At 41.4% G+C, this 72,089-nt stretch overlaps 1 long non-coding RNA gene across 1 annotated transcript; it reads left to right on the top strand.

The window, feature by feature from the left end:
- Window positions 1-26,641: 26,641 nt before the first annotated feature.
- Window positions 26,642-65,957, top strand: LOC112660835 (uncharacterized). The gene is made up of 3 exons (XR_003137238.3): window positions 26,642-26,736; window positions 61,973-62,222; window positions 65,168-65,957. It is a non-coding gene; the product is annotated as an uncharacterized LOC112660835 (long non-coding RNA).
- Window positions 65,958-72,089: the final 6,132 nt, after the last annotated feature.

Below are 72,089 nucleotides of genomic sequence, written 5' to 3'. Positions count from 1 at the left end.
CCAAAGGACAATGACCTGAGATGAAAACCTCTGAATTTCTCAGTCCCCAGGGCTGGCTTGAGAAATGTACTTATCCGCCCTTTGAATTTTCTTCTTCTTCTCCTTCTTCTTTTTTTTTTTTTTTTTTTTAACATTTCATTTATTTATTTATGAGAGACACACAGAGAAGGCAGAAACATAGGCAGAGGGAGAAGCAGGATCCCTGAAGGGAGCCCAATGTGGGACTTGATCGCAAAACTCTGGGATCACGCGCTGAACCGAAGGCAGATGCTCAACCACTGAGCCACCCAGCTGTCCCTGAATTTTCTTCTTATAGACATATAATAAACATGAAAGAGAAATATAGCAGCATTATTCGCGATGACAGATTTCTACCAAGGTTAAAGTTTTTCCAAAGCTGTTCCAATAACCAAAGATTACTTCTAAAAAGGGTGTTTTCACTCACAGGAAACAAAACAAACTTAGTATTTGTGAGGCTCAACAAAGAGAAATCAGAGCCAATACTATCCTGACACATAATAAGGGCTAAATAAAGGTTGGCTATTATCATTCATTCATTCAACACATATTGAATGCCTATCATATATAAGGCTCAGTTGCCGAGGAATTAGGGATACAAAGCATAAAATTAGTTCTAGTAAGAAAAGGGAAAGAGGTAAGTAAACAAATGAATGCAGTTGAATGTGATCGGTGCTACGATAGAAGAAACTTCTGGAATGAGGAGGAGATCTCCGGAGGGACCAGATGTTTCCTGGAAGGATGAATCCTGAGCTGGATCATAAAGATGGAGGCATGAGGTCAGGTAGTGGGAGCATCTTGCTTACATAAAGGAACTGTGAGCAGAGAAAGCCTGGCTTGTCTGGAAACACCAGAGAGTTCAGCATGGTAGAGATGAAGAAGGTTGGGTGAGCAGGGTCAAGAGATGGGGTCAGAGAGGTAAGGGAGCTGGCTGTGTGTGCCCTCCCCCAAGGAAATTGAGGGTCACTGAAATATTGTAACCACAGCAATTAGATGATCAGATATCTGAGTATTATATTTCAGGAACTGTATGTACTGACTATATATGTTATCTTATTTAAGCTACTTAATAATACCCAAAAGTTAGACATTTTCCCTTTTACAGATGAGAAAACCAAGACTTATAGAGATTGAGCACCTTGCCCAAAGGCACACAGTTATTAAGTGGCAAGAACTGGAATTTGAATCCAGACCTTCCAGGTCCCAAATCATGATATTGTTTCTCTTTCATCCATGATATTCACTATGATATTGCCCTGTACCCATTAGTTTTTCAGGACTCCATAGGGGAACACTTTAGGGCAGAGTCCCGGACAGTAGGAATGAGGAAGGAGAGACTGGGGTATATTCAAGAGGGCCTAAGGAAGTAGAATTTGCAGGAATTGGTAAATTGAATGGGAGGGCAGCTGGATTGATGATGGTGCCATTTGACCAAAGGGACTAGAGAGGAGGAGGAGCAGGATTTAGAGCAAGGTAATGGTTTCTATTTGGGTCAAGTGGAGTCCAAGTAATGTGTGGGGAAATTATGTGGAAAGTGTAGTACTCCGAAGTCTTCGGGGTCTAAGCTCAGAAGAGAGACACCAGCTGGAGAAGTAGAGGAGGGAAATGTAAGCTTGGGTGTGGGAGGTGAAGCCAGGTGAAGGGTGTACCGTGAGAAGAGAAAGCTGGTGACAAATATGGGCCCTGGCATTGAGGTGAAAGTATTTAGGGTTGTTGATTTCCTAGACAATTGTCTAAGGAATTAGTATTTTCTAGTAGTATCTGCAGAGGTGAGGCATCTGTGTTTTCTTGAATGAGATTACAAATTTATTCCTTCATAGAGTAGATCACACAAGAAATTCTTATGTCATAGTGAAAAATCATACCTTATATGATCCTAATGTAAAGGCTTGTTTGTAAGCTCTCACAATAAGTAAAAGGGCTTCGCCAAGAAAGAAACAAAATTAGCAGCCCCTGACATGGGAGAATGTGTCACTCAAAGACAGACATTCTATTCAGACCCATAAATGTCAACCTCTGACCCAGAAGCCCATACATGGGCTTCTTCATGCATTTCTGTTGACAGAAGTTTCAAGTGCTTAAGGGATCTATTTATCCTTTATTCATCACTTCTGTGCATTAATTTATGAAGTTCTATGAGGTCATTGAGTAGGCATCAGAAGAGAAAATGCATTTCATGGTTTACCACAGACAGAGTTCCCATAACACATTATGTAAGATAACAAGGTCTGTTGAACAGGCCAGAGTCTCCAAGTGGCATAGGCAGAGGTGGTCATTTTTTTTTTTTTTCCCCTGGACCCAGAGATTCCCACTCTGGAATGTTTTTTTTTACATCAGAAAGGGTGAAAGTCCAAAGACCAGTACAATTTTTACCAAATACTGTGGGCTGAACTGTATCCCTCCAAAATTCATATGTTGAAGTCCTAAACTTTAGTGCCTAAGAATGTGACAGTATTTGGAGAAAGTTCTTTAAAGTAATTGAGTTTAAATGAGGTCATTGGGATGGGCCCTAATCCAGTATGACCAGTGTCCTTATAAGAAGAGGAGATCTGGGCCCAGACACACAGACCTCGTGAAGGCTCAGGAAGAAGACGGCCATCTACCAGTGAGCAGAGAGGCCCCAGGAGAAACCAACCCTGCCAGCCCCGTGACCCAGGACTTCTAGTCTCCAGACCTGTCAGGAAATAAACTCCTGTTGCGTCTGTGGCACTTGGGTACAGCAGCCCCAGGAGACAAATACCTCAAAAGGGGAGGGAGGGCATCTTCTCTCTACAGGACTACAAACCAACACGTGGGCCGATCTAGGTGGAGAATTCTGGCCTGTACAGTGGGATGCCGCCTTAGACTCGCAGCTCTCCACGCTTGCCTGATTGTTACAAACGCAATGCTTCAGTCCGGGAAAGAGACAAAGCTGCTTTCAAAGGACGGCAGGAAACGGTAACCTGAAACTCCATCTCTGCAAAGGCCGCAAATAAAAGCAGATGTGTGTGCAATACGTTTTGCCTTCTGCCTGAATTTTCTTTGGTCAAAGCTTGGTAACTTGGACTCGGCCGTGTGCGGTTTACCAGCAATCGCTGGCAACCGGGTGGGGGAGGGCAGGCATCCAAGAGAGGTGAGGGGAGTCGGGGGCAGGATGGTAGGTAAGGAAGGGCCCAAGATGCTCCCTGCTGGGCCTGTTCATAGGTCTTTGTTTGAAAAAGATGCAATTTCTCCAATCAGACTTTGCTGAAAGAGAGCTCTGTTTAGCGTCAGCCCTGGTAAGATTAAAGCCCTTTCAGAAGGAAGCAGGAAGGAATTTTAATCTGCTAGCTCTTCTCTCTTTGAATTTGTTTCCTACAAGAAAATCTAGCCAGCTGATTTTGAAAAAGATGCATGCAGGTTCGGTTCTCTGGGTTGTAATATATTTTCTCCTTTATATGGGTTATAATTTTGGACTGTTTCCCTTTTTCTTCTTTTTCTCCTTTTCTCCCGCCCCCTTTAAACAGGGAGCACCTGGGTGGTTCAGATGGTTAAGCTTCCGACTTTTGGTTTGGGCTCAGCTCATGATCTCAAGGTTGTATTATTGAGTGCTGCATTGGGTTCTGCTCTCAGCGGGGGCATCTGCTTGAGATTCTCTCTCCATCTGCTTCTCCCACTCCTGCTCTCCTTTTAAAATAAATAAATAAATATAAAAAAATAAAAAATAAACAGAGACTCTTTTTAATATGCCTATCAAAAAACACAAAAGACACTTCCCAGCTCAGCATCTTGCTGCGTTATCTGTTAAACCCCAATCCTGCTTGTAAACTATCAGAGGTAAGGGTCTCCCAGAGCAGGGTGGAATGTGATGTGGCCTCGGCACATCTAAAGTCACAGACATCATTCACCTATGGGTCAGTAAGGAGCATGGGAGATGGAGGGGGTGGATGCTAAGGCATATTTATCTAGTGGCCTCTTCCTTGGCTCTGACTACCCTCTACATTCTGTATGAGCTACTGTCCTGGGTGGTGTTCTGGTCTAATCTGAGCTAATGCCTTTCATTGATGTCTCACGCCAAATGATTTCTTCTTTTTGGGCCCAGGTCTATCTACCTTTCCCTGAACCACCCTGACGGATTATCGGAGAGTCTCTGTTCCTCTGACCATCAGTTCTTTAACAAGGCAAAGGACCAGCAGGAGGAGAAAAACCCCTAGGGGCTGCCCCACCCAAGCTCCCTGAAGACCTGCCAATGTGGACCCTGCTCCTGGAGGAAATCCCACAAGAAATGGGGAGAGGAACCTAGAGGAAAGGCTGCTGGTCAACTATTGTGCCTAAGAACAAAGAAAACAGCTCCAGACGGTGGGAAAACACTCCCAAGCTTTCCTGATGCAGGACAGGAAAGGAAAGGGGGTTGAGGGCGCAGAGAAGACGTGAGGGGGCAAGAAGCAGATGGTGGAGAAAGCAAACACAAAGTCACCACCAGCTGCAGAAAATGCTCTGAGAAAATAGGGACTGGGGGTGGTTTTCCTGGAGCAGCTGGGCTTGAAAAGCTGCTGCCTAAAACTCAGGGTCATGGATCTGAGTCCTCATGGCCACTTGCTGCCAGCCGGACCGTGGAAACCTCAGATGATGGTGGAAGCCGCGGTACTCAGAGCTAAGTCTAGCTTTCACATGATGTGAAAGCCTTTGCATTGTCATCACACACCTGAACCCAAGGGTGCTGTGAAGGCCTAACCGAGGAGCAGGGTCAAAGTGCACAAACACCAGGAGACCCCTTCCTGCCCGTCCACCCCCACGCCCAGCCATCCCAGGGAAGCTGGCACAGCAGCATGTACAGCTGTGTGTATAGCCAGTGTGTTTTTTAAGATTTTATTTAGTTATTCATGAGAGACACACAGAGGCAGAGCCATAGGCAGAGGGAGAAGCAGGCTCCCTGTGGGGACCTGATGTGGGACTCAATCCCAGGACCTTAGGATCATGACCTGAGCCAAAGGCAGACGCTCAACCGCTGAGCCACCCAGGTGTTCCTGCCTCTGGGTGTCTTACAGCTGATTCACTGTCGAACCAAACCAGAGGGCGATCCCAACCTGCGGGTTCACGCTAGTGGGATGTGCTGGTAGGGCCAGGGCGAATGGGATTGGAAGGCCCCAGAAAGGCCTTCTTTTTGCTGCCCCTCAGTTGTCATCCTCATGTCTGCGTCTTATGGCTTAGAGGCCAGAAGGAGCCCAGTGATCACCTGGGACCCCAAGTCCCCTTGAGGGCAGAGTCACTGTCTACTGATGTGGTTTTTAAACTGCTTGTGAGGGAACCCCTCAAAGACACACAAGCAGAGGAAGCAGGAAACTGACCCTCCCTTGCTTCCACAGAGCAGCCCCAGTGTCATCTCTTTTTTGTATATGTTGGGCTCTGGATAAGACTTTATTTCAATAAAGGCTTTAGTTGAGGTTCTTTGGTTGAAAGCTGCAGAAACCCACTCAGGCCGCTAAGCCAAGCCAGGATTTACTGGGAGCCCAGCAGGAGGGCCCTTTAGTGTCTGCTGCTGGACCCAAAGCACTCAGACCCTAGCTGAGCCATCCCCTTGCCTGGCAAGTGTGTAAGGTCTTGGGGGAGGCCCTGGGGCCACAGCAAACACCCCCAACACGTGAGGCTCGGGGAGAAGCTGGATAATAACAAAATAACAAGCACCGGGCCAAACATTTTGGTAATCAATGTGATTAGAAGAGAATGGTCATAAAATCGCCACCTGTTCACTCCTCTGACCTCCCCGACCCCTTGAGATGTGGTGAGACAGCTGGCCCCGAGTGGTGTGTCAAACCTGCGCTTCCCTGATGCGTGCAGGAGCAAGCGCCACAGCAGACGGGTAACGGTTCTCTCCAGGCCTTGCCTCGGGGACACCTGATTACCTCTGCCGTGCCTGCTCTGCCTCCGTGGACTCCACCCTCGCCCCACCAGTCCCGGCCCTTAGCACTTGGAAGCCTTCCTGGTGCAGCGCGGGGAGGGGGAGGCGCTGGGGGCACAGAGGCAAGGGGGCAAGAAACAGAGGGCGGAGGAAGCCAACACGGTGTGGCCACCAGCTGCAGAAAGTGTCATTGCAAAAGGCCAAAGTGTGACTCTGGCTTCCCTGAAAGGGTATCAACACCCCACAGAGGGCAGGATCACGGTCAAGACGGCCAGCTCTGGCACACCACTGGCGTGTGTTTAAAGAACATGCAATCAGGTAGACTGCTCTCGGGCCCAATTCTGGAAGGCTCTACACAGAATTTGCCTCATTTTAATGAAATAATAACAAAAACTCAGCATTACCAGTAGCCCCTTTGTTGTGACTATAACCTCCTTGCTCTTCTTGACTCCTGACTCCCAGATCAAACTTTACCAAGAGCAATTGAACCTCTCTACAGGTGTTCTATCCCCTATAGGGTAGGAAATAGGAGGATGGTGTTTCTGGATCTCTCTGGAACAGTGAGGAATTGCTGAAGTTCTAGTTCAGGTCATCCTGATTGCTAGACTCATCTAGAACCTCTTGCGGGCCTGTTCATGTTTGTTTACAAGCCTCGGTGGTGATTATTAAGTGGTTTTTCCCCTTATTTGAGCACATGTTGAGAAGCCTTGCCATATTGCAAGTTGCCATATGGCACATAGATAACTCATCCCCAACCGTGGGCCGGAGACACCACAGTCTCAGCCTTAACTGACTGTCCAAGGTAAGATCTAGAACTCTGACACGGAGTACAATTCAGACAGGGGAAGAACATCTCTCCCAAGCCAAAGCTTTGGCTCCAGGTTTTTTGATCACCTGTGCCTAGCCCCTCCGGGCCCCACCTGGGGCCGTGTTAGCACCTGACGGATGCATTGAGTGTCTGATGAATGGATAATAGAATCACAACGTTGCATATTCCACACATGATTATTTAATACAGGTTTTGTTTCAACCCTCCCGCAGGCCTGAGACATCAGAAACAATGCTCCTCAGGGTCATTCTTCTTCACTTGTCCCCTGAACCCAAGCGAGAGGAAGCCACACTAACACTATCTTTCCCTGTGAGACAGATAAGGTCTTCTTTAAAGCTTCTTTTTGAATTTGGAAAAGGGACAAATATTTAGGTGTACCTTATATCCCCCAGAGTGGTGTTCAACTGTAGCTGCTAAAAAAATAATAAAATAAAATAAAATAAAATAAAATAAAATAAAATAAAATAAAATAAAATAAAATAAAATAAATAAAATAAAATAAAATAAAATAAAAAATAAAAATAACTGTAGCCGCTAGAAAAAGATGCCAAGACAAAGGTGTCATCAGATGGAGGCAAGACTGCAGTACTTGTTGCTTTTGCATTAAGTATACTCCCTGTCATCCAGCAAGCCCCCGGTGTCCACATGAGCCTTCTTTCACTTACAGAACTCAACACTGGTCTGCCCAGAGGCCTGATCCTCAAAAGACTGGGATACTTACCTGTGTATCTATCAATTAGATATTTGAACTTGTACTTACTTAAACTCCACTCTGTGCCAGAAAGGACTTAAAGCAATGACCAGGATTGGGGTTGCGGGGAAGTTGAGAATGGTGGAAATAATCCCAGACTGAGATTTCGAATCTCCGAGAACAGTCCAGCCACTTACCACTATGCGACCATCTGCTTCCTCGGCTAGAAAGTGAGGAATCTGAATTTCCAGCCCTGATGGTCAATGATCTGAGATATGAAGTGACAAGGGTAAAAAATGGAATATAATCTGAGAAATCTGGACCCTGTTATAGGGCCTCTTGGCATCCTGGAACCTTAGCATGGTTTCCAATTTTCCAAGGGACAGAAGTGCAGCTTCAATAGAAATCTATGACTTGGGACTTTATCCCAGACTTCAATCAACAAAGCAAAACAAACACAAAAAACTTCTTATTCTCACCAGATGTATATACATCACCCTTTGGGGATGATGCAACCAGAGAGCATTTCTGTGATTCATTATGTCCCAATAAACATGTTGGAAAAGAGAAAAGAAAAAAACCCAGCTGCTCCTTTTAAAAGATTATTTTATGTCACTGCTAATGAATAAACTTTTAAAAACCTGGAAGCCCTCTGAGTAGTTGCTTTTCTAATGCCTGTCTCTGAAGCTGCCGTCAAAATCCAGAAGAAAGCAGTCCAACACAAGCTACTCCATCTAGAGGCAGAGCGGCCAAACTGCCCCCTCACCACACTCCCCTGCTCTGACTGCTCTTCTGAAGTCTCCGGAGCCTAATGGCTTGGCCACAGGAACCTGGCCTCCTTCCTGAGCAGCCACACATTTCCATGGTGCTTCTAACACATCGGCTCAGGTAAGGCTTTGCTCCTTTACTGGGTAATGGAGACTCAAAGAACTAGAGTTTCTGCCCTTCAAGACTTCACAATCAAGCCTAGTGAGGGAGCCAGGATGACAACATGACACGGTATAGCATAGTTATGGGATGAATTTTGTGTCCCTCTCAAATTCATAAACTGAACTCCTAACCCCTAGTCACTCAGAATGTGACCGTACGAGAAAGTGCTTTCAAAGAAGCAATCAAGTTAAAATAAGATGTCCTTCCAAGCACAGATTAGGATTAGACCCACAGAGGGAAGAGCATGTAAGGACACAGAGAAACAGTCCTCTGCCAAACCAAGGAGAGAGGCCTCAGGAAAAGACAACCCTGCCAACACCTTAATCTAGGATTTTCAGCCTCCAGAACTCCAAGAAACTAGATTTCTGTAGTTTAAGTAGCCTGGTCTGCGGTACTTTGTTATAGCAGCCCATGCAAGCTAAGACACATGGGTCCTCATCCATTCATTCACTCATTCATTCATTCATTCATTCATTCAAAGAAAAGATGTAGAGCACCTATTGTGTAACTCTGTGCAAGATCTGAACCTACAGAGCAAAAGATAGTATCATCATGGTCGTCAGAAATGGTCAATGGTGGGGGCACCTGGGTGGCTCAGCAGGTTGAGCATCCGACTCTTGGTTTCAGCTCAGGTCATGATCTCAGGGTCATGGGATTGAGTCCCACACAGAGCTCCATGCTCAGTGAGAGTCTGCTTGAGATTCTCTCTCTCCCTCTGTCCTCTTTTGCACATGCACACTTTCTCTCCAATAAATAAATAAATCTTTAAAAAAAAGAAAGAAAGAAATGGCCATGGGTTAGTGAAGAAGACAGATACTATATGCATTTAAGTATTCTTTTTTTTAATTAAAAGATTTTATTTATTCATTCATGAGAGACACAGAGAGAGAGAGAGAGAGAGGCCGAGACATAGGCAGAGAGAGAAGCAGGCCCCCCATGTGGAACCTGATGCAGGACTCAATCCCAGGACCCCAGGATCATGACCTGAGCCAAAGGCAGATGCTTAACCACTGAGCCACCCAGACGTCCCCACATTTAAGTATTTTTATGATGTGTTATTGTGGAGGGATTTTATTTATTCACATCCCACATTGTTCTGAAAATGATTTATTTTTTTTAAGATTTTATTTATTTGAGAAGAGAGAGCATATACAAGAGAGGGCATGAGCAGCAGAGAGGGGCAGAAGAGAGGAGAACAGACTCCTCACTGAGTGGGGAGCCCAATGTGGGGTTCGATCCCAGGACCTCAGGATCATGACCTGAGCTGAAGGCAGATCCCTAACCGACCGAGCCACCCACAAGCTCTGAAAATGATTTCAAAGTATTAACAGACTTTGTAAAGGCTAGGATGATTAACCCAGAGGAGGAGTTTAGAAAAATTTCAGAGATGAATTTCATAGGTAGATGAGCTAGGGCCACACTATAACTTTCTTTTTTTTATTATTTTAAAAGACTTTATTTGTTTATTCATGACAGAGAGAGAGACAGAGACAGAGAGAGAGAGAGAGGCAGAGACTCAGGCAGAAGGAGAAGCAGGCTCCATGCAGGGAGCCTGAGGTGGGACTCGATCCCAGATCTCCAGGGTCACACCCCAGGCTGAAGGTGGCGCTAAACCGCTGGGCCACCGGGGCTGCCCCACACTATAACTTTGACAGGCTCTAGGCACTTTTCCCTTTGTGGGTAAAAAATTTTTTTAGTTATGTTTTACTAATGGAACTGGTAAAGACATATACATTAAAACATTTTCTTTGATCTAAACTTTCATTTTTCTTTCTTGATTTTAAAAGAAATTACATTTTCTTGGGTCCCTAAAAACACTCTAGATTCTAGGCACTGTGACTCCAGTCTGATGTGGAAGTCAACCATGGAGATGAGGAAAAGGCATCCTACATAAGGAATTAAGGCCAGGAGACAGTACAGCACATTTGTAAAATTGCAATTTCATGGGGTGCCTAAGTGGCTCAGTGGGTTAAAACATCTGATTTTGGCTCAGGTCATGATCTCAGGGCCCTGGGATGCAGCCCCATGTGGGGCTCCCTGCTCAGCGGAGAGTCTGCTCATCCCTCTCCCTCTGCTTTCTGCTGCTCCCCACCCCCCACACTCATGCTTTCTCTCTCAAATAAATAAGATCTTTTTTTAAAAAAAATTGCAATTTCACTGTGACTAGAGCCCCAGGGGAGCTAAGGGAAGGAGAAGCTGAAGAGGCAGACCTGGGTCAGCTGAGAAAGCTCTGGAGTGCTACACAAAGGCAATGGTATGCTGGTAAATGCTTCAACAACGAGCTCTCTGGAGGAAAAAAAAGCTCTGATTGTAGTGTCTGCTGATTTCTGGCTGTAAATGCTCCCACATGGCCGATTCAAGCTGCTGCCATGATGTCACTGAACAGTGCTGGGAAGGGGTGGGTGCTGTGAGTTCTTGCAAGCCATGCAGCCAGGCTGCAGCGCGCTCTGCATAGGCAGTGAGGAGTGCCCTCATTGGGCAGAATCAGTCACACGCCCATTCCTAACCTAAATCTCTAACAGTGAGGATGGGACTTCTCTTGTATGGCATCAATTCCTGGAACCAGGGTTCGGATCAGCTTCCCCTGAAGCAGAGGGGCTATCTGAGAAGGGGAGGATACCAGAACAAAATTGAGATTCTGTGAGGAAAGACGTGGGCAATGTCATTGGGAAGAAAGAAGCGAATGGATCCTGGGTTCCCACTCTGGTAAGACAGGGAAGATGGATTAGGCCAGGGAAAGAGGGGAGACCAATGGGGACTCTTTTGTAATTGACAGGGTAAGAGATCATCAACAGCTGACTGGAAATGGTGATCACAAAAAGGGGGAGAGAAAGAGATGGATTCAGGGAATGTGTTGGAGAGACTTAATAGCCACACTAGAGAAGAATTAGAAGGAGTTCTTAGCTGTTGGTGGAGACACCAACCAATACAGGGGGCATAGACACACACAACCAACGATGAAGATAATGCATCCGGTTTTGTATATTTTGGCTATATGTTGGACATTCATGAAGATGATGTAGGTTTGGAGTGGCCTTGTTGTGGACTGGAGCCAATGGCCAAGAAAGAATTCTTGAGACTTTTGGTGCAAAAAGGTGACTTTACTAAAGCACAGGGACAGGACCCGTGGGCAGAAAGAGCTGCGGCCCCAGAGTTGTGAGGTGTGACTGATTACATACTTGGGAGCTGGGGGAGCTAAGGACCAAAGGAGGTTTCCCAAAAGACTTTCATATGCTGAAGAAGACTCACAGGACCCTGGAGGCCTGGCTATTGTCAAGCTAAAGTTGTTTTTCCCTCTAGTAAGGCATTAACAGTAAGGCAGTTGGGAGTTCCCTAGAGGAATGCTGTACTCTGCCTGCCTCAAGAATTTGTCAATGGGCTGCAGGTTATAAAGAAATTTAATTTCATTTGGATTCCCTTCTGCCTTTGTTTCCCAACATCACTGTGGAGCAAAGGGTGATGTTAGGGCTCCAGGAAATTGAGTCTATGGGTCTCTGGGAGTTTGGCGATTGATAAGAATGTTTTTTCCTTGTAAATCACTAAGACATTTGTAAACTGATGGACACTCAGGTCCTGCAGGACTGTGATCTCAACCAGTTAACCATTTGTTTATTCCCTTAGTTTTAGGGCAGCCTGGAGTGCCTGAAGAAAGTCAAACAGATCCCACCCAGGAGTTGGGAATGGTGGGTGGAGAGTTTCGGGGTGTCACCTTGTGCTTTGCCTTCTGCTCCCTCAACAAAGAGATGTCCTGTACGGAATTGAAAAACGGGACTGAACTCAGAAGGGAGGCAGGAACCAGAGAAATTGATGAGCTGTCATTAGAGAGGTGGTTGCTATAGGCCTGCATGACATTGCCTTGGGGAAACATGTAGACTGAGAAAAGAGGGGAGAGGAGAGAAGTTTGTTAAATACAATATTGAGGGATGTGGTGGGAAAAGATGATGCAATGGAGAATAACCTGCATTTGAGGGCCTCCCTGGCCTTATAGACCTAGACAGGACTGCTTGCAACCCCACCGCCCAGATTCTGCAAGCTTCCAGGAACTGCCTCTGTCCCAGGCCTGGCCCTCAGTACCTGAATCCTGGAGGTGGCCTCGGGGACCCCAGAGTCACTGGCCTGGGAAGCTCAGCACTTCCATTTCCTAGCCCTAGATCAAGAGCAGTAACAAGAATATAGATCTTACAGAAGATTTAGAAGGAGAGATGATGGACATGGTGGGCAGGGCGGCGGGGACGACGACAACTTAGAATCTATATGGTAGTAGATACTTATGTTTTCCTAAAGTCCTATTGGGATTCACCACCTTTTGTAAAAGAACAAAAACACAACTGAGTAAATGTGAAGATCTAGTTGGTTTTATGAAGTGACCCATAAATGGAGCAGCATCGCACCCAGTAAGTAGAGTGGTGCTCCAAGGAGTTTCTCAAAATGGAAGGTTTTTATAGGAAGGAGGGTGGGGTGAGAAAGTTATTAGCAAATGAAAAACAAAGGGTTGTTCCAGGCAAAGTCATCTGCCTTTGGGGGTAAAGGCAGGGGGTCTTATTAAATGGATGACTTCATCTTGCTTTGGAGGAATGAAGAGGGCCCAGGCCATAGATTACCTCCTTGTTGATCAGGAAATTCCTGAGTGACTAGTCAAGACTTCCATTCTAGGCGGAGGTTGAAACTGCAATTAGGTTAGGGGTTTAAGGCCCTGTTTGGTGAGTTGGCTTAAGTGACGCCATCTTGGGACCCTGGTGTTCTTTTTAACAAATGCTGCCATAACCCTGTATAACTTCCTGGGTATGATAAGAGCTCAATATATATTTTCTGAATAAGTTAATTAATAAAGATTATTTTTTGTGATCCTCCCCCAAAACCAGGCACCAGATTTCTCTTTCTCCTACCCAGAGTCCACCTTGGCCCAACAACCTTCAGACTTCTTGCTAGAGCACACAGCTCACTTCTCTGCCTCAAATTGGCAATCACGAAGCCAGCAAGCTGCTTTAGCATAACTAAGGATTTGTTTTTATCATATCATGATCCCTCCTTAGACATCCTGTTAGGGTTAGAAAAAAACAAAGCATAGTGTGCCTTTGGCTTGGGTCCTGATCCCAGGGGCCTGGGATTGAGTCCTGTATCGGGCTCCCCTCAGCAAGCCTGCCTCTCCCTCTGCTGTCTCTGCCTCTCTCTGTCTCTCATGAAAAAATAAAGAAAATCCTTTTAAAAACACACATTTTTTTTTATTACAAAAGAAAAACAGAATAATGTAACGCAATGTGGGCCACTCTTACCTAGTGAACACGGTTTTAAAGTATGAAATAATCAATCTTATGTTTTGTTAGAATCAAGAGAGCTGCGTGTGGGTGACTGATTTACTAGAAAGACAAAAGCAGTGGTTCTCAAACCTGGCTACACACTAGACCTTCCTGGGAGGCTCTAAACCCCTGATGCCCAGACTTACCCCAGGCCTCTCCTGTCAGAACCTCTGTGGTCAGGACCCAGACACTCAGAGCTGACCCCTGTGAGCATAGCGGTGAGCTGGCAGGAGTTGGGGCAGTCCTCTGCTGGTAAGATGCCACGTCAAAAATGAGGCTGTGGAACTCTGGGTCTTCCCTCCAGGATTCAATCTGGGATTTGGCCACATACAAATGTAGAAAATAAGCAGTGCAGAACTCTGAGGATTTTGGGAATAAATAACATGTTACTACCATCTGCATTAACTCTCCCCTCAAGAACGTGGGCTAATTCCTTTGCGTATGTCACAGTGAGGCAGGAGGGTGGTAAGGACAGAGGAGCATTAACTGCAATGGCAGAGGCCTGGATTAGGAGACTGTAGGAACATAATGTTCTCACTGATGTCTAGGAAGCTTATTTTCCCAAATTTCACAGCTCAGGACAATGCCCTCAGAATTTACAGCCCATGCATGTCTCTTTGGTTCAGATCCAATGATTTTTCTCACCGAAATTCAATGGATCAATTTTCTAAAAGGAAGATGGCAACAGAAAAAAACAAAAACAAAAACAAAAACAAAAACCCTCTTCTTTTGGTTGTCAAGCTCTTCAGAGTCTTTTCTTCATGGTTGACACAAATCCCTAACCCTTCATTCTCTTTAATTACCTCATTCCATAGATCCCTCTCAGACACAGGCAGAGCTGATTCCACTTTCAAAGTGGACAATCTTTCTCCATCCAAGTCCCAGTGGAATGTGAGCTCCATTTGGACAAAGTCTTGTCTCTTGAGTCCTTAGCACCAGGCTTTCAAGACCTTTTCGTTGAATGAATAATTCAGACTCGCTGGCTTGTTGGAGAGTTTCTTAAAACCTGACGCCCACTTTCCCCTAAATGTGCTAAGAACACAGTGGACAGATGTGTCTTCCTGTTGTTACTGAACCCAAGGGCTTCACCACTGGGGGCGCAGCAAATTGAACACAACCGAGGAAATGCTGGAAGCAAAGACTTTTTTTATTACTTGTTACAAGTAAGGAGACAAGGAGGTGGTTCTCAAAGAACCGTCTCCCGGAGGGGTTAGTACAGTTGACTTTTATTCAGTGTATCAGGGCCCAAGGACAGAAGCTTGCATAGGAACTTTCAGTTCATTCAGTTGCACATTCCTAGAGCTTCTGCGGGCTAGTGTTTACATTGCATGTTCACAAATTGATGGAGAACTACCCCCGCCCCAGGAGGAGATCTTAGTATTATAATGAGCTAAAGGTAATTTTAGGACAGCTCAGGGTGGCTGTTCCAATCTGGCTCAAACTGGCTCAGGTAAGGGGCTGCAGGTGGGTCACATCTAACAAGGGGCTCTGGGGGGTGGGGTGGGGGAGGGAGAGGGACACCTAGTGAGCTTCTCCTGGGCTGGGACTATTGGTTCAGCAAAACAAAACAGTCCTTCCCTGCTTTTGTCCCTCTCCTCCCTTCTGCCCATAGATTTCAGCCCTCTAATTTGAGTAACTCCCCATTGCATCCTAACAAGCAGTGTCTCTACTTTTAATTCTTCTGTAGACTTCTCAGCAGTGGAATTGCTGGATCACGTGGTAATGCTGTGTTTAATCTTTCTAGAACCTGCCATACTGTTTTCCACAGGGGAGCACCATGTATTGTTTTTTTATAACCAAAAACTCGTTAATTTTTTTAAAAGCAGGTGAAAACTGCAAACAACATTATCCTTAGTAGGTCTCATCATCCAGTGGTAAAGCCCAAGTAAGTTGTTTTCTAAGAAGGAAGGAAATTATGACCTATGGTACAGCATGGATGAACCTGGAGGACGTCATGCTGAGTGAAGTAAGCCAGTCACAGGACAGGTAATACCTATATTCCACTAATAGGAGGAACCCAGAATAGTCAAATTCATGGAGACGGGAGGTAAAGGGTCTGCCAAGGGTAGGGGGGGATGAGGTTTAGTGTGCTATTGTTCAGTGGGGATAGAGTTTCAGTTTGTGACAACAGCTATGTGAATATACTCAATGCTCCTGAACTGTACATTTAAAAATAGCCAAGATGGTAAATGTTACGCTCTATGTATTTTATACCATATAAATAAGCAAAAATAAAAACATATTGGTTGCAGAAAAGTATAAAGAAAGGGCATAAAACCAATCACGAGGGACCCCTGGGTGGCTCAGTGGTTGAGCATCTGCCTTCAGCTTAGGGCATGATCTGGATGCAGGGATCAAGTCCCACATTGGGCTCCTTGTGAGAAGCCTGCTTCTCCCTCTGCCTGTGTCTCTGCCTCTCCTGCCTCTCTCTCTGTGTCTCTCATGAATAAATAAATAAAATCTTAAAAGAAAAAAAAGCAATCATGATCTCACTATTCAGAAATAACTATAAACAGTTTGGTGTATTTCCTTCCAGTCTTTTTTCAAAAGTCATGTTAGTGTGGTGAGTTTGTGACCATGCATGGACACATGCACACCCATATGCACACACTGTATACATATATGCAGCACTATATAATCTCATATATATATATATATTTTAAACCTATTTTACCTCTAAAAAAATTTTTAGGGGCACGTGGGTGGCTCAGTTGGTTAAGCATCTGCCTTCAGCTCAGGTTATGGTCCCAGGGTCCTAGGACTGAGCCCCACATTGGGCTCCCTGCCCAACAGGGAGTCTGCTTCTCCCTCCTCCTCTCCGTGATCTCTCTCACTGTCACTCTTGCAGAGAAATAAATAAAATCTTTGAAAAAAAACCTTTAAAATTTTTTTTAAAAATTAAAAAAAAAATAATTCCAGTTAATTAACATACAGTGTTATATTAGTTTCAGGTGTACAATATAGTGATTCAGCAATTCCATACATTACTCATGCTCATCTTCATAAGTGTACTCTTAATCTCCTTCAACTGTTTCACCCCAACCCCCACCTACCTCCCTCCTGATGACCATCAGTTTGTTCTCTATAGTTCAGAGTCTTTTGTTTGTCTCATTTTTTTATCTTTGTTTGTTTTGTTTCTTAAATTCCACCTAGGAGTGAAATCATATGGTATTTCTCTTTCTCTGACTGACTTATTTCACTTAACATAAGTGAAATATTTCTCTGACTGACTTATTTCACTTAACATAATACACTCTAGTTCCATCCATGTCATTGCAAATGGTAAGATTTCATTCTTTTTATGGCTAATATTCCATTGCACATTGTATACACACAATGGAATATTACTCAGGTATAAAAAAGAACAAAATGGAATATATATATATATATATATATATATATATATATATACACACACACACACACACATACCACTTCTAATTTACCCATTTATCTGTTAATGGACATTTGGACTACTTCCATAATTTGGCTATTGTAAACAATGCTGCAATAAACATAGGGATGCATATATCTTTTCAAATTAGTGCTTTTGTATTCTTTGGGTAAATACCCAGTAGTGGAATTACTGGATCATATGGTAATTCTATTTTTGACTTTTTGAGGAAACACCATACTGTTTTCCACAGTGGCTATACCAATTTGTATTCCTATCAATAGTGTAGGAATACAAATGTGCAGTGTTTTCTGCACATTCTCTTGTTGTTTCTTGTCATTTTGATTTTAGCCATTCTGATGGCTGTGAGGTGATATTTCATTATAGTTTTGATTTGCATTTCCCTGATGATCAGTGATGTTGAGCATCTTTTCATGTATCTGTTGGCCATCTGGCTGTATTCTTTGAAGAAATGTCTGTTCATGTCTTCTGCCCATTTTTTAATTGGACTATTTGTTTTTCAAATATTCTTTTTTTTTAAGATTTTATTTATTTATTAGAAAGAGAGAGAGAGGCAGAGACACAGGCAGAGGGAAAAGCAGACTCCATTCGGGGAAGCAGGCTCTATTCAGGGAGCCTGACATGGGACTTGATCCTGGACCTCCAGGATCACACCCTGGGCTGAAGGTGGCACTATACTGCTAAGCCATCAGGCCGTCCCTCAAATATTATATTCTTAAAAACATCTTTTTTAATGGTATATTCTGAGCCAGTACTACAGTCTTAATTATTATAGCTTAGAAAATTATAGCCTAATTATTATATTTGGTAGGTAGGTCCCCCTAACTTGTTCTTTTTAAGAAGAATTATAGCTATTCCTGACCCTTTGTTCATCCTTAGAGATTTTAGAAAAGATTGTCGGGTTTTATTAAATTAGATGGAAAAGACGAAGGAGGAGGAAGAAGGAGCAGAAGCTCAACTAATTTCAAAAGACTAGACTGATACAGATCATGTGTACCACCAATGCGGTTAAATCCATAACAAAATATCCCAAGAAAAAGCTCCAGGGTATAAAGAATAGCAAATAACATACTTCTATAGAGCTCAAGTGTCAAAAAGGCAATCATAATTGAAATTTTAAAAATTAGAACTGAATAATACATGTAAAAACTATGGAGTGGCAGGGTGCCTGGGTGGCTCGGTTAAGTATCTGACTTTTGATTTTGGCTCAGATCATGATCTCAGGGTCATGAGATGAAGCCCTGCATCAGGCTCAGCCTCAGTGTAGTTTACTTGAGATTCTCTCTCTCTCCCTCTCTCTCTGCCCCTCCTCCCATTCCCATTCTCTCTCTCAAAAACAAAACAAACTTGTGGAGTGGCAAAAACTATACTTTGAAGGAAATATACAGTCTTAAATGTTTCCAGAAGAAAAGACCAAATTGAATGAACCAAACATCCAAATTAAGAACTTTAAAAAAGACTAGTAGAATGAAATCCAAGACAAAGAATGAAAGTAATAAAGTTGGCAGAGATTTACATAATATATAACAATTACACAGGAAGAGAAAGGATTAATAAGGCTAAGAATTTGTTCTTTAAAACACTAGTGAAATAGATTGAATTTGCAATATTAATTTAAGAGATAAGGAAGAAGGTACAAATAAATTATATTAGTGATAAAGAGGTAAGGTTATGACAGTAAATGCAGCATAGATTTAAAATATAAGTAGTTTCATGCTAATGCCAAGAAAAATGCAAATTTTCAAACACACCCAAAAAGGAACAGAAAATCTTGATCATTTCACAAGCAGAAAAGGAATAAAATTATAGTTTAAAAAATTAGGCAAATTTTATCACTTAAGGACAGACAGTGCATCCCAATCTTACATAGAAAAGGAGAGAACATTTCTCAAATCATATTATGAGGCTAGTAAAACCTTGATACTGAAATTAGACAAAGAGAGTACTACAGATGGTTCTCATTCATGAAATTAAAGTTGCAAAATTAAATATTAGCAAATGAAATCCAGCAATGAGTTCAAATACATATATGTATTTTTTTTTTCCGGGAATGCAAGATTGTTTGAAATGAGAAATTTGATTAATGTGATTTTCCACATGGATAAGCCAATTCATTACTTCTATAACAAGCATCTGACAGTGCTTTCAGATAAATTGGAAACATGCCTCCACCCCCACTTGCTACACTACACCAACTGAGAAGTGTTCCTTGGAATTGGTGCAGAGGGAAAAGCCAGGGTCATAGATTAGTGAGAACAGTTTTGACGGCCCACGGGGAGGCAGCACAAAAGTGAGACCACAGTGGACAGAACACAAAGGACAGTGCGTGTTTGTCCACCGTGAGGCTGTCTACGGGTGGAGATAGAGGAGTCAAGGGACAGATACTGTCCCCCAGCTTCCGAGGCCCCAGTGCAACCCCCAGGTTTGCCGGCACTTCTTGCGTGCTTCCCGTTTCAGTGTGCAGTTTTATCTGAGTCTATTCAAATCCATTTCCACCCCAATGATAGTTGCCTAAGATAACCACCTTCTCTGCCTAGGAATTCCTACATGTCTTCAAGACAAAGCTTAAATTTCAACTTCTGTGGCACATTCCTCCACCTCCCCAGACAGATTTACTTGCCTCCTTCTATGTGATCCTGCAGCACTTTCTATATAATCCACCTTACTTGCCTAATTCCAATACCGTATGAGAAGCAGATACAGATCTCTTCCAGTGCCTGCCATATATTATTAGTAGATCCTCAACAACTGTTTGTTGAATAAATAGTAACAGACATGGACCAGGCATTGTGTTTGGTTTGTTGCACATCATCTCATCTAACTTTCAGAATTATGAGATAGATATGTTTTATTGTCCATTTAATAAACTACAAATAGAGGAAGAGAGACGTAAAGGAACATCCCTAAGTTTGCACAGGTAGGCACATGGGTAGCAAGAGAAGGTGCAGATCCAGGCAGGCAGTTTCCAGAACTCTAGGTCTTAAGATGAACCTACTGTGGTTTGGAGACCAGTCCTAGGAACCCAAATTATCTTGGTTTGAAACATTTCTCACATTAGGGAAGATTTTCTTTTCTTTTTTTAAAGATTTTATTTATTTATTTATTTGAGAGTGAGAGCAAAAGAGAGAGAGAGACCAAGGAAGGGGGAGACGGGGGAGAGGGAGAGCCAGGACCTAGGTATGGAACTCGATCCCAGGATCCTGAGATCTTGACCTAAGCCAAAGGCAGAGACTTAACTGACTGGGCCACCCAGGTGCCCCTAGGGGAAGATTTTTCAAATGGAGCTGGTGAGAGAGAGGGAATCCACGATTTACCTATATATTATTTACATCTTCCTTATGAGTGACTTCCATGGAAGGCTAGCACGGCCCCTTCTCCAGTGAGCAGAGCTACCCTGAGATGGGCTGTTGGCAGCTGTGATGTGACATAAAAGCTTAGGAAGTGGGGTGGGCAAGAAGCACTGTTTTCTTTTTCTTTTCTTTAAGATGTATTTATTTATTTGAGAGAGAGAGAGCATGTGTGCTGAGCAGGAGCAGGCCAGAGGGAGAGGGAGTCTCTCAGGTAGACTCCCCAATGAGCAAGCAGCCTGAAGGGGGCTAGATGTCACCATCCTGAGATCAGGACCTAAGCAGAAATCAAGAGTCAGCCTCTCAACCGTCCAAGCCACCCAGGTGCCCAGAAGAAGCACTGTTTTCTATAACACATTTTGCTCAGCATTGCTTGCTCATACAGTGGGACTGTGGTTATCTGTTTCTCTCTCCTCCTAGGATTTTTTTCTTTTTTCCTAAGATTTTTTTTTTTCTGTCTGTTTTGAAAATAACATTCTCCAGGGACACCTGGGTGGCTCAGTGATTGAGCATCTGCCTTTGGCTCAGGTCATGATCCCAGAGTCTCAGGATCGAGTCCCGCATCGGGCTCCCCGCAGGGAGCCTGCTTCTCCCTCTGCCTGTGTCTCTGCCTCTCTCTCTTTGTCTCTCATGAATGAATAAATAAAATCTTGAAAAAAATATTCTCCAGTTATGTAGTACTCACTGATTTCCAGGCACCCTCCTGGACACTTCATTATTTCACGCTGGCCTCTGATCAACGTTGTGAGGGAGGTGCTGCCAGGGAGGAAAGTGCCTGAGATACAGAACCACTGGTGAGAACTGCACACTGCTGGGGCGACACGGAGCCAGGATCCACTCGGCAGTGCTCACCCTGAGCTCTGGCCCTTCTTAATCTCAGGTGGCCTGCTCTTGGTCCCAGCACCTGCAGCCCCCTGCTCCCCACAGAGCCCCGCCTGGGTCCTGCTGGGCATCAGGTTGTCATTAACCTGAATGGAAGAACATTGCCTGTCCTTCTGCAGTGGTGATGTCTTTGTGTTCAGTGCCCATGCAATCGACGCTCTTGGAAGCACAGGGAGAAGGTGCTGGTCAGTTGCCTCTGCTTGGGGTTTGGGGAGCATGGGGAGGTGAGTGTGTCATAGCCCCACGGCAGGCCCTGGGGTCACCGTGAAGTTACAAGCAGATCTCTCTCCACCAAAAACAAAGACTGCTTTGATTTGAGATTGCTGGACAAGAGGCCTGATTTACACATTTTCCCCCTCCTTACTTGGGGTCATGAAGGGATCTTATTTACTATAGAATAGGGGCGCCTGGGAGGCTCAGCTGGTTAAACTTCTGCCTCGGGCTCAGGTCATGATCCCAGGATCCTGGGATGGAGCCATGTGCCTGGCTCCTTGCTCAGTGGAGAGCCTGCTTCTCCCTAGTCCTCTGTCCTTCTCCCCGCTCATTCTCTCTCTCTCTCTCTTGCAAATAAATAAATAAAATCTTTTTAAAAATTAAAAAACAAAATGGAATGGAGTGTACGTATGAGTGCAGCCGGTTATATGGAAAAGAGACCTTGCAGATTTTGTGGAGGTGACAGGGATGGGATGGAGGAGAACACACCAGGGTCAAATCCTGGCTTCCTCAGTTGCTGGTTCTATAAAATAGAGTAAAAGTTATTTAATTGCTCCTTGTTTTTTCCCATTCATTACTTGCCTTGCTTTTCCTATCTATAAAATCAGGCTAGGAATGCTTAATTGGCAGTCCTAGAAACTCCAAGAGAAGACACAGCCAAAATTGTTCAGCTGTTTGATTACTGATGATTATCACCATTGTAGTGTTTGTAAGATCAAAGGATGATTTAGAAACAGTAACACAGGTATATATCGTTTGGCAATTCCAAGTGTAGCTGCCAAAACGAAGGCAAATAAACATCCTAGGGAAATCATTTTATCTCGAGTATTTTTCTTGAGGAAAAGAAAAAGCCTAATTTAGGTCACAGTGTGTGAATTAATAGCTGAGGGTTACTAAAGGGTGGGAAGAACCCAGTTATCCAGTCACCTTCAAAATAAACGCAGTTAAATCCTCCCTCATAGAATTTCTGGACACTGGCTAATTACTGACGGGGCTCTGCTCCAGAGAACCGGGCATCTGTGGCTCTCACTCGTCCCCTCCCTGGTCCTGGAAGGGAAGTGCTGCATTAATAAAATCACTACAAGGATGATTTCTTTTGCCTCTCCCCTTAAAATGGCCAGATTTGGTGGTCTGACCCACGGATCCAGGAAAAAAGGCATCCAGGGGAGCAATCTTGGTGGGCAATTTACCCCGGAGCAGCAGGCATCACCCTCAGCCTTGCAAGGGCATCGCAAGGGCGGACAGAAGGAATGCATTCATTCTTGAAAAAAAAACATCCAAGCCAGCACCGGGGCTCTGGCTCGTGCACATCTCCACTCCTCTCCTTCCTTCCCTATTTTGCCAGGCTCTGCAGGCTTCCTGCAGATGGAGCCTGCTCCGCGTGTTCCATAGCGCGTGGGGCTGGCGACCTCGCGCTGCCCTCTGTCCCGGGCTCCCATTCAGGCAGAAATTCCCATTAGACTCCCGCTCAGAAGATAGGACCTCGCTGGCAGGTATTGTGCCCGCTGAATTGGCCCAGCTGCTCTGTGGCATTTTGATTGATGGGAGTCCGGATGAGACCTTTTAAAACCCAATTTCCTTTGGAAAGGGAGCTTGGAAAATCATTCCGGCTCTGTGTGTGTGTGTGTGTGTGTGTGTGTGTGTAGGTGTGTGTGTTTTCATGGGTGTGTACCCCGCACAATCCAAATGCCTCTCAAATACAATATAGAATTTAATTAAATTCAATTAATTTGAATTTAATTTGGGGATCTCCGATGGTAAGGAACAAAGCAAATTCCACATCCCTGAACTTTAAATGAGTGATCCAGGTCTTTCCATGTCAAAAGCACACTCAAGATACTCATAATTTTACCTTGGATCAAAAGCTTCTTCAAAATAAGCAGGTTTCGCGAATTTCCATGAGAGTTTCCAACCCCAGAGGCTCACTGCTGTGCCCACTCTTCCAAGAAATACAAAAAGTGCAACTTCACTCTACAGGATATCAGACAGAAAGTCCAACCCCTCATTTGTCCTGGCTATGCCAGAAAATAAAGCCTAGGAAATTTGCATCTGTATAATCCAGTTAATAATCCACTGTCAGACTCAACAGCCACTGGTAATCAGGTCAATTCATCTGGATGTTTGCCTCGAGAAACTGTCTACTGTATTGAAAGCAAATGGTTCTGAGTGCTCTCATCATTTCCTTTCACATGAGCCTTTGGCATTTCTTTTCAAATAAGGAAGACCAGAGGACACAAAGCAAGCTCCTCCCAGTTCATGAAAACCATCTTGTTATTTTGTATTTTGTACACAGTATCATCTTTCCCATTACATTTGTTCCCAACCGAGGATATTACTCTCTCTTACTCTCTCCTTCTTGGAAAAGACATTTCAAAAGACATCTGTGGTGACCTCACAAGGAGAAACTCTTGAGATTTGGAGGAAAGGCCATCTTTTGAAGAGAAACAGGTGAAAAAGTAATACACCCATGACGTCTGAGCCACCTGTGTCCCGGGAGAAGTTTCTATGTTACTGAAGAGACAAGAATGCCTAGCCCCATAGGATGAGCAGCTCATATCCTTAGAGCTGGAATGAAACTTCAAATATGTGTCTTAATTGATTTTGATAACTCCGTGTCTGAATATAAGACATGGGGGTGGTGTGCTGTATATGGAGCATGAAAAAAATGGGGAGGCAGATTTTCAGAATGTGGGTTCTCCTATGTCATGCAAGGGGAGGGTGTTCTAATTCTAGAAAATTCTAGTTTTAGCCAGATATGCCTCCAGGAGAGAAGGGCAGTTCTTCGTCTACTTTGAATGGATAGAAATATCCCTTGATAACTGTCTGTTCCTTCTACTTTAATTTTGTGTTCAAAGCACAACTTCTGAGCTGGAAGCTGGTGTCTTGAGTCATTCACCTCCTGGAGTGTCTTGGGGAAATGGTTGCCTACATTCTCCATCTGTGAGCACTCCTCATTCTGAAGACAGCAGTGGCCTGTCAGTCTGTGCAAGTGAATTTGGCTAGTGAGTGTCTCTCAGGGGTTCACCAACTCAAAGTAAAATGACATTTCTGGACCTTTAAACCAAGACACCAGACTCCTAACCTTGGAGACTGTACTCAAAACATCACCTGGCTGAGGACATGGCCCAAAGCACTGAGTAGGCCCCCCTACATCAAGAGTGCATTCTCCGTTGTAACAGGTGTGTCCTCTCTGCTTATTAGCATTCAGTGTTCCTGAAGGTGCAAGTCTTGAGTTCAATCCCTAAAGGTTTTCACATGGAAATTCTGATGGATTCAGATGGTACTGGTTTTCTTGTTTGCTTTTTTTATCTTATTTTTTATTTTTATTATCTTTTTAAAGATTTTATTTATTTGACAAAGAGACAGAGAGAGAGGAGCAGCAGGCAGAGGGAGAAGCAGGCTCCTGGCTGAGCAGGGAGTCCAATGTGGGGCTCGATCCCAGGACCCTGGGATCATGACCTGAGTGGAAGCCAGGCACTCAACTGACTGAGACACCCAGGCACCCCATATCTTATTGTTTTGTTTATTTGTTTATTTTTTATTTTTTTAAAAAAGATTTTATTTATTCATGACAGACACACAGAGAGAGGCAGAGACATAGGCAGAGGAAGAAGCAGGCTCCATGTGGGGAGCCTGATGTGGGACTTAATCCTGGGTCTCCAGGATCACACCCTGGGCTGAAGGCAGGCACTAAACTGCTGAGCAACCCAGGGATCCCTTATTGTTTTTTTTTTTTTAAAGTAAGCTCTCTGCCCACCATGGGGCTTGAACTCATGACCCCCAGATCAAGAGTTGCCTGGTCTATGGATCGAGTCACTAGGTGGCCCTGGTTTTCTTGTTTTGTTGGTTTCTTGATTTGTTGGTTGCAGAGATAGATTATGAGCAGCTCATTGCAAACACATGTTTGCTGTGATAATTGCAACTGAAAGTGGGGTCCCCGGGGCCTGGATTCTAGTACCAGCTCCATCCCTAGCCGGTGTTGCTTCCTCCTGCAAGCTTCCATGGCACGGGAGAGAAGTAGAGAATGATGCTGGCAGTGGAAGCCATCAGCCTCCAGGAACCATCCACCGGAGCCACAGACTAACTCAGAGGCAGCCAAGCGGCTCAGCAGCGTCTGTGACAGAGGTCAAGGGTCTTTGTCAATAAAATGAGGAAGTTGAACTAGAGCACATCTCTGACTCCTTCCGTCATCAATAACCTCTGCCTTTCTGGTCCTTTCTGACACAAATGAGGCAAGAAAGGCATTGCTGTTGCCTGGGCAATGACTTGTTCTTCCATGGGCCACTAGGCCACAGGAGCAGAATCAGCATGTGCAATGGTCTCCCGTTCTGGCCTCAGACAGCTGCACGTGGTGGACATTCATGCAGCATCCATCCAAGAGAGCAGCAAAAGAGCCCAAAGACTGGAAGAGTTTTGGGTTGCCTTGTTCCTACAAAGCCAGGAGGAAAATTAAAGTAGTCTAGCTATTGAAAGGTCCAGGAAACAGCCACTGAATGAATAGGTTGTCATTTCAATCTAGAATCGTGGGTTCTCATGACCTTTTCTTTTCACTTAGTTTCTGTCCATAAAGTGAAGAAATACACTGCCTAACCAGTAATAAATGCCCCATATTGCATATATTATATAATCACAAAGTGCTTTCACCTCCATTATCTCATTGAAACTCCCCAATAACCTTGTAAGATAGAGAGGAATTATGTTTTCCCATGTTCCTTTTTAATTTTTTTTTCAGCATCTCATGAAATGGTTCATGAAATTGGGGAAGGAGCACAAACAGGAGGGAGAGGCAATGGTGACAGGCTTGAGGGCAAGGGGCACAGGGATGGGCCGGGCAGGATGCTCTCCTCTTCCCTGCAGCAACCCTCCCCCAATCATCCCACTGATGGGAGGGGATAGGTTTTCCCATTTTAAAGGTGAGGAAACTGAGTATCAAATAAACTAAAAATGATTATTAATAGTAAGTCACATTTGTATAGTGTATTATATTTCCCTGAAGACACAGTGCTATCTTGTCTTTGCTGCATTCCTGCATGTGTTCTGTCAACAGATCCAGTCATTGGCCACAGGGGTGGACATGTGGCCGGTCACCATGCACAGTGATTGGTCCAGGACCAAGCCAGTTAGGGGATGGGTTTTTTGTTGTGCTTTTGGTCTGTTTTCTGCTGGAGCAGATGGGGTGAGTCTCTTTGCTGTCAGATCTTGGATTATTCTGGATTCTGTCATGGAGAATGAAAAAGGAAAAGGAAGCCAAGTGGAGGTAAGCAGAGCAGAAAGACCAAGAGATCCTCAGTGATGAGGAGGCCCCACTTTTAGTCCCTGAGACCCTGGAGTGGTTTTTGTCTCTGTCCCTTTTGATGATCTGTTGTAATTCATCCTTCACCCATCTGAAGAGTGGGGGGTGGGAGAGTGGGGGCGAGGAGGGACAGACAGACAGAGAGAAGCAAACATGCAGGAGCCTGCATGCTCCTGATGAGTCTCCTGTGAGTTGAGCTAAGATTAGTCAGACCCCTGGGAAAGCTGCACTCAGCAGGCAGCGAGGGCACCAACCCTTCATTCTGCAACCATCCAATTCACCAGAAGGTGTCAGTGAGAAATTCCCTACCGTCACTCAATGCATTTAGATGATTGACTTTCAAAGATAAAAATTGCAGAATGATTTTTTTTACCTTAATTTGAGCTGCTTCTAAATTTAAATTTGATTTCGAGAATTTATTCTCAGCACAAAACAAACCCATGCTGTACATCCATTTTCATAGCAGCATTATTCAAAAAAGCCAAGAAACAGAAACAGCCTGTTATGGATTAAATGTATATGTCCTCCCAAAATTCATATGTTGAAGCCCTAACCCCAGAGTGGCTAAATTTGGAGTAATTAAGGTTAAATTAAGTCATAAGAGTGGGGCCCTAATTGAATAGGATTCATGTCCTTATAAGAAGAGCTAGCAGAGGGGGGCGCCTGGCAGGCTCGGTCTTTGGCATCTGACTCATGATTTCGGCTCAGGTCATGATCTCAGAGTCCTGAGATTGAGCCCTGAGTCAGGCTCTGCTCTGGACGTGGAGTTTTCTCGAGATTCTCTCCTTCTCCTTCTGCCCCTCCCTCTCCATGAGTACACATGCACACTCTCTCTGTAAAAAAAGACATCAAAAAGAAGAGTTATTTACGCATAAGGAAATAGGATATTTTAAATATATGGTGCTTTCATTTCAGTGATAATTTTTTCAAAAAGTATAATTCTAGAATATATGGTGGACCAGCTTATAAATGAGTACTGGCAAGAATTTTTAGTGGCTGCATTTGCATTTGTGAAGTTTGTGAGCTATAGTCCAAATGTTATCATGGCACACTGTATGAATGATTTGCAACAGCTTGAATAAAGTGGTAGAAGAATCTAATTAGCTATAGCATATGAGAATATAAGCATGCTGCTTACAAAGATTCTGCTTTCTGGCAATCGATACCATGGTCATGTTTAAGAGTTGTTATACTGGGGCGCCTGGGTGGCTCGGTGGGTTAAGTGTCTACCTTGGGCTCAGGTCATGATCCTGGGGTCCTGGGATGGAGCGAGTTTGCTTCTCTCTCTCTGTCCCCCCCACCCCACTCTCCCACCCCCCACTCATACTCTTTCTCTCTCTCTCAAATAAATGAATAAAAGTCCTTAAAAAAAAGAGTGGGTTCTTAAATGTCTTGTATTTGTATATGCCTACTAAAGCAGTTTATTTATGTGAAGAATATTTTTCTTCCAAGTTTCAGCAATAATTGTGTGAGATAATATTTCATGTAGGTTTAAGTAATGCAACATTGTTAATTTTATCCTCCAATGAATAAAACAGCTTTACAAAATTATTATTTGAAGATTGCTTATTGGCAAAATTTTAATTAAGTATAAATTCTATTTTTCTAAGACTTGCAAAAACCTTCATTATTTATATAGTTTTGTACAGTACATTCATAGAAACAACTTTGATTAGCTTTGGTGTTTTTACTTTTTAAAAATATTTTATTTATTTATTTGACACAAAAAGAGAGCACAAGCAGGGAGCAGCAGGCACAGGGAGAGGGAGAAGCAGACTCCCTGCTGAGCAGGGATCCCAATGCCAGCCTGGATCCCAAGACCCCGAGATCATGACCCGAGCTGGAGGCACTCAACCAACTGAGCCACGGAGGCGCCCTGGCTTTGGTGTTTTTAAAGTCAAATATAAGGGAGGCCTGGGTGGCTCAGTGGTTAAGCGTCTGCCTTCTGGCTCAGGGCATGATGCTGGAGACCTGGGGATCGAGTCCCACATCCAGCTTCCCGCGTGGAGCCTGCTTCTCCCTCCGCCTATGTCTCTGTTTTTTTCTCTCTCTCTCTGTGTCTCTCATGAATAAATAAATAAAATCTTAAAAAAAATAAAGTCAAATATAAGAACAGATGAAATATTGAAATAGTCCAGAAAAGCCATTTCTCCACCATGAAACCCAACATCAGAGACCACCGACCTAATATCTGTCATATTATGTCAGAGTTGTTCCTTTGATTTTATTGGTTTTATAGCTTGAAGTATTTAACTTGTAGCCGTGTGTGTTTCTTCAGAGAAACAGAACCAATAGGATATATTTGTGTGTGTGTAACATGTGTGTTCCCACATGCGCGCGCACGAGGTGGGAGGAACCGAGAGAGACGTTGACAAGTCTGAGATCTGCAGGCTGGAGACCCAGGGAAGAGTTGATGGTTCACCTCCGGTCCAAAAGCCATCTGGAGGCAGGATTTCCTCTTCCTTGGGGGACTCAGTCTTTTTTCTCTTAAGACTTTCAATTGATTGGATAAAGCCCCCTCTCCCCATTATGGAGGGTCACCTGCTGTACTCAGTCTAGTGATCTAAGAAATAATCTTATCTAAAAATACTTCCACAGTGACATTTAGACTTCAAATCTTGTCTTAAACACATCTTTTAGATGCATTATAATAAAGTTTTCTTTTTTTTAAATTTATTTATGATAGTCCCATCACAGAAAGAAAGAAGCAGAGACACAGGCAGAGGGAGAAGCGGGCTCCATGCACCGGGAGCCCGACATGGGATTCGATCCCGGGTCTCCAGGATCGCGCCCTGGGCTAAAGGCAGGCGCCAAACCGCTGCGCCACCCAGGGATCCCTAGATGCATCATAATAAAAACACTTTAACAAAGCACTGAGAGGGTCTGTTAAATATTTTTTCCAAAAAAAAAAAACCATGAAGCAATCTTCCCTGAAAGATTCATTCTGTCCCAGCTCATAGAACAACGAGGGACTCGCTGGCATCCTCACCCAGGTCTCCAGTACCGGGGTCTCAGAAATGTAGGTCTGCTTACTCACAAGTTATCTATTCTGCTTTTTTTCTCTTAACATTTAAGATAAGGCTTTCAAGGTTTTGTTTTTCTTACTGGTTGGTTTTTGTGATGTTTTCAGTAAAACGTAATTATTTATAATGATATCTGAAAATAGCAGCTATAAAATAACCTGAAAAACCAACCTCGTGAATGAGCATTGAGGTATATTTTGAGGACAATGGGGGATGCATAAAGTTTGTGTGTATTTAGCTAAAGGTTTCATACAAGAGGACTCTTTCCTCCTTTCCACTCAATCCCTGAATAATACATCCGATGAATGTCACCTCATGCAGAAAGGAGATCTGAACTAACAGTTTCATTAACATGGAAAAATCATATGAATAAAAATATCCCACTTCATGAGCACAGAGATGATTTATTAAGCAAACCTGAACCTGCCGCCTTAAAGTCTTAGGTTTGCTATAATTTATATTTCCTGTCAGGAATGCTCATATTTCAGCTATAAATAGAACATGGCAGCAGAGAGAGTGGTGTTTTAATTAGGTCATTCCTCAGTCTGCGTGACTTATTTTCTTTGAGCCTTTGCCATTTTTTACTTCAGATTTAATCTCTTTGTGATGATGATGCAACATGACAGAATGATACCAGACTTCCAGAGAGTTCCCCTCCCTGCTCTCTCCTCTCTCTAATTCTCTCTCTGTCTCTCTTTCTCTGACTCTTTGTCTCTCTCTCTGTCTCCATCTCTCTCAGTGTCTCTGTCTCTGTCTCTCTCTCATCAAGGTGCACTTGCTGTCTCAAAACCTCCAGCAAAGAGGAGGCCAGGAGGGCTTTTGTCATATGTTTACACCACAGATTGAGTCTCACCTCTGGTCACTCTCCCATCTGGGACTAAATGTCCCAACTGGCGCTTGGCTTATGTCTGGCTCTCCTATGGCTATGTATCTGCCCTTCTGAACTTTGTGATTGACACTAGTGGAGTGCAGGGGGAGACTAAAGAAAGGAGATAGATAATAAGACTCCTATGTTGGGGACGCCTGGGTGGCTCAGTGATTGAGCATCTGCCTTTGGCTCAGGTCATGATCCCGGGGTCCTGGGATCAAGTCCTGCATCAGGCTCCCCATGGAAAGCCTGCTTCTCCCTCTGCCTAATGTCTCTGCCTCTCTCTCCATGTCTCTCATGAATAAATAAATAAAATCTTTTAAAAAAAGACTTATACATTAAAAGATTGAGTGGACTGATAACCTTCCCATCTTCCTTATTAAACCTAAATCTATAACAGTTCCTAGTAGCTTCTGAAGGAACAATGCAAATGGAAAAAGACCCTTTCTAATCAATATCCTTTTACCTCATATGATTTTTGAGATGCTGGAAAGGGTCCTATATCCTTGTCACAGACCGTGGTAATATTTTAGGAGACAAAGCCTTCCTTTCCATTGGTGACATTGTTAGTGGCTCTGCAGGCTTTGGTATCCCCATAATTCAATCAACACTCCTCTGAAAGACAAACCCAGAGTCCCTCCTAATACCCACACATCTCAGCTAGAGCTTTGAGGGAAGTGTAGTCCATCTCTCTACCAGTCCTCCCCAGTTCCCTCCAGCCACACCACCTTCTGCTTTTGTCCCAGGGTCATTTGGTTCCTCTTGCAACTCTGTGGCAGGACACACAGCTGCATTAGCAAGCCTAGACCTGCTTCCTGGTCTGGGAGCATGACCTGGAAAGAGCCAGCTATAGTTCTCATAACTCATTTAGCAAGAGAACCTGACTTGGACTGAACCATCCTGATGGAAAAACTGACCCAGTCTGATGTAAGGCTATTTTACCTGTATTTATCTGCTGCAGGAAGCACAGTTTTCCAGGTTGGGAGCTAATTGAGGGTCCCTCCCAGTGTGTTTCTTTATCTTTGTGTCTCTAGCACTAGCACTGGTCTGGCACATAAGTGTCTGATAAATATTTACTGAATTTAATTGAATCTTTATGTCTGAACACTTAGGAAATAAGCAAGTGATACCGTGGTAAACTGTCCTTCAAAATAAAAAATCATGGATTGTTCATTCACTAATTTAGTCAATCTTTCATTCAACTAACAAGCATTTTTTTGAGGGCTACCTATGTGTTAGGTTTTTGGACATGTGTCAGGATTGTAAGACAAGTCATAGGCAGTCCCTGTCCTTGTTAAGTTCATAGCCAAATAGAGAAGACAGATAAGCACACCAGGATTTTAAAAGATACAGTAAGCATGCTGATAAAGGTGTATACATCACAAGGGCACAGACATCAGGCATCTATCCCTGGGTGACAAGATCCGATTTGCATTTCAGGAAGATTACTCTAAACACTAAAGACATTATTGCTTGAAAATAGGGAATGGTCAAGCATTAAAACAATATTGAGTACAAGAATGTAGGGTCTCCTCCACAGGGTCTTGGCTTTAAGCTATAGGTAGTAACTGAAGGGGACAACCTTTAGAAAAGAAAACCAGAGCCAAAAATGATCTGAGTTTTAAATACAATCAACGATGTCAGGCGGTAGGCAGTTGCTCCTATCTACTGCCACCAAAATGGTACCACTTTCTTCTTCCTAAGGAATATGCCCAAGATAACAGATACAGTGTTGTTACTTCTTTTCATCTTGTTAGAGACCTTGGATCCACAAAGTGTAGTTCACCCTAATTCCTTGAGGAGGACCTTTCCATGCAACAAAGGAAGGGGAGAGTCTATCCTTTATCTCCATCAAGTGCTAAGTTGGAGTCTGGGACTGCAGGGCTGATGCTCATGAACAGGAGATACACATGTGCTCCAGGGTCAGTGATTCGTGCATCCGCAGACCATGTGAAGGTCCAGTTCTCCTTTTGCTCTCTGAACATGAAGGTGGGAATCAGGATATATTTTGCTGACCCCAGCAGATATCTTTCAGTTCCAGAGAAGTTTCCCTTTTGTGCACTTCTACAGCACATTTCACCATTCTAATTCAAACATTATGACAAGGTAGCAACCAGACAGGCTGAAGGACTGTGAGGAAACAGGAGGTGTTGGAGTACTTCCTGCATAAGAAATGATGTTTTCATTTTTAAAACCCACATTTCCCCTCCTGGCCATAGCCCAGGGACTCAGACAAGGGCTGTAATAATGACTAATGTGCTTCCCTTAATGTACCCACTAACTACAAGTCAGGTCATTTTTACATCAGTGTCATAAATCTTGATGTTTCTGTAGCCACTTACATGACTAGCAGGAAATGCAGCTTTTTCCAGGGGATAAACTCTCCCAGATATTTGTGTGAGAAATCCTAGGCATGCTCATAGAAGTTGGCTGCTGCCTGATGGGGGCAGGGGAAGCTTGGACCTGCCCCAAAAGCCATCAGGGCAGCCACTCCAGCTGAACCTCCAGTATCTTCTGATTTTAGTTTCATGGGCACCAGGGCTGCAAGTCTAGGGGCCCTGGGCTTGGAAGTCACTCTGGTCAATGTAACAGGTCATCTGCTATTGCCAGAGGTGTTGCTGCATGGACCCTGCTGGCCTTGGTGCAGACCCTGTCAGCTTGCCAAGGCAACAACCATTCAATTGGCTAAGAACTGGCTTCATCTCTGTGTCACGCTCTGTATTGAGTTCCTGATCCTCAGCAAAAGTGGTCTTCCTCTCCAAGTATTATAATTCCTTAGATTCACTTTACAGCCATTCCCAAGGTGAGCCCACAGCCCTGGGATGGGTAACTTGGATAGGTTCTAGTCATGTGCTCAAAACCAAGCCTTTCTTGGTCCTCTAGCTAGTTGTGATCCCTCTATTTTATCTCCCAAGTCATGTAGTACCTTATTCTTTGCAACTTTACTACTAAAACACTCTATTGACTCTTGGACCTTAGTTCTGATTTTTTTTTTTTTTTTTTTTTTTGGTCACTCTTTTCCTTTATGCTGAGTCACCTTTCAGAAGCCTCATTGCCTGAGAGTTCTAAGAGATCCATTGCAAGGAGCTCTGCTCCTCGGCCTTAGTTCAGATCTACTTAGGCCATCAAATATGTTTTAATAGTCTGACAACTCAATGGGAGACTTCTGCTTCCAGAAAGGTAGAGTACACATACCCTTCACTATTCTCCCCACTAAATACAGCTAAAAATCCTGGACTATATATAAACAATTATAAATGACTCCAAAAGGTGAAAAGAAGGCAGATAGGCCAGAGACCTTTAGACCCTAGTTGTCATGAGCTAAATTGTGTTACTCTCTAAAATTTGTATGTTCAAGTCTTAACTCTAACTTCCTCCAAATGTGACTGTATTTGGAGACAGATCTTTAAAGAGGTAATTAAGGTTAAATGAGGTCATTTGAGAGGACTGTAATCCAATATGATTGGTGTCCTTAACAGAAGAAGAAAGCTGGGTACATAAAAAGACACCAGGGTCACATGTATATAACTATGTGAGAACACAGGGAGAAGATAGTCATCTACAAGCCAAGGAGAGAGATCTTAGGGAAAAAAATCCCGCTGACACCTTGATCTTGGACTTCTAGTCTCCAGAACTGTGAGAAAATAAATTTTTCTTGTATGTGCCACCTAGTCTGTGGTACTTCTTATGTCAACCCTAACAAACTAATATAATAAGGCATTACACACTGTTATGTTAATATATTGCAAACTTTGGTATTCCCAGGTTACTGGCTTCTTAAGCTCAGTGTGCACAGATAGGTAAAGGACAAGGAAAGGGGCAGCTTAGCAAGACAGAATTTTTAGGTAATAACAACTCTACTTCAATCAAACTTCTCAGAAAAAATTATCACTTCATCCCTACCCATGCCAACAAAGGCCCAGTGGGGAGCCCAGACTTCTACCTTCATTGGGCTGTAATGAGACACCCAACTCCCCACCCCCTATGGGGGCATTGTATCAAAGAAGTCTGAATAGGGAGCAGAAACTTTCATCCTTGGAGGGCCTCAGTGAACCTCCCCATCCCTTAGTGCCATTGGAGAACACTGGGGAAACTGTAACAAGACACTTGTAACCCTGCTACCCAGGAAAGTAGCAGTGGAGGCCTACTGGGGAGCTGGAACTCCACGCATCCCCCAACAGAAACCCTCAGGTTTCAACAGAAGCTAAAGAGGGAAACCTGGATTACTATTCCTGCCTGACATTCTACCTTCTTCCTTCTGGAGTGGTGTCAGAAACTAAATCAGAAGCTTTATTTTTATTTTTTTTTAAGATTTTTAAATTTAGGGATGCCTGGGTGGCTCAGCGGTTGAGCATCTGCCTTTGGCTCAGGGCGTGATCCTGGGGTCCTGGGATTGAGTCCCACTTCAGGCTCCACAGAGGCAGCCAGCTTCTCCCTCTGCCTATGTCTCTGCCTCTCTTTCTGTGTGTCTTTCATGAATTCAGGTGCCCCCTGAATCAGATTTAAATAATATTTGGAGTCTCCTAAAATAATATGAAAATGTCCAATTTTCAATAGGAAATCATCAGCACACCAAGTACCAAGAATATCTCAAACTGAATGAAGAAAGGATCATTAATAGGTGACAGGACCAAGAGACAGAGATATTAGAGTTACCCGGCAGAGATTTTAAGTAGTCATAGAATGCATCATAAAAATGTTTCAACAAGCTTGAAACAAATGAAAAAAAAAAAAAAGTCTTACCAAACAACACAGAAAGCACAACCAAATGGAAATTTTAGAAATGAAAAATACAGTAACTGAAATAAAAAGCCTCGGATGGGCTCATCAGAAGAATGCAGGGGACAGAGGAAGGAATCAGTGAACTGGAAGATGAAACGAGAAATTATCCAATCTGAACAATTGAAAAAAAAATGAGCAGAGCCTAAGTGACCTGTGGGTAAATAAAAAAAGATCTAACATACGCATCATCAGAATCTCAGGGGGAGAGGAGAAATCCAAGGATGAAAAAATTCTAGAAAAAAAAATCATGGCTGAAGTTTCATGAAAGACATAAACCTGCAGATTCAAGGAGCTTAACTAACATCAAAGAGGAAAATCCAAAGTAATCTATATCAAGACTCATAATGGTCAAATTTCTGAACTTTCTTTCAAGACAAAGAAAAGTGTTGAGACAGATGACACTTTACCTTTAGTAGAAAAACAATTCAAATGCAGAGGGTATCTTATCAGAATCCATGGGGTGGAGGAGGTTGAGCAACTTTTTAAAGCGCTAAAATAAAAGAACTGTCAACCTAGAATCCTATATGCAGTGAAAATATATTTCAAGAATAAAGAAGAAACCAAGACATTCTTAGATGAAGGAAAACAAAGAGTATTTGTCACCAGCAGATATACCCTAGAAGAATGACCTAAGGAATTTCTCTAAACTGAGAGAACATCAGGAAGGAAGACAGAACTTGGTAAGCAAAAATATGGGTAAATACAATATACTTTCCTTCTTCCCTTGAGTTTTCTAGATTTATTTTTGACCCTGGAAGTAAAATTTATAACAGCATCTGATGTGGTTCTAAATGGATGCAGAGTAAATATTTAAGAATATTATCTTATAAATAGGGCAAAAATGGGACATAAAGAGAGGTGAGTTTTCTATACTTCATGAAAAACTTATTCAACTTAAAAAAGAGCATCTACAAAAATCCTACACCTAACATTATACCTAATAATGAAAGACTGAAGATTTTACATCTAAGATCAAGAACAAAGCAAGGATATCTGCTCTCATCACTTGGTCAATATAATGCTAGAAGTTCTAGGCAGTGCAATAAGGTAGGAAACCAAACAGGTATGTAGTTTGGGAGAGAAGAAACAAAATTGTCCCTATTTACAGATGACATAATTGCCTACATAAAAACAGCCTTTTGGAATCTCCAAAAGTTTCCTATAACAAATAACTGAATTCATCAAAGTCACAGAATGCAAGATAAACAAATAAAAATCTAATGTATTTCTATATACTAACAGTAAACATATGGACACTAGAATTAAAAATGCAATACCATTTTAATCACTGAAAATAAAATGAAATACCTAGTTATAAATCTAACAAAGTATGTATAACATTTGTATGTTGAAATCCACAAAGCATTTAAATAAATAGAAAACATATCATATTTGTGGATTGGAAGACTCAAAACAGTAAAAAATGTCAATTCTCCCCAGTTTGATATATAATTGTTAAATGCAACTTCTTAGGCTGTGCATGCATGTTGGGGTTATCTTCACCTTTTCTATAAGTTGTACCAAAACATCTGCTTCTTTCATTTGTATCATTCCTTCAGATAAGTAATTTGGTAACCCCCCCAAAGATAGATAGATAGATAGATAAATAAATAAATAAATAAATAAATAAATAAATGCAACTTCTTTCAAAATTCCAGCAAGATTTGTCTTTTTGTATGGATAAGGGAAGCAAAAGAACTAGAACAAGTAAAATAATTTTGAGAAAGATAAATAAAATGGGAAGAATCAATCAATTTTTAAAAATTTATTTTTAAAGATTTTATTTATTTATTCATGAGAGACACAGAGAGAGACAGGCCGACACATAGGCAGAGGGAGAAGCAGGCTCCATGCAGGGAGCCTGATGCAGGACTCATCCTGGGACCCCAGGATAACGACCTGAGCCAAAAGCAGATGTCCAACCACTGAGCTACCCAGGCATCCCAGTCAATCAATTTTTAAGCCTTATTATTTACCTATAGTAATCACAGTCCTGCAGTATTAGCAAAGTGATAGACACATAAATCAATAAAATAGAACAGAAAACTCACAAGAGACCCACAAAATACCCTCAACTAATTTTGACGGAAGTGTAAAAACAATTCAATGAAGTTAAGATCACCTTTTCAGCAACTGGATATTCATAGGCAAAAACAAAACAAAAAATCCTCTACAGAAGTTTCACATCTTATATAAAATTAATTCAAAATGGATCACAGACTTGAATGTAAAATGTAAGTCTATAAAACTTTTAGTTAAAAAAAAAAAGGGAGAAAGTCATCAGTATCCAGGGTGAGGCAAAAAGTTCTTAGATTTGACGACAAATCATGATCCACAAAATTAAAAATTAATAAAATGAAATTCATCAAAATAAAAAACTTTTGCTCCGCAAAGGACCCTGTGAAGAAGATGAAAAGACAACCTGCAGACCATGAGAAAATATTTTCAAACCGTATATATGAAAACAGAATAAAGAATCTCAAAATTCAACCATAAAATCCAAACAATTAGAAAATGGGCAAAATACATGAAGAGACATTTCACTAAAGAGGAAATGGCAGATGGCAAATAAGCACATGGTGTTGGGATGGAAGTGAGTGTGGCTATCAAAGGGATACAAAAGGGACTGCTGTGGTGGTGGAAATGTTCTGTATCTTGATTATATTACTGTCAGTGTCTTGGTTGCATATTGTTATAATTTTGCAAGATGTTATCATTGGAGAAACTGAGTGTTCACGGGGATCTCTCTGCATTATTACAACTCTATGTGAATCTACAATTACCTTAAAGTAAAAAGTTTCAAAAACTTTTAGTGATTGCTCCTGGTTTTAGGTGGTATAGTTCAGTGTTTTGTTTTGTTTTTTCAGTTCCTCCGGGAAGCCAACCGAAAGAAACAAAAAGACCAAGAAGTAGTTATGCCAACATCATCTTTGACAAAACTAGGTAACATTAGAAAGCCCAAATAAAAAAATAGCAGGAAGGGCTGTTGAACAATGAAGGCCAATTAGGAGTGCAAAAAAGTGCAAAGTATGCTCAAAAGTTATCATGGTAATCACTTTGTAATGTATATAAACGCTGATTCACTGTGCTGTACATTTGGAACTAATATACACTGTATGTCAACTATACTTCAATTAAAAATATGCAGACTTTTAAAAAGAGAGTTGTGGGGATCCCTGGGTGGCGCAGCGGTTTAGCGCCTGCCTTTGGCCCAGGGCGCGATCCTGGGAACCCGGGATCGAATCCCACGTCGGGATCCCGGTGCATGGAGCCTGCTTCTCCTTCTGCCTGTGTCTCTGCCTCTCTCTCTCTCTCTCTCTCTCTGTGACTATCATAAATAAATAAAAATTTAAAAAAATTAAAAAAAAATTTAAAAAGAGAGTTGCAAAGTGCAACAATGGGCAAGGACTGCTGGCAGGAAGCAGCAGTTTTATTCAGTTGATTTCAAGGCAAAGAAGAGGAAATGGTGGCTGAACAAGGAATCATATAGACAAATCACATTTTTAGAGAGCTTTCTGTCAGTGTGACAGGGTGGGAGAGAAAGACAGCATTGTGAACAGCCCTGAGCCACCAACCTCAGTTGTTGAGGAAAAAGTAAATCATACTCAATTCTGCAGGATAAGAAAAATTACTGTCCCCCCTTCCCAGATGAATCTCCTTTAAGTAACTGGTACAGGAAGGACTTACCTCATTCAAAGACAGGTATTCAAAAAGAAAAATTATAGAATTAATATCAAGATACTACAATTTAAAAAAGAGGAAAAGCTAAAGGCAAATAGCAAACAAAACAAAACAGCTCTTTGGGACTTCCAATAATGCCTGTCGCAAAAGTTTTCCAGCAAGCTCTCCCACAAAAAGTTTTATTAAAAAAGTAAAAAAATAAAAAATAAAAAATAAAGCCCTCTTTCTTAACCTTTTGGGTTTTTGTTTTGTTTTGTTTTTCTTAACCTCTTGAATGAAGGTATTGGAAAGTGACTAAGACAGGCAGAAACTGTAGGGGAATTTGCTCTTGAAAGTTGACTGCAAGAGTAAGAGTTGTAAGTTTGTAGCTTGTTTTGGCTGTGAATACTTTCTGTCCCACCCAAAAATCTTGCTGCTGAACATCACAGCCTTACTGGCTGATGGTGGTAGAAGATAAAGTTTAGGGTTGGCAGAACAGAAGACCATTTAGGTGTGATTTCCTGAATTCAGAACAGTTCCAGAAGGAATGAACCCCAAAATATGAATATAAACATTTCTCAAATCCCTGACTAACTGCTAAACTGCACGCATGGGAGACATACTGCTGGTTTTGGGGGGCAGTCCTGGTGAAACATGGGAGGTAGAAACAACAGAAGAATTTACATTTGAAAGATAGAACCACACTGGATAAGATTTGTATTTGCTGTTCTCTTGACTGTATATTCTCCAACATGAGTGGCTTAGACAGGAGAATGTTGAAGCCTCATGGACCTAAGGAGTCAAAAGATAGAGCTGAGGGTTTCAGAACACCTGGAAAGTTAGAAGGAAATGCTAGAAGCAAAAGAGCCACAGACAGCGTAGGTCCCCATATATAAGTATAAATTCTACCCAAATCTTTGCCTGACTGCTAAGCTATGCATATGTAAGAAAGACTCCAAGGGGCTCAAAGAAATAGCAGGCAGATGTGAGAGAGGAATGTGTTCTTGAAAGACAGAACTGCACCAAATGCAATATGTGCAATAGCTGTTTTTTTGACTGTACGTGTTTCCAACTCACACGCAGCTCATATGGCATAAAGGCAGAAGCCTTAATGCCTGTGGTATCAGAGAGCAGAGCTGGGGCTGGCAGATCAGCTAGAAACAAGGAAGCCTCAGAGACAATAAGACCCAGAATCTGAGTCTTTCCAAACTTTCAGCTTATTTTGTCTTACAAAGGTAGAGAACACTCCAAGGGGCAAGTCTATGAAAGCAGCAGCTGGAAACTGAAAAATGCTGAGCAGAGATCTCAGCTGCTACACTCTATATGGGAGACAAAGCTTATAGTTAGAATTAAGGTAAGTTAACTGCTTAATAGAACAAAATCCAACAATCCTCAGAGGAATATAACAGAATGCAGAGTCTCCACAACACATCACCCATAGCATCCAGTTTTCAACCAAAAACTACCAGACATGCAAGGAAACAGGAAAGGGTGGCTTACATTCAGGATAAAAGGCAGTTTATGGACCCTTGCTGAAATTGGGCCCAGATGTTAGATTCAGCAGACAATGATTTTTAATGATCAAAAAGGAAACATGAGTTCAATGAATTAACAAATAGGGAATTTCAACAGAAAACTGAAAATTTTTTTAGATATTATTTATTTATTCATGAGAGACACACACAGAGAGAGGTAGAAACATAGGCAGAGGAAGAAGCAGGCTCCACGCAGGGAGCCCCATGTGGGACTCTATCCCAGGACTCTGGGATCATGCCCTGGGTCAAAGGCAGATGCTCAACTGCTGAGCCACCCAGGCATCCCAGAAAATTGAAATTATAAAAAGAAAGCTAAATAAGAATTTCAAAACTGAAAAAATGCAATGACTAAAACAAAAAAAATTTACTAGATAGGCTCAATAGATTGGAGATGACAGAAAAAAAATCAGTAAAGGTGAAAAAAGATAAATAAAAATTATCCAACCCAAAGAGCAAAAAGAAAAACAAGAAAAAGATAGAACCTCAGAGGCCTATTAATACCAAATAATCCAACATAATGCTTATTTTAATCCCAAAAGAAGGAGAGCAAAAAAGAGTTGATGGAGTGAGTGAGTGAGTGAGTGATATATAGAGAGAAAATGTGTAAGAAAAGAAAAATTACTAACTCCCCATATCTGGTGAAATATGAATAATACTTGGTTAATTATCTGATAGAGCTCCACAACCCCAATTTGGATAAATACAAAGAAAACCACATTCTGTTACAGACCTCCACAATGCAAACAATCAGTGATAAAGAGAAAATCTTGAAAGCAGCAAGAGAAAATAAAATCTTACATAGAAGGTAATTGACTTCTGTCAGCATAGAAATGTGAAGAGTTTAGAAGTCATCTCTTCTAGCTTTACAACAATAAAAATTTAATGATTTCTCTTGGACCCTTCAAAGCACCGAGGTTGCACAGCAAACTACCAGCCCCAAATCTGGAGAGACAGGGGATTCCAGAAGTCACAAAAGATCCAGTTACTCTGAGCAAAAGCCAGTGAACTGGTAGAGACACTTAAATAATTTTGACAATTTGCTAGGCCAGAGGCTGAGTGTAGACTTACATGACAGTGAGAAACTCTTGATGACCACAGTTTGGGGCCAGGGTGGGGGAGACCCTACCCTTTCATGATTTTTATCTCCAGAAAACCCACCAAGTTCTCATGGTGTAAGGCCAAGAAATATCCCCTCCTGGGTCTGACAGATGCCTCCACCCAAGGATGGAGGAAGGGGAAACTATAAAATACTTAATGAAGATCACAGCCCAGAAGCACAGACCCATGAAAAGACTGAGATTAAATAAGATTATAAAGTGTTTTTCTTACCTTACACTTTGCCTCCACAACAGCAAAGCCCCAGTATGATAACAATGGATTATAGCTGAAAAAATTGAAAGATGCAGACTGTCCCTAAGGAAGAGTAGATGGGGAGCCCAAAGGCAAAAGAGAAACCAGAAATAAGGACACTAGAAGAGTTTGAAGTCTCTGACACCTACAACAACAGCAAGCATTAAAGACAGATCAACTTCTAGTTAGATTAATATAAAATCTCACACTAAAGGCCTATCTGCCTCAATTCTGTTACCCAATGCAATATGTCCAGCTTTCAACAAAAAATTACAAGGTATACTAAAAGTAACACACACACACACACACACACAGAGTCTGAAAAGACAAAATAAGTATCACTATCAGATTCATATGACAGGGATCCCTGGGTGGCTCAGCGGTTTAGTGCCTGCCTTCAGCCCAGGGTGTGATCCTGGAGTCCTGGGATTGAATTCCACATCAGGCTCCCTGCATGAAGCCTGCTTCTCCCTCAGCCTGTGTGTCTGCCTCTCTCTCTCTCTCTCTCTCTCTCTGTGTGTCTCTCATGAATAAATAAAATCTTAAAATTCATATGACAAAGATTTTAAAATTATCAGTTAGAGAAATTAAAATAACTATGATTACTATGTTGTTGACTCTAATGGAAAAATTAGACATGCAAAAAATAGATGGTAATGTAAGCAGAGAGATGGAGACTCTAAGAATCAAAAGGAGCACTGTAACAGGCATTCGCCTTTCATGGGCTCTTCAGTAAACTGCACACAGTCAAGTAAAGAGTCAGTGAGTTTGAAGATAGATCAATAGAATATTTCCAAACTGAAATACAAAGAGAAAGAAGGCATGAAAAGGAAAATCCCAGAATATTCAAGAATTGTGAGACAATTTCAAAAACTATAACATACATGTAATTAGACTACCAGAAGAAGAGAGAACTGAGTAAGAAAAATATTTTCTTTTTCTTTTTTAAGGATTTTATTTATTTATTTGACAGAGAGTGAGAGCACGAGCAGGGGGAATGGCAGGCAGAGGGAGAGGGAGAAGCAGGCTCCCTGCTAAGCAAGGAGCCTCATGTGGGGCTGGATCCTAGGACCCTGGGATCATGAATGACCTGAGCCGGAAGCAGACACTTAACCAACTGAGCCACCCAGGCACACCAGAAAAATATTTTAAGGGATGCCTGGGTGGCTCAGTGGTTGAACATCTGCTTTTGGCTCAGGGCATGATCCTAGTCCTGGGATCAAGTCCCACATCAGGCTCCCTGCATGGAGCCTGCTTCTCTCTCTGCCTATGTCTCTACATTTCTCTCTGTCTCTCTCATGAATAAATAAATAAATAAAATCTTTAAAAAATAAATAAAATAAAATAGTTTTTTTTAAAGATTTATTTATTTATTCATGAGAGACACAGAGAGAGAGAGAGGCAGAGACACAGGCAGAGGGAGAAGCAGGCTCCATGCAGGGGGCTTGGGTGGGATTCGATCCGGGGTCTCCAGGATCGCACCCTGGGCTGAAGGCAGCACTAAACCACTGGGCCACTGGGACTGCCCAAGAAAAATATTTTAAATAATGGCCAAAACCTTTCCAAAATTAATGACAGACACCAAAACAGAGATCCAGGAATCTCAGAAAACATTAAGCAAGAATAAATGCCAACCCTTAAAAAACGTATATGATGCATATCATATTCAAAATCCAGAAAAGCAAAGATAAGAGAAAATTTTGAAAGAAGCTAGAGAAATAAAATGACTTGCCTCTTCAAGAAAAAGAACTATATTGAATTTCTTTTTTTTATACTGAATTTCTTATCAGAAACCATACCATCAAGAAGAGAGTTGAATAAAATATTCAAATGTTAAGAGAAAAAACTCACCAACATGGAAGTTTATATTCAGCAAAACTATCCTTCAAAAGTGAAGGAGAAATATTTTTTAAGACAAACAAAAATCGAGGGAAATCATCACCAAAATACCTATTCTGTAAGAAATGATAAAAGAAGTTCTTGAGGGAAAAGGTAAATGGTATAACTCAGAAACACAAATCTACATAAGTAAAGGAAGAGATAAATATAAAGATACAGGTAGGTTAAAGCAAAGGGGTGGAGAAAGATATATTATGCTAAAACTAATCAAAAAAGTTTGAGTGGCTATATTAATTCATGCAATGGAGATCTCTGAATAAAGCTGAGGATAAAAAGGAGTGTTACATAATAACAAAGGGGTCAATTCTCTAAGCAGACGTAATAATTCTAAATGTGTATGAATCTAATAATAGAGGATCAAAATTTGTGTGTGTGTAAAACAACCACATAAAGGACTAGATAAATAGAACCCTACAGTTTCAAAAATTCCTGTTTTACTAAAAATAATTTGACGTTAAATATACTGTTATGTGATCAGCATGTGGATAATACCTAGAGATACACCTAAATAATAATGCAAAGCTATATAGTTATAAGCCAATAAGGAAATTAAAATTTGGAGGAAGAAATATCTGATTAAAACAAAAGAAGTCACAAAGGGAGAAACTGAAGAACAAAAATTAGTTAACACAAAAAGGAAGCAAAGAGGAAAATGGCAGATCAAATCCATTTTATCAATAATTATTTCAAATAGAAATGTACTAAGCACTCTAATCAAAAAGTAGAGATTGGATTAAAAAAGCAAAACAACAAAATAAGCCCACACTGTATACTATGTTATGAGTGACACTTTAAAAAACAAAGACAGGGCAGCCTCGGGGGTGGGGGGGTGGGGGGACCGGGGCAGCGCTCAGCGATTTAGCACTGCCTTCAGTCCAGGGCCTTTGGAGGGGGTTGGTGGGGAGCTTTTCTTTTGCTTTATTTTCAAAGTCAGATTACAAGCTAATTTACATTTCAAGTATTCAATTACATTCCTCTTTAATTGACTGCTCATGATCTTTCCAAATCAGTGCTCCCATTCCGGAAAAGCTATTTTAGTTCTACTGCAGGCAGGTCTAATGAAGAGGAGAGTTTAAATTCTTCTTACATGGAATAGCACATGATAAATGTTTTTTATCATAAAGTCTGAGTCAAGCCTTCACAAGTGGCCTGTGTACTAAATTATATAGAAGGCTTTTAAATTAACATCACAGAAATGTTCTGTAATAGTAATAAATGACATAAAGTGCCTAACAGGCTGGTGGAAAAGCACTAGAGGAACCCAGAGGGCGGCAACAGAAACTGCCCACTTGATACATTTTGATGGTATTTGGCACATTTTGTTGACTAAAGATAAGGATGTAGTCCTGCATTGGGCTCCCTGCAGGGAGCCTGCTTCTCCCTCTGCCTGTGTGTCTCTGCCCCTCTCTCTCTGTGTCTCCCATGAATAAGTAAATAAAATCTTTAAAAAAATAAAAAATAAAAACACAAAGGCATCAAAAGAATGAAGGTAGAATGATGGGAAAAGATATTCCATACAAATTCTATCAAAAGAAATCTGAACTGGCTATATTAATAGTAGACAAAAATTATTCCGAGATCAGGGGTACTATTATCAACAGATATATTTCTATCTAGCACATAGAAAGAACAGATTGTGTAAGTCAGATGACTTCTTAGCAGAGGGTCAAGAGACAAATGTAAAAATGACACATCAAGTAACAGAAGTAAAAATATACCTAAAAATACAAGATTAAAAGAATAAGAAAAATGTAATCAAATAAAACTGGCTGGTGGAGTGGAAGGAGGAAATGTGCACGTACACTACTTTCATATTGCTCACAATGAGGAGGTGGAGTGTACTGTCTAAGGACAGTGGATTGAATATATCCTATAAAGTTATAATTATAAAGGAAATAATCAGAAAAAAATTGATTTTCAAATTGTCAGATAAAATTTCTAATTTACCTGACTTCAAATTATCAGATAAAGCAAGATTGCTTTAGAGTTGCATTTGATGTTCTTTATAGATTTTTGGATACCTGCCCTTTCTCTGATAAGACATTTGCAAATTATCTTCTCCCATTCTGTGGATTGTCTTTTGGTTTTGTTGACTATTTCCTTTGCTGTGCACAGGCTTTTTATTTTGATGAAGTCCCAACAGTTCATTTTTGCCTTGTTTTCCTTGCCTTTGAAGACATGTCTAGCAAGAAGCTGCTGTGGCTGAGGTTAGAGAGGTTGTTGCCTGTGTTGTCCTCTAGGATTTTCATGGTTTCCTGCTCACATTTAGGTCTTTCATCCATTTTCAGTCTGTTCTTGTGTATGGTATTAGGTAATGGTCCAATTTCATCCTTCTGCACGTGGCTGTCCAATTTTCCCAGCACCATTTATTGAAGAGACTGCCTTTTTTCCTTTGGATATTCTTTCCTGTGTTGTCAAAGATTAGTTGACCATAGAGTTGAGGGCCCATTTCTGGGTTCTCTGTTCTGTTTCATTGATCTATGTGTCTGTTTTTGTGCCAGTACCACACTGTCTTGATGATTATAGCTTTGTAATAGAGCTTGAAATCCTGAATTGTGATGCCACCAGCCTTGGTTTTCTTTTTCAACATTCCTTTGGCTATTCCAGGTCTTTTCTGGTTCCATACACATTTCAGGATTTGTTCCAGCTCTGTGAAAAAAGTTGATGGTATTTTGATAGAGATTGCATTGAATATGTAGATTGCTCTGGGTAGCATAGACATTTTAACAATATTTGTTCTTCCAATCCATGAACATGGAATGTTTTTCCATTTCTTGTGTCTTCCTCAATTTCTTTTGTAAGTATTCTATATCTTTCTGAGTACAGATCCTTCACCTCTTTGGTTAGATTTATTCCTAGGTATCTTATGGTTTTTGGTGCAATTGTAAATGGCACCAATTCCTTCATTTTTTTTCTTCTGTCTCATTGTTAGTGTATAGAAATGCAGCTTATTTCTGTGCATTGATTTTATGTCCTGCCATTTTGTTGAATTCCTGTTTGAGTTCTAGCAATTTTAGGGTGGAGTCTTTCATCATCTCCAAAGAGTGAGAATTTGACTCCTTTGCTGACTTGGATGCCTTTTACTTCTTTTTGTTGTCTGATTGCTGAGGCTAGGACTTCTAGTACAATGTTGAATGACAGTGGTGAGAGTGGACATCCCTGCCGTGTTCCTGCTGTGTTCAGCTGAGAGCTTTCCCCATTGAGAATGATATTTGCTGTGGGTTTTTCATATATGGCTTTCATGATATTGAAGTATGTTCCCTCTATCCCTACACTGTGGAGAGTTTTAATCCAGAAAGATGCTGTATTTTGTCAAATTCTCTTTCTGCATCTATTGAGAGGATCATATGGTTCTTATCCTTTGTGATGTATCACATTGAATGATGTGTGGATTTTGAACCACCCTTGCATCCCAGGATTAAATCCCAGTTGATTGTAGCGAATAATCCTTTTAGTGTACTGTTGGATCCTACTGGCTAGTAACTTGGTGAGAATTTTGACATCTGTATTCATTAGGGATATTGGTCTGTAATTCTCCTTTTTGGTGAGATCTTGGTCTGGTTTGGGGATCAAGATAATGCTGGCTTCATAGAACGAGTTTGGAAGTTTTCCTTCCATTCCTATTTTTTAAAATAGCTTCAGAAGAATGGGAATTAATTCTTCCTAAATTGTTTGGTAAAATTCCCCTAGGAGGCCATCCAGTCCTTTACTTTTATTTATTGGGAGATTTTTGGTGACTGCTTCAATTTCTTTGCTGGTTATGGATCTGTTCAGGTTTTCTGTTTCTTCTCGTTTCAGTTTTGGTAGTGTAGATGTTTCTAGGAATGCACCCATTTCTTCCAGATTACTTAATTTGTTGGCACATAGCTGCTCATAATATGTTATGATTGTTTGTATTTCTTCAGAGTTGATTTTGAGCTCTCCTCTTTCATTATTTTATCTACTTGTGTCCTTTCTCCTTTCCTTTTGGTAAGTCTGGCCAGGGATTTATTGATCTTATGAATTCTTTCAAAGAACCAGCTCCTAGTTTTGTTGATCTATTCTACTGTTCTTTTGGTTTCTATTTCATTGATTTCTGCCCTAACCCTTATAATTTTTCTTCTCCTGCTGGGTTTAGTCTTTATTAGCTGTTCTTTCTCTAGCTCCTTTAGATGTAAGGTTAGGTTGTGTATTTGAGAACCTTTCTTGTTTCTTAAGAAAGGCTTGTATTGCTATATACTTCCCTCTTAAGACCACCTTTGCTGCATCCCAAAGGGTTTTTTTTTTTAAGGTTTTATTTATTTATTCACGAGACACACACACACACACACACAGGCAGAGACACAGGCAGAGGGAGAAGCAAGCTCCATGCAGGGAGCCTGACACGGAACTGGATCCCGGGTCTCCAGTCTCACACCCTGGGCTGAAGGCGGTGCTAAACCACTTAGCCACCCCGGCTGCCCCGTCCCAAAGGTTTTGAAGAGTTGTTTTCATTTTCATTTGTTTCCATGAGTTTTTTAGTTTCATGAAGAATTAAAGAAATTCTTTTTTAATATCCTGGTTGACCCTTTATTCTCCAATAGGATTCTCTTTAACCTCCACATATTTTTTCCTTCCAAATTTCCTCTTGTGATTGAGTTCAAGTTTTAAAACAGTGTGGTCTGAAAATATGCAGGGAATGATCCCAAACTTTTGGTACTGGTTGAGACCTGATTTTGTGTCCCAGAATGTGATTGATTCTGGACAATGTTCTGTGTGCACTTGAGAAGAATATGTATTCTGTTGCTTTAGGATAAAATGATGTTGTTATTAATTGGTTTATATAGTTGACTGTTCCCATCTTAGGGGCATAAATTGAATAGTTAGATCTTCTTGTTGGATAGACCTTTTAATTATGATATAGTGTCCTTTTTCATCTCTTATTACAGTCTTCAGTTTAAAATCTAGCTGTCTGATATAAGGATTGCTACCTCAGCTTTCTTTTGGTGTCCAATAGGATGATAAATGGTTATCCACTTGCTCATTTTCAATCTGGGTCTAAAATGACTCTCTTGGGGCACCTGGGTGGGTCAGTCAGTTAAGTGTCTGCCTTTGGTTCAGGTCATGATCTCAGGATGCTGGGATTGAGCCCTGAATCAGAGTCTCTGCTCAGCAGGGAGTCTGCTTCTCCCTCTCCCTCTGCCCTTTCATACTGCTTGTGGGCTTGCTTGCTCTCTCAAATAAATAAAATCTTTTAAACAAATAAAAATAAAATGAGTCTCTTGTAGACAGCATATCGAGGGATCTTGGTTTTATTGTTCTTTTTAATCCAATCTGATATCCTGTGTCTTTTGATTAGAGCATTTACATTCAGAGTAATTATGGAAAGATAGTAATTTAGTGCTATTCTATTACCTGTAAAGTCACTGTTTCTGATATTGTCTCTGTTCCTTTCTGATCTTTATTATTTTTGACTCTCTCTTTGCTCAAAGGATCCTCTTTACTATTTCTTGTAAGGCTGGTTTAGTGATCACAAATTCTTTTATTTTCTGTTTGTCCTGGAATCTTTATCTCTTCTATTCTGAATGACAGCCTTACTGGATAAAGTATTCTTGGCTGCATAGTTTCTCATTTAGCACCCTGAATATTTCATGTTAGTCCTTTCTGGCCTGTCAGGTTTCTCTGGGCAGGTCTGCTGCCAGTCTTTTGTTTCTATCCTTCTAGGTTACAGGTTTTTTTCCCCCTAGCTGCTCTCAGGATTTTCTTTTTATCTCTGAAATTTGCAAGTTTCACTCTAATATATCAAGGTGTTGAACTATTCTTACTGACTTTGGTGGGGGGGGGGGGTTGTCTGTGCTTCCTGGACTTGAATGACTATTTCTTTCCCCAGATTAAGGAAGTTCAAATAAGCCTTCTGCCTCCCCTACTCTCTCTCTTTCCTCTTCCTCTGCGACCCCAATTATTCTAATATTGTTTTTCCTTATGATATCGCTGATCTCTTGAACCCTTCCCTTGTGTTCCAGTAGTTGTTTATCTCTTTTTTTCTCAGCTTCCTTATTCTTCATCATTTTGGTTGACAAAATCAGGTCTCTATCAGTACCAAAAGTTTGGGATCATTCCCTGCATATTTTCAGACCACAATGTTTTAAAACTTGAACTCAATCACAAGAGGAAATTTGGAAGGATCAAATACATGGAGGTTAAAGAGAATCCTATTGGAGAATGAAGGGTCAATCAGGATACCACTGACTCTCTTCTGCCTCATTTATCCTACTGGTTAGGGCCTCCATTCTTTTATTACATCTTTGTGATATCCTTTTTTATTTCCACCTGATTAAATTTCAGGTTTTTTTTATTTCTACAGAAAGAGCTTCTCTAGTGTCTTTTATGCTTTTTTTTAAGCCCAGCTAGAATCTTTATAATCAACATTTTGAATTTTAGTTCTGACATCTTACTTATATCCATATTGATTATATCCCTGGCAGTGAGTATTGCCTCCTGTTCTCTTTTGGGTGAGTTTTTCTATCTCATCATTATACCCAGAAAATAATAAATGAAAGAGAGAGAAAATACAAAAATATCAAAAACAACATCAGAAATATATAAACTAAACAAATCATAAGAGAACAGAAATAAAAAGAAGAGAGAAAAAAATCCAACAAGAAGTAGAACAGAACACAACAATAAACTAGATCCTATGTGTATTTTGGTCTGTTTGTTAGACAGAACTAGATGCCAAAATTGGAAAGAAAGAAAAACATATATGTGTGTGTGTGTGTTGTGTTTACACTCAATTTTACAAAAATAAAATTGAAAACAGTGAAGGAAAACCAAAAATGAAAATATATATAAAAACTGTAATTGTAAAAATGAGCATTAAAAAAGAGTTTAAGAAAGAATTGATAAAATAAGGAAATAAATGAAAAGGAAAAAAAATATAAAACTGAATGACTAAAGCATAATATGAAAAACCACAAATATTATATACTATTTTGCTCTAGTGCTGGAGTGGTTTCAGTTCTGTATGATTGGTAAACTTGTTATTAGCTGAATGTACCTGTGATCTTCTGGCAGAGGGGCCTGTTGCTTTGATTCTCAGGTGTCTTTGCCCCAGGTGGGAATGCACCACCCCTTGCCAGGGAGTCAGGCTCAGTGTAAGTGGTCCCGGTTTGCACAATGTGGTGCTGTTTTTCTGCCTGAAGGCTTTCAGCACTGATTTGGGGAATGAAGTGGTGATGCTCTGATCTCTAGGTCCAGAGCTGGAAGTTCAGACCCACTCTTCAAATCACCCTCATAGAAGAGCAGTCAATCACTCTTGTTTCCCTGGTTTCTGCCCACACTCTGTGTTCACTGAGACTGGGACTAAGAATTTTTATCTCAGGCACGCAACCTCTTTTGGACTCTCCATATTTTATGGACTCCTGTGGTGTGCACCTGCACACTCCTCCTTCTGGGTGGGTGAGTGGGGGTAGTTGCCATGGTCTGCCTCTGGCTTGGCCCCTGCTCCAAGCCTCACGGTGATGCAGTTCACAGTTTATGACAACACCCAGCAGAAAGCCAGCACCTGGACTGGCTGTTTGCACCTGGCTTCCCCATTCTAATGCTTGGGAACTCTGCTGCACTCAGTCACCCCCATTCTTTTTGTGAACTGAGTGGGGTGGTGCTGAGACCACACTATCCCACCTAGGATTTCAATCCACTTTTCTTCCTGAGTACCTTTCAGGAGGGACATCCCTCATTGTAGCAGACTTCTAAAAGTTCCAATTTTGTGCTCTGCTGCTTATAACAGATCAGTAGACTCCCTAAGCTGGCTCCCTCCCCAGGGCAGTTTATCTTCCAATATATCTCCTTGAATTTACATCTTCTCACCTCCTACCTTGCAAAAAGTGGTCATTTTTCTATTTGTAGAATTGTAGCAATTGTTTTCTCAGACTTCTGGTTAATTTTGGAGATGTTCAGAATGATTTGATAACTATTTAGCTGAATTCAAAGGACCTGGCAAAATTAGGATTCCCTACATCTCTGCCATCTTAACTCTGGATGAACTAGTAATTTTAAATGTGTAACAGATATCATTTGGAGCATTATTGTCCCTTGCAATCTGGATATTTTGATTCAAATTAGCAATTCCACATCTCTTGGAAGCCCAAATTTCATTACAATTTTACAGAACTCATAGAGTGCTGATATTCTCAATTTCATCTCTACCTGTGGTCATCTGTTAAAACACAAGTTATTTTTGCTCTTTGCTCATATCAAATTGGACATGATATGCAGCTCTTCTTGAGAATACCCCTCTTCTCTCTCTCCAACTCTGAGCTAATAGTTTGATGCAAGACCTGAGTCCTTCAGACCTGTGCTTTGCTGATATGACTGAACTTCTGCCCTGAATTGCTGTCCTGACCAAAGGGGTCAAGTCCTGGTGCTGCTATGGCATAACCCTGTTCCTCTCATCCTCATTCACTTCATCTTCATGTGAATAGGTGGTTCAGCCTACCTAAGAGTCTAGAAGCAGGTGATAGGGCTCTAAGATCTGTGGGATAAATTCAAATGATCTAACATACATATAATTGGAGGTGCAGAAGGAAAAGAAATAGCAGGCCAGAATGATACATATTGCAAAACCTAGGGCAATCACTAAAAATGAAATAAAGCGGAATAACTAAGTTAATAGTGGAGGCAAGTGTAATCATTTAAAAAATTCTCAATTTGGAAGAAGATAGGAAAAGAAGAAAAAGAATCAAAGAGTAGATGGGACAAATAAAAAACAAATAGCAAAATGATATATTTAACCCCAATCACATTACATTAAATAGGTCAATGTTCTAACCACTTCAATGAAAAAGCAAAGATTGCCAGATTGAACTTAAAAAGCAAGAAACCTACATTATTATTTTTTAAAAATATTTTATTTATTTATTCATGAGAGACAAAGAGAGGCAGAGCAATAGGCACAGGGAGGAGCAGGCTCTTCACAGGGAGCCTGATGGGGACTGAATCCCAGGACCCTTGGATCACGACCTGATATGAAGGCAGACACTCAACAACTGAGGCACCCAGGTGCCCCAAGAAACCTACTTTAAATTAAGACACACAAATAGGGGTGCCTGGATGGCAAATCGGTTCAATGTCAGACGGTTTTTGCTCAGGTCATGATCTCAAGCATCATGATCTCAGAGTTGTGAGATCTAGCCCTGTGTTGGGCTCCATGCTCAGCAGGGAGTCTGCTTGAGATTCTCTCTCTCTCTCCCCCTGCCTCTCCCACTTGTGCAGTCTCTCTCCCTAAAATCAATCAATCTTAAAAAATAATAAAGACACACAAAAAGATGAGACATACAAGTATGTAAATAATATACTATGTAAATGCTAATTAAAAGAAAACTAGAGGTTGAATCATGATATTGTACACCTGAAACCAACATAACACTGTTAATGTTAATGATACTAGAATTTTTAAAAATTAATTAAAAAAGAAAATTAAAGTGATTATACATTCAGACATAATACATTTAGAATGAAATATTAGCATAAACGAAGGGGAGTGTTATATAATTAGAAATGATAAATTTAAGAAAACATAACACTCCTAAATGTGTTTGCAGAGTATATTAACAGAGCTTCAAAATATGTAAAGAAAGAAATGGAAATAATTGAAAAAGAAATCATCAAAAATCTACAATTATAATTAGGGAACATCACTATAAAACCCTAATCATTAAAGAAAAAAGGGGTTGGGGCATCTGGGTGGCTCAGTAAGTTAAGCATCGGACTCTTGATTTCAGTTTGGGTCTTGATCTCGTCATGAATTCAAGCCTCATGTTGGGCTCCATGCTGATTATGGAGTAAATGTAAAAAAAAAAAAAAAAAGAGGACACCTGGGTAGTTCCGTTGGTTAAACAGCTGCCTTTGGCTCAGGTCATGATCCTGGGGGCCTGAGATCGAGTCCCACAATGGGCTCTCTATTCTGTGGGGAGCCTGCTTGTCACTCTCCCTCTGCTTGCCACCTCTCCTGCTTTTGCTTTCTCTCTGTCAAATACATAAATAAAATTTTTAAAAGGGTTATTTTGAACAATTTTGCCAATTAATTTTATAATGTTAATGAAATGTATAAATTATTTAAAACACACAACCACTCAAGAAGAGATGGATAATGTTTGGTCCTTTGAAATGAAATGACTTCATAGTTAAGAACCTTTTCACAAAGATTACTCCAGGCCCAGATGGCTTCACTGGTGAATACTACCAAAAATGTAAGAAATTTTACCAAAAAATTTGAGAAATAATGGCAATTTTATGTAAGCTTTTCCAGAAAATATAAGAGAACACAACACTTCACAACTCATACTATAAGATCGGCATTACCCTGATGCCAAAACAAGGCAAAGATCTTACAAGAAGAGAAAGCTACAAACCAATATCCTTCATAAACACAGTAGCAAACTAACAAAATTTTAACAACTCAAATCCTTCCATATATAAAAATAACAGTATTTCATGGCCAAGAGGGTTTTTTCCCCAAAATGCAGTCTGCTTCAACATTAGAAAATTAACCAGTATAATTCACTATAATACTAAAAAAGAAAAAACCTATAATCATCTCAATAAATGAAGAAAGAGCATGGAAGAAAGAAAGAAATGTAAGACCCACCCACTATTAAAAATTCCAAGCAAACTAAAAATGGCAGAAACTTCCTTAACCCTACAAGGCACATCTATGGAAAATCTATAGCTAACAGCATACTTGATGGTGAAAAACTGAAGGCTTTCTCTGTACCCTCCAGAACAAGGCCAGGAACATTTTTTATCACTTATATTCAATATTTTACTTGTGGTCCCAGTCAGTGCAATAAGCCAGGAAAAAGAAATTAAAGGCCTATAGATTAGAAAGGAAAAAGTTAAACTTCTAAAATTTGTTTATGACATGATCATTGACAGAAAATTCCAAGGCATCTACTAAAAAGCTACTAGGACTAAGTGGATTTAGTAATGTTGCAAAGGTCAAGCTACAAAAAAAAAAAAAAAAAAAAAAAAAATATATATATATATATATATATATGTATATATATATTTATTTATTTATTTATTTATTTGAGAGAGAAAGCATGCACACAAACAGGGGTGAGAGTCAAAGGGAGAGGAAGAAGCAGACTCCTCACTGAGCAGGGAGCCAGGCATGGGGCTTGATCCCAGGACCCTGAGCTCATGACCCGAGCCAAAGGCAGATACTTAAAAGACTGAACCACCCAGGTGCCCCAAGACACAAAAATTAATTGTATTTCTATGTACTCACAATGAATAATTGGACATTAAGAAAGTGAAACACCATTACATAAGCATCAACAAATTAAATATTTAGGGAAAACTTTAGCAAAATATGTATAAGACCTGTACACTGAAAACTATAATACACAAGTGACAGAAATTAAAGATCTATTTTTTTTAAAGATTTTATTTATTTATTCACGACAGACACAGAGACAAAGAGAGAGGCAGAGACACAGGCAGAGGGAGAAGCAGGCTCCATGCAGGAGCCTGACATGGGACTGGATCCCTGGTCTCCAGGATCGCACCCTGGGCCAAAGGTGGCACTAAACGGCTGGGCCACTGGGGCTGCCCTAAAGATCTAAATAGAGAGATATACTGTGTTCATGGATTGGAAAACTCAATATTGTTATCATTTCTCCCCAAATTGGTTTATAGTTTCAATGCAATTTCAGTAAAAATTTCTGAAGATTTTTTTTCATAGAAGCTGACAAGTTGATTATAAAATTTATATGGAAATGCAAAAGATCTCGAATAACTCAAAGGATTTTGAAAAAAGAACAGTGAAAGATTCACACTACATAACTTAAAACTTACTATAAAACTACACTAATCAAGACAATGAATATGGCTAAAAAACAAGTATAGAGATAAATGGAACAGAATAGACTCACACGTATGTGGTCAGTTGATTTTATAAAGATACAAAGGCAATTCAGTGGAGAAAGGATACTCTTTTAGTAAGTGGTTCTGGAGCACCTTTATATTCATTTGTAAAAACAAGCCCTTATCATTACCTTGCATCACATATGATAAATTGATTTTAAGTTGATCATAAGCTTAAAGTGAAAACTACTATGATAAAACTGTAAGAACAGCTTTGTGACCTTTAGTTAGGCATAGGTTTTTTTTAGATTAACAGAAAAAGCACAAACCATTAAAAATGGTGATAAATTGGGCTTCATCAAATCTAAAAATTCCTGTTCATCAAATGACACTGTTAAGAAATAAAAGGACAAGCCACAGACTCGAGGAAAATATTTGCAAAGTATCTAGCTAACAGAGGACTTTTGTCTAGAAAATTCCAATTAAAAAATAGGCAATTTGCATAGACCCTTAACCAAGGAAGATACACAGATGGCAAATAAACACATGGAAAGATGCTCAATGACATTAGTTATTAGGGAAATGCAGACAAAAATCTCATGAGATACTACTGCATACTCACATGAATGGTTAAACTTTAAATCTGACAATATAAAGTGTTGATGAGGATGTGGAACAACTGAAACCCTCAGACATTTCATGTGAGAATGCAAAATGGAACAGTCATTTTGGAAGAAAGTTTGGCAGTTCCTCATAAATCATATACAAATATATCATACAATCCACACTTAGATATTTACCAAAAGAAACAAAAATATATGTCCACACAAAGATTTTAATGTGAATGTTCAGAGCAGCTTTACACATAATTGCCAACAATTGAAAACAATCCATACTGACATCAATAGGTGCACAGATAAATTATGATGTGCACATCTGATGGAATATTACTCAGCAATGGAGAATGAGCCACAGAGGCATGCAACAACAGATGAATCCCAAAAGCATTGCATTCAGTGAAATAAATCAGACACAAAAGTCTATCAATTCTATGTTTCATTTATATGACATTCTAGAAAGGCAAAAATATGATAGGAACAGAAAACAGGTAGTTCAAAAAACAAAAAGAAAACAGGTAGTTCGGGGACTGAATATGGAGGAAGAGAATTGAATGCCCAGGGAGTTTATGGAAGGATGGAAATGTTCTATATGTTGATTACAATGGTGGTTGCACAACTGAATAAATTTATCAAAACTCATTGAGCTGACCACTTCAAAGTGGTGAATTTATTTCGTATAATTTATGTCTTTGTTGGTTTTCTATTGCATTTCTGTAAGTCAGATGTCCAGTATTCTGTGGCTGGGGATTGCAAGGCTGAAACCATTGGGTCAGCCAGGCTGAGTTTTTATCTGGACACTCTGAAGAAAAATCTACTTCTAAGCTCATTCTTATCATTGACAGAATTTAATTCCTTGTACCAATAAACATGAGGTCCCCATTTCTTTGCTGGTTGTCAGCTGGATCAGCTCTTGGTCCCTAAAGCCACCTCTGCTCCTTGCCGTGTGGCCCTCTGCATTTTCAAACCAGCATTATTGAATCTCTGACTTCCTACTCTGTGACTAGCCAGAGAAAACCCCTCACTTTAAAGGGCTCATATAGGGACACCTGAGTGGCACAGCAGTTAAGTGTCTGCCTTTGGCTCGGGTTGTGATTCCAGGGTCCTGGGATTGAGTCCCACATCAGCCTCCCTGTGAAGAACCTACTTCTCCCTCTGCCTGTGTCACTGCCTCTCTCTCTGTGTGCCTCTCATAAATAAGTAAATAAATAAAATCTTTTTAAAAAATTAAGGGCTCATATAAAAAGATCAGGCCTGGAGTACCTGGGTGGCTCAGTTGGTTAAATGTCTGACTTTGGCTCAGGTCATGATCTTCAGAGCCTGGGGTTGAGTCCTGCAATGGGCTCTAGGCTCAGCAAGGAGTCTGCTTTTCCCTCTCCCTCTCCCTTTGCCCCCACCCCACTCATGCTCTCTTCCTCTCATAAATAAATAAATAAATAAGATTTTTTTTTTTTAAAAAAAGGTCAGGCCCACCTGGGTAATCTCACTACTTTAAGATCAACTATGTCATACAAATAACCTGAGTATGAGACTAAAATCCATTATATACACAGTCCTGGAAATTATGCAGGGCAAACACATGGCAGTGTCAGGGTGGGGGCCAGCAGGAATTCCTGGAGGCCATCAGAGACTTCTCCCTGCCACAATACTTGAATAAATCTTTCTTTAAAAATTAAATTTCAAGTAATTATACATTTAACATGTTGCCTTTTTGCAAAGGATAAAATTATTTAAATTTGGGACTGTCCCAGAAAATCTGGTATATATTGTTGCCATATGATCTAGTTATTTTCCTGGTACATATGTTAGGATAGGATGGAGAGGGACTAAGCTAACATATTTTGAATGTCTACCATGTGCCAGACACATGCTAGACATTTTACATAAATAAAGCATCAAAGGGCCTCTGATTCAAAGGAAATGTTGAGAGAGAGGGTAGAGGGGAAGGGAAGGCAGGCCCAACTTCCAATGCACAGAGTTGAGAGTGGAAATATCAGAAAGCAAAACTGGGTCATTGTGGGATTCTGTTTCTAACAAGAAAAAGAAAGGAACCTAAATGAAGCGGGGGATAGAGAAGGAGCCCTAAGTAGCTCTATTGAGTTATCTTGTGGGGGAAGAGGAGAGGGCTTCTTAGCTGGAGTGTCTCAAATGGGTTGCAAGGGTCAGGGGTCAGGGAAAGCCAGAGAGGCCTCCCATTGACCCTGCAAGCTACACCAATGTCGTCATTTTTGAAACGTGCTCTTAGGTGAAAGGTTGAGAAGCGCTGGTCTGAGGGTGAAGACAAAGCTTCTCTAGAGTGAAATAGAATGCAAAGGACTTAGGCAGAATAAAACTATGCCTCATAAAGAAGGGTTCTGGGGTGGGATCTGTCCTTCAATCCCTCATAAGTACTTGGCACATCTTTTCTAAGCTACAAAGCATCAGAGAGATCTAGGATTTAGGTGTTGGAGGACCAATGGCCATTGGTATGCAGACCTGAGAGGAAGGAACAGGACAGGGACTGTGACCAGAATGGGTAACAGGTTGGTGAACTGCCTGCTACTGCTGCTGGCTGGCCCAACTGTGCCCAAAGCCCCCACAGGTGTTGGCACTAACACCTTACACAATGAGCCCTGTCCAGTACCAAGCTAAGCTGGCCAAGGTGAGATGCTAGAGTGGAGAGGGAAAAGATTCTGGAGTGAGACGCAACGGAGAATACTTCCTGAGTCCACCACGTGCCAGCTTTGAGCGCTCAGGCAAACTATAAAACTTCTTGGAGTCTTTGTCCACATCTACATAACGGGACTGCTGGTAGTGCTTCCTCACGAGGTAGTTGGGAGCAGGACCTGACACTGCTGTCTGCTACAACCCCAGCAAGTTGTGAGCACTCAGTAAATGGGAGCTTGGATACACCTGATGGGGAGGTCTGGAAGTCTGGGGATGTCGCACCCTTTGGAGACTGGGGAGACCCCATACCAGTCCTCTGGTGGGTTGACCTATCTGTATATCTGCACTTTAGTCCCCACCTAGCCCTTAACTACCCCCTTTCCTCTTCCCTTGGGATGGGATCCAACCCCTGTCCCTGTGGTTGCTCACGAGTGTTCTTCTTCCAGTAAGACCATCACGCAGAACCACCAGGATGCCTGCTGCACCTTGACCTTGCTCCATCACTGATTTATGTCCCTTAGTTCCAAGGCTGGATTTTTTCCATACTCTTGGTACTCTGTTGGTGGCTGTACTTTAGGGTGCCTTTTCTATACAGGATAAGCCCCTTTGGTTCTGGTTTCTTTCCCTCCTTCTCTATCCTGCACTGCCAGATCTCAGATTGGTTTAGTCCATCTGAGTACTGACAACCAGCTGTCAAGAAACAAATGAAGGCGGCACCAACATACCTAAGTACCAACAGGTGCCCTCCTCACCCTGGAGAGAGAATGTGCTGGGAAGGAGTGTTGGGTGGTAAAGAAGGCAGGAAGAGGCTGCCAGGAGTGGATAGGAAGGGGAAACACATTCCAGGTGGAGCAGCTCTGCTCAGGTGTGCTGGAGGGCAGGGAAGGATTGGGTTGGGCTCGGTACAGACATCACCCCAGAGAGCCACTGATGACTTGTATCTCATCCCTACCTATCCCCTCAAAGCTGCCCTGCCCCTAGTTATATATCCCTTCTCCTAGGCTTTCCCATATCAGAAAGTCACATCATCAACCACCCATATTAAGCAAATATGCCAGCACTTGCCTTGGATTCCTCACTTTGCTTTTCATTCCAATTCACCACCACATCCTGTTGGTTCTACTTGGGAAGTTGTCTCTTATCAGCTCCCTCACTCCCAGTTCCATTCTCACTCCTCTAGTCTACTGTTATCATTTCCCTGGACTGTTCCCATAGTTTCCTAAGTCATCTCCCTCACTTTGTTCTCAACTCCTTAATCCATTCTCTGTTCAGCAGCTGCAGTGATTAAAACACACACACACACACACACATTCACATATGACATCACTCTTATGACTGTTTAAAATCCTTCTATTACTTCCTCTGCACTTCTAATACATTTCAATTTCCCATCAGGGCCGCACATCTTAGGAGGATACAGCCCACATTGACTGCCACACTTCATCATATGTCTTCCTCCTTTGCCTATGGGCTCCAGCCCTACTGGCCTCCTTGCTTTCCCAGAACACAAGCCCTTTCTTATCTCCCACTCTAGCACTGGAGGCTCCCTGCTGCTGGGAATGCTCCCTCACACCCACCTGGCTCCTGGAAAGGCTTCTCCAACCACCCATATAAGGAGCACAGACCCTCCTCCAAACTGCTATTTATCCTGGTTGCAGTGTTTTTTTTTTTTTCCTTAAAGAATGTTTCATTATCTGCAATTATCTTGCTTTCTGTTTATTTACCTTTTTTAAAAAAATTATTTATTTATTCATGAGAGACACAGAGAGAGAGAGGCAGAGACATAGGCAGAGGGAGAAGGAGGCTTTATGCAGGGAGCCTGATGTGAGACTCGATCCCAGGTCTCCAGGATCACGCCCTGGGCCGTAGGTGGTGCTAAACCACTGAGCCACCCGGGCTGCCCTGCTTATTTACTTTTCTGTGGTTCATTCCCTGACTGGAGAGTATGATTTGGAGGACAGAGATCATGCTGGTCTTATTCAGTTCTCTTTACAGAGACTGGCACGTGGAGTGGCACATAGTAGGTCCTAAACTATGTTTGTTAAAAGGAATGAGTGCATGAATTAAAGTAGATAAGTAAGGTAGAGGAAGTGCTGGCCCTGGGGGCTTGTTCAGTGCATGTATGTAGCCTACATTCTTGAACTAGGAGGAGACTGGGGCAGTCTAGAAGGAAGGGGGGGCTTCTCTCAGGCTTGGGAGGGTGCCAGGGCAAGTGTTAGGGGTGTGAATGCCCAAACCCCCAAGAGGGCCAGAGAAGGGCCCCTTCCATGTTCTCTCTGGAGCAGGAGCTGGGCAAAGCCTACTGTGGAGACCAGTATGGGGCTGGGCCAGCCAGGCAGCCTGTAGTCCCAGAGATTAGAACTCAGCCCCATGGGGCCCACTGAGCAATTCATCCCCAGAATCTCCCTCTGTCATTTGTTAGACATTCCAGTACATTCCACTCACCCTTCTCTCTGGCCTCCAGCAGTGGAAAACTCATAAAGGCCTCTTTCACCATACACACATGCATTGTGTGTACCGGCTTCGGGCTGTTTAAGCAGGCCTGGAACTGGCTATATTTCAAAGATGAAGGGATTCTGGTATTTATAGCTTTAGTGAGGACTTTGGGGCTTTTGGATGGAAAACACCACGTAAACTTCGGCTCTTAGAGCTCAGCTGTCTATATGTTCCTGCATATAAAGTGCAATCTAACAGCAGTTCTGGCTGCAACCCTTGTATATAAAGTTGTAACTTGTTCCCTGTGGTCAGCACACAGCTCCTGCTCCTGTTTGTTTAGTCCTGTGGCCAGCACACAGCTCCTGCCCTGCGTACCACTGTGGTCAGCACACAGATCCCTCCCAAGCTGCACTGTGTAGGCATTCTGTGGATTCATGCTTTGTGCTTCTCTTTTCCAAGGAAATGGACAAATTCTCATTAAGTGGAAGAGTGTGTAGTCCAGAAAGCCAAAAGGAGAATTTCTGGCCTTGCCATCATCTTATTCTTTTTTCCCATCAGGTGTTTTGGAAAAATCTCATCACCCCTCGAGTCCCCGTTACCTTGTCTGCATACTGGGTTCAGAAATGATCTGCCTGAAGTTATGATGTGGGGAAACACTCTTAAAAATCCTAGATATCTCCACTAGCAATGCTTTGGTCACCAAGCCTGCTGGAAAAGAAGAAAAGGAAGAGAAAGAATTCAAGACATGAGTTGAGGCTGCCGAAGGGGAGTCAAAAGACAAGAATATTTAAAATGTCAATGGCTGAAGGTATTTGGGGTGGGGCAGGGGCTGCAAAAGGAATAGATGAGTCATAGAGGGAAATGAAGATCTCCTTGTTGGCCAGAACATAAAGTCAACAACCCACAACTTGTTGAGGGTTTTAAGCCTTCTGGAATATTTATAGCAAAGAAATCAGGAATTTGGCCAAAAAGCCACACATGAAGCCTCTGTCTAAAGTTGGATAACCAGTTGCATTTGAGATGGGAGGCCCAACTCAGTGGCTGAGGGCCATACATGCTGCCATTAATTAAAAGCTCAGGATGTTTCAGGGTGTTACATTCCTTATCTTATCTAAACATTACAAATAGCTCTCGAAAATAGCCACCGACATCCCTATTTTACAGATGCACAAATTGAGGTTCAAAAATGATTGGATTTTTCTTTTTCTTGTAAAGTCACAGAGCTAGTATTTGGTAGCCCGCACTTTCCCTTCCCTATCCCACTGTGGAGTAATATGAGGCAGCCTGGCATGGAAATCCATGAAAATGGCATGGATTCTGGAATCAGACAGGCTTAGGTTTGAACTTCAACTCCAACTACCTATTGGATGAGTGGCCATGGGGAAATTGTCTTGCTTCTTTGAGATTTAATGCCCTCATCTGTAAAAATTGGGATAGTTTCTCAACAAAGCACTAGCAAATGAAATTCAACAACACATTAAAAAAAAAAGTATATACCATTACCAAATGGAATTTATTCCTGGAATGCAAGGATTGTTCAACATATAACAATCCATCAATGTAAAACACAATATTAACAGAATAAGAGAGGAAAAAATGCACATGATCATTTCAATTGATGCAGAAAAAGTAATTGGCATTTAATACCCTCTCATGATAAAAACAGGCAATACACTATGAATAGAAGTAAACTACATTAACTCAATATAATAAAGGTCATATATGAAGAGCCTACAGCTAACATCATACTCACTAGTGAAGGACTGAAAGCTTTTCCTCCAAGATAAAGATTAAGACAAAGTTGTACACTTATACAACTTCTATTTAACATACCTCTAGGAGCCCTAGTCAGAGAGTTATTATGCAAGAGAGATAAACAAGAAGCATACAAAAGCATGAAAAGGAAGATGTAAAATTATCTCTGTTCATAGATGACATGATCTTATATGTAGAAAACCAAAAGACTACACACACTACACAAAACTGTTAAACTAAGAAGTGATTTCAGAAAGTTGCAGGATACAAAATCAAAACACAAAAATCAATTGCATTTCTATTCACTAACAATGAACAATCCAAACAGGAACTTAAGAAAACAATTCCATGTACAGTAGCAACAAAAAGAATAAAATATTTAGGAATAACTTATCCAAGGAGGTGAAAGACTTATATGCTGAAAACTACAGAATAGAGGTGAAAGAAATTAAAGAAGATACATATAAGTGAAAAGACACCCCATATTCATGAATTGGGAGACTTAATATCATTAAGATGTTAGTACTACTCAAACTCATCTAAGATTCAATGCCATCCCTCTCAAAATCTTAATGGCAGTTTTTGCAGAAATAGAAAAATTCATTTTAAAATTGATATGGAATATCAAGGGACCATGAACAGACAAAATAATCTTGAAAAAGAAGAGCAAAGCTGGAGGAGTCACATTTCCTGATTTTAAAACTTGCTACAAAGCTATAGTAATCAAAACAGTGTGGTAATGGCAGAAAGCCAGACATATGGGCAAGGCAATAGACTAAAGAATTAAAAAACAAATTCCAGCAAATGTGGTCAAAAGATTTTCAACAAGGGTGCTGAGACCATTCAATAGGGAAAAAGCAATCTTTTCAATAAATGGTTTTGGGAAAACCGGATATCTACAAGCAAAAAGAATGAAGTTAGACCCTTACCTTACACCATATACAAAAATTAGCTCAAAATAGATCAAGGACCTAAGCTTAAAGGCTAAAACTGTAAAACCATTAGAAGAAAACAGAGAGGAAAAGCTTCATGATATTGAATTTGACAATTATTATTTTTTTGGATAGTCATGAAAAGCACAGGCAACAAAATCAAAAATAGAGAAATTGGACTGCACCAAAATTAAAAAGTCCTATACAAAAAAAAAAAAAAAAAGTCCTATACATCAAAGAACACAATCAATGGAGTGAAAAGAGCCCAGATTGGAGGTGCTATTCCTAATCTCCAGTAATGGAGATGCTATTTGCAAATCATGTAATTGATAAGAAGTTAATATCCAGAATATATAGAGAATTCTTACAACTCAACAACAAAACCAAACAATTTGATTAAAAATGGGTGAAGGACTCAAATAGACATTTCTCTAAGAAAATATACAAGTGAGAAAAAAATATACAAGTGGCCAATAAATGCATGAAAAGATGTTCAACATCATCAGACAGGGAAAGGCAAATCAAAACCAGGTTCCTTCAGGACATTATGCTAAGTGAAATAAGCCAGTCACAAAAAGACAAGTACTGTACAATTCCACTTTTATGAGGTATCTAGAGAAGTTACATTTATAGAGACAGAAAATAGAATGGCTCTTGCCAGGGTCTGGAGGAAGGGAGGAATGAATAGTTAATGGTTAAGAGTTTGTTTCAGTTTGAAAAGATGGAAGAGTTCTGGAGTTGGATGGTGGTGATGGTGGCCCAACAACATTAATGTACTGAATGTCACAGAGCTAAACACTGAAAATTGGTTAAGATGCTAAGTGGTTTTATGTGCCATTTTACCACAATTAAAGAACTGAGACAGTAACCTGTACCTTGCAGGATTGTTGTGAATTCTGTGGGAAAGGTCTTGCTCACTCCCTGGCACATGATAGGTTTTTAATACGTGCTAAGTTTCATTCCTTTTCTTTTAACAGTGAACGTAGAACTCACCAGGTTCTCGACAACCTGATTCAAGAAAAATAAACTGTTTTCTTCATTATTTTTATTGGTAATCTCCCACCAGGCCCATATCTGTGTCTCAAGGGAGGACTCCACATTGAAGGAGCACTCGAAAGTGTAGATCACAGCCAAGCTGCTCAAACTCTGTTCACACCGTACGGGTGTTGAGTGGTACCCGTTGGACCAAAACACCTGCTACTGGAACGAAAGGCAATCTTATTCCTGCGTTTTCCAGCCAAAGATGAGCTGGGATTCTAGAAGTTCCCAGAGGGAGTTGAAATGAACAAACTATGGGAGGAAGAGTTACCTAAGTCAAGATCCAGGAATTGGATTGTCTGCCTTTCTGCTGGTCGGGCCTTTGCTGTTGGAACACCTAAGCTGACACGCAGAGCCACTTTCTCTGTAAGAAAGGTGGAGGCTACCAAGATGGAGGCCAGTAGAAATCTTTTTCCTATGAGATTTTCTTGGGTATATTTTCTAGGAACACTAGACACAATGAATGCTCATTTGATCACAGTACTTTTATTGACTTGCCGCATTAGTTAGCTTGGGCAGCCATAACAAAATGGCACACAGAATGGTGGGCTTAATCAACAGAAATCTATTTCTTACAGTCCTCGAGTCTGGGAGGTCCAAGATCAAGGTAGGTTCATCTAAGGCCTCCTCTCTCAGTTTGGAGGTGGTTGCAATCTCACTGTGTGCTTATGTGACCTCTTCTTTGTGCACATGTGGGGAAGGTGGGAGAGCAAGCTCTCTGGTATATATTCTTATAAGGATACAAATCCCATTGGATCAGGGCTCAATGCTTATGGCCTCATTTAACCTTAATTATTTCCTTAGAGGTTCCATTTCCAAATACTACCACACTGGGAGTTAAAGCTTCAGCATATCAATTTTGGTGTGGGGGGGGGGGGGGGGGGCGGGCGGCGAACACAAACATTCAGTGCATAACACTGGCAACTCCAGGAACACCTGGTCCCAGAGGGTGAACACACTTTCCCAACTGACATTAGGAGGCCCATGCAGACCCTTTGGCAAGTGATGTGCATGAAGCTCTGACTTAGGGACTCCCTTTACACTTAACAGAAGGTAATTAATGCTGATGGAAGTAGCAGAAGAATCCTGGAATTCTCTGGGTACCTATTCCACAATATAATAACTCTGGGAGTGCCTGAGTGGCACTGAGTGGCACAGTAGTTAAGCATCTGCCTTCGGCTTAGGTCATGATACCAGAGTCCTGGGATCAAGCCCTGCACCCAGCTCCCTGCTCATCAGGGAGTCTGCTTCTCCTTCTCCCTCTGCTCCTCCCAGCCACTTGTGTCCTCGCTCTCTCAAATAAATAAATATAATTATATATATATCCTCAGTATCATCATCTCCAGAAGGGGTAAAATTATATCTGCCCTGTATCTGGTTGTTGGGAGTAAAATGAGATGTAGCATATGAAAAGCTCCCTAAATTTAAAAACTTGTACAAAATTTCAGGCAATTATTATTGTAGTATGATATATAGGACATGAAATTTACCATTTAACCACTTGTAAGAATATAATTTAGTGGCATTCAATACATCCATAATCCATATTGTTGTGTAACCATCACCACTAGCTGTTTCCAGAAATTTTTCATCATCCTGAACTGAAACTCTGTCCCCCTTCAACATTACTCTCCTCTCCCCCTTTCTCTCAGCCTCTCAAAGCAACCATTCTTCATTGCCTCCATGTTGATCACTACTGTAGACACTTCATCTAAGTGGACTCATTCAGGGTTTGCCTTTTTATGACTGGCTTATATCATATAGCATAATGTCCTCAAGCTAGCTCCATTCTAGCCAGTTTCAGAATTTCTTTCCTTTTAATAGCTGAATAATATTCCATTGTAAGGATATGCCACATTTTGTTTATTCATTTGTCTGTCAGTAGACACATGGATTGTTTCCACCCTCTAGCTATATTGTGAATAACGCTGTTATTATGAACAAGAGTGAACATTTGTTTCAGTTCCTGCTTTTAATTCTTTGGGGGTGTATATCTAGAAGTAAAATTGCTGAATCATATGGTTAATTCTATGTTTAAGTTTTTTAAATATTTATTTATTTATTTATTTATTTATTTATTTATTTATTTGAGAGAGAGATGGGGGAGGGTGGGGGGAAGAAGGAAAGAAAGAAACTCAAGCAGACTGCTCTCAGCCTGACTCATGATGCTGAGATCATGACCTAAGCTGAAACCAAGAATCAGACACTTAAGCAACTCGGCCATTCAGGCTCCTCTCTAAGTTTAAATTTTAAGCAACTGCCATATTGTTTTCCAGAGAATCTGCCTATTTTTACACTCCCAATAGCAATGTACCAGGGTTCAAATTTTTTCCACATCCTCACCAACAATGGCTATTCTCTGTTTTTCTTTTTTTATTTGTTTGGTTTGTTTCTTGATAATAGTCATCCTAATGGGTGTGAGACAGTATCTCATGCTTTTATTTTCATTTTCTTAATCAATGTCTAATAATATTGAGCATTTTTTTCATGTGTTTGCTGATCACTTGTGCATCTTCTTAGGAGAAATGTCTATTTAAGTGCTTTGCCATTTTTGTACTGGGTTGTTTTGGTATTGTTGGTTTCAAATATTTTTAAATTCAATAAATATTTAGTTAGTATTTACCATGCAAGAACTCAGGTCAGTGAGAAATACAGGGGTGAATAAGACAGTGGCTCCCATGCAACTTAACACTGTAGTTACACTATTAACTAGTGTAGTTACACTATTCACATGGTGTGGGAGATGTGTGTGAGCAACCTAGGACAGAGAATGTGGAATAAATATTGCACTCCCACCATATCGCACTCCCCACAAGTCCAGGGGAACAGGATAGGTTCCCTTTGGAAGAAAGTGATATCTGGCCTGATGGTAAAGGGGAACTGGGATTTCAACAGACAGAGATGGGGCAGGGAAACAGAGCAGAGAGGACACATGAGCAGAGGCACAGTCTAGACCAAACTTAGTCATGTTTATTTATTACTTAGAATGTTTAGTGGAGGGCAGCCGCAGTGGCTCAGCGGTTTAGCGCCGCCTTCAGTCGGGGGTCTAATACTGGAGACCCAGGATCGAGTCCCACATCAGACTCCCTGCATGGAGCCTGCTTCTCCGTCTGCCTGTATCTCTGCATCTCTCTGTCTCTCTCTGTGTCTCTCATAAATAAATAAATAAAATCTTTAAAAAAAAAGAAAGAATGTTTGGTGGAGACGTTTAACTCAAATGGACTTAACTAAAATTAGAAATGCATTGGCTCAGGTAATTAAAATGCCAGAACTAGCCTCAGATGTTGCTGAATCTGGGGACACAAAGGAGATGATCTGGGCTCTGTGTTTCTCTCCATGTTTTGATGAGAAGACGGCCTCACATTTCACTAATTTCTTAGCCCTCCTACATTCCCATCCAGGGACAACTTGACTGGCTGGGTGTGGCTCCCTCCCCATTCTCCTAGCAAATGCTGGATTCCCATGCTGGGGCAGTGGGCTGGCTAGGCACTCCTGGCTCCCCAGCCTGTGCAGTGGTGTTTGAGTCATTCCCATGGAGAAGATGGCTGCTCACATTAAAGCGAGGGCTTAGTGCAAGCAGGAAGAGGAGGGAATGCAGAGGACATAAGAACATCAAATCTTCGCTACAGACTAGCTCTTTGGATGACTTCCAGTGAGCTTTCTCACACCAAGCTGAGATGAACTAGTCTCAGATTGTATAGGAAAGGACAAGAAAGGAAAGTCCAAGAAATCTGTCTTTCTCTAGTATTAGGTGATGGCCAGACCATACCTCAGTTCCTGAGACCTGTCTGTTTTCTCACCAGATACGTACACGCACATACATGCACATATGCACACACGTGTGTGCATGCCCACACACAAACGCGCACACGTGCATGGACACATGTAGCCAGACTTGCTGCAGGTGGCCCTGCTCCTTTGGGGTTCCAGGGCTCTGCTGATGGTCTGGGGTAGGGCTCAGCTCACCAACATCCCCATCCACCATCTCCTCTATATCATACAAGAGGAGCTTGGAACAGCATTTCCCAGAATCCCCCTCCACATAGGATTCTGGTCAGAGCTTTCTAGTAAGAGGCACTCAAAAGACTTGGAAGGAAGAGAAGTGAATATTGTCTGGAAGCATTTGTAGGCAGACACGAGGTTCATAGCAGTTTCTGGGCAAGTTCCTGTCGATCACCGCTTGGAGCTACAGAGAGCTGAGAGCTGGCAGCTGCTTCTGTGAGGCAATCATCTGTGCTGCAGGCTAACATGCAGTGAGGGATTCCAAGAGGTTCTTGATCAAGGGAGCAGCTCCTTGGCAAACTTCTTGAGAATCACCCTGTAGTGGACTGTGGTAGATGGGAGAGTAATCCCAAAGATCTTAAAATTCATAATGATTTTGGGGCAAGTTCTTAAAACTTGCTTAGCTTAGCAAGAGCTAAGCACTGGCTTAGCTCTGTAGGCCCAGTGACCCACAGTTGTTTGCCTGACTGTCCATCTTCCATTCTTTCCAATGGCTGTGTGGTCCTCTGATTCCATGTCATAAAACCCTTCATCCTAACATACAGGGAAGGCTTCTGTTTCCCTGACAAAACCTCAATTGATAAGATGGCCTTTCCCAAATTAAGCAAGGATGTACCCTTGACCAGAGAGGAGCCAGTCCATTGATAGGCTGAGCCAGTAGAGTTTACTTTCCTGAGATTTGTTGTTGGGGCAAGGGGATTCCATCCTAGTGGTTGGTGGTACTGGAAATGAAAGAACATTTAGAGAATTCAGTGGGCCATTTTCTTCTAGAAGTAAAGAAACTGAGTCTGCAGAGAGAAAAGTCAAGTAGATGCTCTGAGAGGAGAGATGAGGCACCAAAAACTTTTAAATAAAGAATCAGAGAGGAACTTCCTCTGGCTTTTCAGGCCCTGGTTCTAGTTCCATGTGAAGCTTGTGTCTTGCACTTGGCTTCACGAATATTCTCACCTCATTTCACCCATACCTCTTTTTGTGTGTGTAAGTTAGTTTGAATGGGTTTCCATTACTTGCACCCAAAGAGCCTTGACGAAAACTAGAGAAGATCCAGGATTCCTCTTCTTTTTTTTCTAAGATTTTATTTATGAGAGGCATAGAGAGAGGCAGAGACATAGGCAGAGGGAGAAGCAGGCTCCCTGTGGGGAGCCAGATGTAGGACTCGATCCCAGGACCAAGGATCATGCCCTGGGCCAAAGGTAGATGCTCAACCGCTGAGCTACTCAGGCGTCCCCAGGATTATTCTTTTTGATTATGAAATGACACTGTCCTGGCATTAAGCACTTAAAAAATATTAATTATTTACTTAAAGACCATCCACATTCTGCTCTTGGAAAAAGTACAACTACTGAAATAATTTATCTTTGAGAAGCAGGCTGTGAGGTAAACACTTACTGTCAAAACTTTTTTTTTAAGATTTTATTTATTTATTTGAAAGAGAGAGAGAGAGAGCAAGGACAGGGAGGGGCAGAAAGAGAGAGAGAGAGAATCTCAAGTAGACTCTGCACTGAGCCCACAGCCTACCTCAGGGCTCGATCTCATGACCCTGAGATTTTAACCTGAGCCGAAATCAAGAGTCGGATCCTTAAATGACTGAGCCACTCAGGCGCCCCTACTGTCAAATCTTTAAAAAACAAACAAAACAAACAAAACAAAAAAACCTTTTTTTAGTGACGACTTAATCTTACAAACAAAAGTGTCAACTGTGTGATATAACACACAAGAGCATACTTCTGGGAAGACGAGCAGGAGGCTTAGATTGAAACTTTTAACACTTAGAGCGGATAATGTCTGTGCCATGGCACAAACTGATAAACTATAGGTTATGACAGCTTTCCATCTTTTTGTTCTCATGGCCTCAGAGTGGTTTGTGATTTTTTTTTTTCTGCAAAGAAGAGGCAGACCATTTGAAGAGATTTCTTGTTTTGATCCATTTTGAGTTCCTGAAGAAGAAAACCATCCCTCATTTCTGACTTCTCGTGGAGGTGTACTTTTTGTGAGGCATCTCTTTTCAAACCCTGGGCTGCCCCCTCCATGGGACATGTGACTTACCAGGTCTGGCATTTACCAGCCGGCCTTAGAAAGGATGTTAAATGTTATACATTATTTGAGTAGCCCGCTTTTTTTTTTTTTTTTTTTTACAGGCATGTCTTCATTGTATGCAAATTTTATAGTAATAAACATTGGTTATTTTTCATGCATCATTGAAGCTGATAGTGATAGCCCTTTTTCCCTATGAAGAAAAAATTTTGACATCACCACCTCCCTCCCCTGCCAAAGAGGTGGAATTACTTATTCAGATTATACAATGAGTTAGTGGCAGAGCCATTCACTCTGTAGGCCCTTTGTATTATAATAACATGTACTGGACTTGACCAGCTTTTTACTGGAAAAAAGAAAATAGGGCATTTAAAGTGTCTAGAAGGGATCCTTGGGTGGCGCAGCGGTTTAGCGCCTGTCTTTGGCCCCGGGCGTGATCCTGGAGACCCAGGATCGAATCCCACATCCGGCTCCCGGTGCATGGAGCCTGCTTCTCCCTCTGCCTGTGTCTTTGCCTCTCTCTCTCTCTGTGACTATCATAAATAAATGAAAATTAAAAAAAAAAATTAAAAAAAAATAAATAAAGTGTCTAGAATATGGGGGTGCCTGGGGTGGCCCAGTTGGTTAAACGGCTGCCTTCGGTTGGGGTCATGATCTCAGAGTCCTGGGATTGAGCCTAATGGAGCCTGATCCAGCCCCATGGCAGGCTTCCTGCTGAGCGGGGAGTCTACTTCTCCCCCTAACTCACTGTGTGGCAGCTCATACTCTCCCTCAAATAAATAAATACAATCTTTTTAAAAAAGTGTCTAGAATATAGTCAGTGAATTTTAAGAAGCAGACTTTCCTAGCAGGATGGTGAATCATTAATACAAGGCTAAATCTGTAGGCATTCATTAATTTCTGTAAGAAAAAAA

Source organism: Canis lupus, chromosome 4, assembly GCF_003254725.2.
Source record: "Canis lupus dingo isolate Sandy chromosome 4, ASM325472v2, whole genome shotgun sequence".
NCBI classification, from domain to species: domain Eukaryota; kingdom Metazoa; phylum Chordata; class Mammalia; order Carnivora; family Canidae; genus Canis; species Canis lupus.
This window is presented reverse-complemented; position numbering and strand designations above follow the sequence as displayed.